We start from the raw sequence: 71,530 nt of genomic DNA, 5'->3' as shown, positions 1-71,530 counted from the left end.
TTTTTCATACAATAGAAAAACAAGCAATATTACAATAATTGCAACTGGACAGTTTTATTTATTCATTCCTATGCAGCCTGTGGTTGCTTGGCTGCATCATTTTCAGGGGGCATACATAGCTGTGCCACTGATGCAATGCCCCGTTACCAGTAAGCTGGTACTGATTTTGCCGACCTCGGAGGGATGACAGGCTGAGTCAACCACCTGGTGCTAATTCAACGACAGGACAGGGGCTTTAACTCAAGACCCTTAAGATCCTATGCCAGCCACTTTAACCATTAAGCCAACACTAGGCCTAACTAAAGAGTTCATATAACACGATACCCTGCGTTCAAGTATACAGTCCGAGTACTGTACTGTACTTCAATTTTACGAAAATAATGGTTTTAAAGATAGTTTAAAAATTTCGGAAGTTTGGCACGATTGAAGTCTTATATATCACCATATTTTACATGTATGGGCGTAGGTGGGTGGGGATGGGGGAAGTGGGGGGACGTGTCCCCACCCCAAAAGTTTTTTTTGACAAGAGGGGACAACAGATCGATTGTCCCAACTTTTTTTCTCAAATATAACAGAAAATACATTGCTCTGTACAATCCACAGGCCCAGTTGCGGGATGTTTTCGAAATGCATCATCGAATTATGTCTTGAAAATCAATATTAACTTCCCCCAACTAAGTTATCTCTTCAATTAATACTGTGCTGGTGGGCAGTATATAATAAAGGAGACCAGTATAGGTTGTGCGTGTGCTAGATTTCATTATTTGATGAAAGCACGAACTGCGTGGTGCGCACGTGCTGAAAATGTATTATTGTGGGCCGGGGGTCAGTGGCGATAAACGACCACGAGGTGGAGCAGTGGAGTCGTCTCCCACAGAACACTCGGAATTTAGGTCGTGACTCTTGGATAAGTCTGAGAGTTCACGGGTCCCTTAGCGGACTGTGGTCGCCAATATTTTGACTGCGTGGGGTAGGGTTAATTGCCCAATTTCAATATACCCAAATACCCACGTCGTCAAACTACCAGGGAAAACCACACCCTCGACGGACCTCGGGCGGAACGGACCGTTTACCGAGCCCGATCCGGGTGTAAACCGAGCGGGGGTTACCAAGATCCATCGGTCCAAATGGCAACTTACCGGCCGAACAGCCTTACTAATTCTCAAACCCGCATCATGCTAGGCCAATGAAGGAAAGCACGAACAATGAACTGGAACATTTAACAGGGGTTTATTTATAACAATAATCGGGGAGGGGAACACAGAGCAGAGTTATCACGAATAAAAGGCAGGCAATGCACAAGCAAAGGAAAGCACTTACACAATTCTACTTATAGGACGGCGCCACACACACACCACACACGAAATTGACTTTGTGGGTATATTTTCGGCAGAGCCAGGTACCTCCCCGCCTCGTGCGATTCTCGTGCAATCGCCACGATTCTGCAGAACGCAATCGCCACGATCCTTGTCTCCCCAACACTGGTCCAGAAAACCCCACTTCTTCTCTTGAGGTGGGAAGGGCTTCTTTTCCCCGCCACTCGCCTCCTGATTGGACGGTGAGTTGTCAGGCGACTCGTGGCGGCCTCCCGATTGGCAGGGGCGCGCGCGTGTGGTGCTCGCCCTCCGCTCATTGGCTGGAGGAAACACTCTCTGCTCCTCCACGGAGCGGAGCTTCGACCCGAGGCGACGAAGGCTCCGCCCACGTCCTCAGCCAAAAACACGTGCGTAATGGCGACCGGGTCGAGTGCAGGAGCCCGGCGCGCTGTTGTCATCGTTGTTGTAGTAGTAGTTGTTGTTAAAAGATCTAATTAACCTGACCATACAATAATTCGTAGCGCTCACATGTAATTCCCATTAGACAAAGGGGGGATTCTAACTGTAAACACATACTTATCGAAATAACTAAGCTTAGGGACTCTGGCTGTTTGTGTGCACAAGGGTTCCAAATCCGTAACAGTATCACTTGCATGTGAGTCCTGATGTGGATCGACATTTCTACTGCAGTGCTGTGTTGCTTCGAGTTTTCTTCTAAAGGAGTCTCTCTGCTCCCCAATTTACTCTTTTTCAGCTTTTTTTGTTTGTTTTCTTCCACTGCAAACTAAATGAATACACATGTGGATACCAAGAATTTTTTTTTTTATTTCAACAATTTTCGGTAAGAAATGGTGCGTTATTTGGAAAAAAATAAAAAAATAAAAAAAAAACTGCAATTGTGCCAATATTCTTGGTCACGACTGTGTTTCGTTAGTCATTCACACTTAGTCAGCAAAAACAAAGCGTGACGTATTGACGCTTTCAAAGGTGAGAATGCACACACTCAATGCTATGGATAAATACATAATGTTTTATTAGCGCCTCACATACCTGAGAGGGATGGAGACACCACGTGCGTCGCTCTCCCTTCCCGCGCTTTCCACCTTTCTCATCTATTTTACCTCATGCTTCCCCCCCGGCGGGCCTTCGTGCAGGATTTCCCGCTCACTTTCAATTCACCCTCACGATGAAAACCAAACATTTCCTGCTGCTCTAAAATGCTAGTGTTTCCACATCTCGAAAGAAGATTTTAAAAAGAACGAACAATAAATTACATTCATCGAAATGATTTTAACGTAACCAAATGTGAACGATTTAAAAAAAATAAAAAAATACACTGCTGTGAACTATGCCGACATGGCCGAGCAATAACGCACAAAGAGAAATAATTTTAAAAGGAAGTATAATCTATTTCCAGCGATTGGAAGTTAGCTCGGTAAGAGAGCATGAACTTGTGTAAATGTTTGGAAACGTTTTACATGTACTTATCGAAAATGTTTAAAAAATAACGAACAAATGTTGTCAATTAAGAGTGAAATCTTCACTCTGCACCGACTGACAGCATGCGTTCCAAAAGCACCACGTACCAACCAACCCTACCAATCGTTCATAACGGAAGTGTCGACCTGGAGTGTGTTGCACCACCAATAAGCTTGCTATCGCTTGCCAAGCCTGCCGTTCCTTATCCGTCGTTTCGATGAAGTGCTTGCTTGAGTACTTAAGCCACTTGGCAAGCACTCGACGAGCTTCTTGGTAATTGTACACACCACACGATATCATCCTTCTCTATCCCACACATTGATGATATAAACACTATTATGACCTCGGGTGCAGCATCACGCAGAAAATGAAGTTCAACATTTTAATAAATAACAAGGAAAGAGATGCAGGAGGAGGCCATTCGGCCCATCATGCCTGTCCCACATCAGCACCAAACCAAATACATTCGTTAAAATTACGTTACACCAAATAACAAATTACCAGTTGATCATCCGGGTTGTTCGAAATAAAAAATGAAAAAAGGAGGAGGCCCTTTTCATTTGTTGTTGTTTTTTTTTTTATTCCAAAATGGCTGCCGGCTTTTGGTACCCAACAAATCATGTTCCCTTCACACCAGCTTTTATCTCCACACCCCTCTAACCCCCCAAAAAAAAGAAATGACATGAGTCATACAAACAAATATGACGTGGGTCAGTACCTGATGGTAATGTGCACACTCACAACTACTTGGCCTATTAAAAATACAATGCACAGTTCTAAACAAATCTATGTGTGTGTATGTGTGTGTGTGTGTGTGTGTGTGTGGGGGGGGGGGTGGTGTGTGTCCTCCATCCATCCATCCATCATCCATTGGGACCATACTCTGTGCAGAGCATTGGTGCCGCCGAAGCAGTCTCCTTGGCTATTGGACACATTCCTGGGCAGGTCACCACTTCAACACAGTACACCAGCATGCTGGCACTCATTTTGTCGACCTCAGAAAGATGACAGAGTCAACCCCACCTTGTATTAATTCAACAGCCAACTGGGATTTGAACTCACGATCCTAGGATCCCAAGCCCACCACCCTAACCATTAAGCCAACACCAGGCAGTGTCCTCCATAACAACAAAACCATGAAACCTAGCAGTCTGAAACTTTGCATGCATCATGAGGGGGCTGGAACAAATTCAGTTCTTCTCTGTCAGGGTCTGAGATCATTTATTAACAGCAAACAACAACAAATAACAACAAACATGTGCATGGGAAAGAAGGAAATACAGGACAAGCAACTTCAAACACGATCCTCTTTCTACTCAAAATGCACATAGCAATGCTCTTTATACTATTTTGGACAGAAAAAGACAGGGGAGGGATAGACATCTGGCAAGGGTAAATGGAGGGGAGGGTTGACAAGCGTGAAGTCGTGTGAACACCAGTTCAGCCTTGAGAAGAGGGTGATAAGAGAGTTAGGACAAAACACAGAGACCCAGTGGATTACTTTCTGCTCAACAATGAGATGCCAGCAAAACATTCTTCTCTTCAGCAGCTGGGCAATTTCATTTAAAAATTGGAGATACCAGTTTTGGTTATATGTATTTCAGTGAGATAAAAGCACATAAGAATTAGTAAGATACAATTCTATTTTATTCTGTGTTCAACTAAAATAAGCAAGCGAATATAATTGAGAATATAATTTTTATATAATTATTTTTCTTCCACATCCCCCCCTTTTGTCCTATCAGGACAAATTTACATAATTGTACTACATGTGATCACCATAACCCATTCCGAAAGGAGAAAAGATATCCCTTACACAAGTTTACCCACAACAATGGCAGCGAGTGCTCATAGGAGAAGAATGTTGGACAACGGCCATCATGATCGCGTGAATGAGCGTGTTTCCGCCTAGTTTACGGCCTGTTCATCTGCAGCTGTCACGAGTTGCAAAGGCGTGCTACCCGAGGCCAGAAGATAAGCGGGTCATGGTGTAGATAGAGCAGCACCCAACAAGAAACACAGTATCGGAGCTCCTTGAGCTAAAGAGGTTGATCCTGGCAGGTACATGCTTGGGCCTGACATTGGGTTGCAGATGACACTGGGTTGAAGGAGGTGAAGAGGACTCGAGATCTGACCCAGAGATCCAGCCCCAGCAGAATTTGGGACCTCACAGCAGCAGTTCGTACAATCAGGTTGATTCGCCAAAGCGAGCTATGCACGTTGGAGGCAGCTGCGATGACTCCACAAGCCCTCCCACACTATTGGGTTCACGTTGCAGATGACTTGCCATATAGACCTTCAGGGCCTTCATTGTGCATTGTGCGACCATGGCAAGTTCACGGTGTATCTGCAGAGCAAGGGTTTTGCGAGTGTGGTTAGAGTCTTCCCCAGTCAGGCACCATGCAACGGCGACATTAAGAATTTGCCTTCTCGGGGTTTTTGTCCAACCTTATCTTCAGTGGGTTTTTTTATTATTATTTTTTGCATGCTCGTCTCATCTCCTCAGGAAGGGGGTTTTTTGGTGGGAGTTTTTTGTATACCTTGTCGAGGCTTGTATGAGAGCAAACACACAACACACAGCAAGGGGGGCATGAGACAAGAGGGGTGGGAGTGGGAAGGACAAAACAGTGGGGAACAGAGACATTAGGAGTTCTGTGGAAGGGAGAGGGATGGGGCAGGGAACATGGGGACATTACAAGATGGACATTACAGGGACTTTCAGGAAGGAAAGCAGGGGAATTGAAGGAAGTGGGCTTGGGTGGATTATCGGGGGTAGAAAAGATCGAGGATTTGGATGGGGGATGATAAGAGGTGGTGGTGAACAGCTCTTTTAAAGCCTGGAGGGAAGAATGGGATTGAATAGAGTGAGGGAGTTTATTCCAAAGGCGGGAAAAAAGAGGAATGAAAGAGTGAAGGTGAGCAGTGATTCATGATTTTGGTAGTTTTACCAGAAGGGGGTTTTTGGTGGACCTTGAGCGCCCTGCGAAAATGTGGTGGGGACAAATCGCAGAGAGAGCTGGGGGGCAAGGCTGGAGAGGAGACGGTAGAAGACAGAAAGACCACCGACCAGCCTGCGGTGAGAGAGTGAGAGGCCTAAAGACTCAGCCTCATCGCGGGAGATGCCAATGATCCGAAATGCCTTGGTTTCCACGGCGTGAAGCCGAGAAAGGTGAGAGGCAGGAGCACCAGCCCAGAGGGTAGAACAGTACTCCATAAGGTTGCGGATGAAAGCTTTGTAAGTGGTCAGGAACTCAGGTGGGCCAAGGAAGGGCTTTGCACGATGGAGGATTCCCAGTCGGTGACTGGCTTTGGAGACAAGGTTTGAAATGTGGTTTTCCCAGGAAAGGTCATGGCAGATAGTGAGACCCAAAAGCTTGAAAGAAAGGACTTCTTCCAGAGGATTGTTGAGAAAGTGGATGGGCGGGGGGGTTCTAAATGGTCCTTTCAGAGAGATATAGTGAGAGTGTGAGATTTGTCCGGATTGAAAGACATGTTCCACGTGTTGGACCAGTTTGTGATTTTACCCAGATCTGCAGTGAGCAAAGAAGCTGCTGCTTACCGGTCTGAGGGATGACAGATGGTACGGCAGAGGGTGGAGTCATCAGCAAAGAGATAGAGAGGATTTTCCAGACAGTCGGAGAGATCATTGATGAAAACCAGAAAAAGAACAGGGCCCAGAACGCTACCTGGAGGAACTCCAGCCTGGACAAGAAGAGGGGATGACAGAACTCCATTTAGGGCCACACATTGACTGCGACAGGAGAGGAAGTCTGTGAGCCATGAGTGGAGATGGCCTTGGATACCATAGGAAGAGAGTTTGGTGAGCAGAGCAGGGTGCCAGACCATGGCAAAAGCACGCAATATGTCTAGGGATATGGCTCTGATTTCATGTCCGGCATTGAGGACCTCCATACATTGTTGGGAGAGCAGAAGCAGCATATCCAGGGCAAAGAGACCTGGTCTGAAACCAAATTGAAGATCAGAAATCAAGTCATTGGAGAAGAGGAAGGACTTCATGCCTGAAGCGATGATGGATTCCATAACCTTGCTGATAATTGGCAGAAGGCTGATTGGTCTGTAGTTGCAGGGAGCTGTTTTTGTACTTTTTTATGCAGGGCAGTAATGTTTGCTAATTTCCAAGCAGATGGCAGATGACCTTAAGCAAATGAGAGGGTGAATAGAATAGAGAGAGGGTGAGCAAGAGCAGAAGAGCAGGTTTTTAGGACACGTGGGCTGATGTCTAGGGTGTTTCATATTGCAACTTTTTTGAGCTAGTCAAGTTAGCTACCCGTCGTAGCTTTCCAATATGGATACAAACCCCACTCGCCGATTTTTGGAATTTTCCTCCCAAAAATGGCCACCGGCGGCTATTTTTTCCAAAATGGCGGCCTTTTTCGCGTTTTGACACAGAAATCGACTCCTACACCTGCTAAAATACGTTAATGTTACTTGATATGTGTATGTTTGTTGATGATTATGATTGCTATGTCTGCTAGCAGTCGGCGACTAGACATTAGACATCGAATATGGCGGAAAAATCCAAAATGGCGTCCAAGATGGCCGATTTTTGGCCACTGGAAAGTTGTTCCCTCCAATGTGGGTTCTAATATGTCGAGTTGAAGGTTTTTGGGTGTGCTGAATTCGTTTTTATGCTCTAAAATGCAGTATATCTGTCACAGAGACGTCTGCGGGGGTCATGCTCTCACGTTAAGAAGTAGTTCTTGCAAGTCCGAAGAAGAATTTTGAATATTCTCACCCTCATTGATATCAGAAAATAACAATTAAATATTCGAAGGTCAAACATGTATTTATTTAACATGTACAGTATATACACGAATTACTAGTATACTAATGCCATAATGAATGTTCTAATATGACTTCATGTATGCGTACCTATCAGCCTCGATAATCAATAATATTGGCCATGGCATGGCATACATGGCTGTAGCGACATTTCAAATTAAAATTTCCATAGTTCAAAAACATCAATGTTCACACTTCGCTTCATATAGTTATCTACATTTTCTGAAGAGTGGATTTCGTGTATCCAGAATAATTCTGCCTGTGCCACTCAACCACTTGAAGCAAAGCTTGCCTTTGCTGTTCATCCCTCGTTTTGTCTATAAAATCTGAAATCAACTTAATTCTACGCTCTGCAAGGTCGTTAACTACGTGAACATTGTGCACATAGTTTGCGAATTTTTGGTAACCATCACTTTCTGGCCATGTGCTTGCAGGCTCACACATCCATTCTACATCCAGTACATCATATAGTTCAAGAAGATTGAATAACCGCCACGAGTCGTCATCTATGAAACTGCTGAGACACAGGTCACTACTCTCATTCTCATCCACGGCCGGAAATTTTGGCTTTCCTGAGCTGAGTTGATCATGAGGTAATCGAGGTGTCTGATGCAACAGTTTTGCCATCGTTTCTTGCTCATCTGTGGGCACGTTGGAATCAGCAAGAGCGAAAATTACCAATTGCGGTGTCAATTACCAATGGCATTAGTATACTAGTAATTCGTGTGTATACTGTACATGTTAAATAAATACATGTTTGACCTTCGAATATTTAATTGTGATTTTCTGATATCAATGAGGACGAGAATATTCAAAATTCTTCTTCAGACTTGCGAGAACTACTTCTTAACGCGAGAGCATGACCCCCGCAGACGTCTCTGTGATAGATATACTGCATTTTAGAGCATAAAAACGAATTCAGCACACCCAAAAACCTATAACTGGACATATTAGAACCCACATCGGAGGGAACAACTTTCCAGTGGCCAAAAATTGGCCATCTTGGATGCCATTTTGGAGTTTTCCGCCATATTGGATGCCTAATGTCTAGTCACCGACTGCTAGCAGACATAGCAATCATAATCATCTACAAACATACACATATCAAGTAACATTAACGTATTTTAGCAGGTGTAGGAGTCGATTTCTGTGTCAAAACGCGAAAAAAGGCCACCATTTTGGAAAAAATGGCCGCCGCCAGCCATTTTTGGGAGGAAAATTCTAAAAATCGGCGAGTGGGGTTTATCCATATTGGAAAGCTACGACGGGTAGCCAACTTGACTAGCGCAAACAAGTTGCAATATGAAACACCCGACTGATGCTGTCTGGACCGGTTGCAGAATCTGAGTTGAGGTTTGACAGCAAGCTCTCCACCTTGTCAGGAGAAAAAGACAGAGTCCAGGGACAGTTGGGTGCGACTCGTTAAGGTGGGTAGAGAAAGTGATGGGTTTTGGACACAAGATTTGGCTGCAAACACCGAGTTTAGGCATTCAACATTTTCACGTGCGGTATCAGCAGTCCTTGCAAACACTTTCAGAGATGGTCCTGGAGCACATGGTGAGGTGGTGACATGGAAATGCAAACAAAGGCATGGCAGGTATGGCAAACAGAGTCAAGGCAAAGGCAGAAAAAGGCATGGCAAATTCAGACCATGTAAGGTGCAGTACAACAGGTCGGCGCATGAAGCTGGCCAGCCTTGGTGTGGTCTCGTGAGGTTGTGGAGGGAGTGTGGTGGCGTTGGCCGGTCCGAAGACGGGCTCGGATCTACCCTACGGTCTCCCCTCAACTTATCGCCTTTGCCTGTCCTTGTCCATACCCAACCCCATTAGCTTGTAACAAAAAAAAAAAACGAAATTTAGACGTTTTTATTTTATTTTATTTTTTCATAATTCCAAGTGTCCCTAACCCTCCTACTGTCCATGTCCGGCTAACCTATCCTACCTGCCTACTCCCAACCCCTAAGATCCTTCTTGATGGGAATAAGGAACAGACAGGTGGATCTGTCTCGAGGCCCAATGGAGCCTCAGAATAACCTCCACAGATTTCAGCAATCTTTGCAGGGTGGATCCAGAGGCCTATGTAGAGCGAAGGGATGGATGGTGCTAAAGGGGTACAGATTTCCTATCTGTCCTATCCTTTATTAAACTTTAAACTATCCCCGGGGCTTTAGAACACGCCTGTCTCTTTAAACTAGCGGTTCGAGCAACCATGATCCCCGTCGCTTGTGTTGGTGTCTGTTATAAATTTGGGCCTGGCCCTCAAATTTTCTCTCGTGCCCTTGCAAGATTTTGTGGCTGGACAGCGTGGCTCAATTGGCAGGGGTTCCCTTCTGTTGAACTCGAACTACGACACCCCCGGGCAGCTGAGGCTGTCTCCGAGCCTACCTACTCCATATGAACATGGGGAGTGCCCTTCCTGGCTACTCCCCCGTATATGCCCACGTGGCATTTCTGTTGCTCTGGGTCCCATTCCGAGGGTCGCCCATACCCATTTCACTATCCCGGTCGCTTGGACCCATGGCCTACTCTGGACGACTTCTCGTGCCCGGGGTGTCCTCTACTCATTATTCACCTTTCCACAGCACGCTCCCAGCCAGTCAATAGACTCCTGCACCCTTCAAAGAGGTTTCGTGTCTTCTTCCAACACCAACAACAAAACGACCTCCTTTTGGTAAATTTAACTAACCCACTAACTAACATTACACTGACCCCGGGTTCCCTTGGGTGGGATTCACTCCTCCCCCCAATCATTCATTCACACCATGCATACCACATTCACTCCATTCAGACTTGGGCCCGCTGTCCCACTACACATTCACTCATTATGCTTCTTTCACTTTGTTGTACTTTTTCCACACCAACACTGACACTGGCACTCTACTAGGTACGTCCCCCTAACGAGCTTGTGCTCCCCGTCATCCCTAATTCAAACGCACGTTCCTTTTAACTCTACTGCTAAGCTACATCCCCACTACACGGTCCATGTCTGTCCGTATCTCCCAAAATCCATTTCTAAATCGAAACTAACATTCCCTCTAACTCGTTTTACCAGGCCCCATGGAGGACGGCTCATGCCCCCATGAGGCCAGTCTATCTACGCTAACCCTTCCCCTAAACTAGTGCTCCTTTGCCCGGGCACCAGGATGTTCGCTACATCCCGGCGGGGAATCTTGTACTCGGGGCAAGGCTCTACGAACCTTGCGTCTTCGCCAGGGCGGCGGTTTTCGACACGCACGTCCCCCCCGTTTGGGCGAAAAATAACAGCGTAACATCGCCCCGTTAATCGCAACCACTCGTTCTCGAGCTGTCCGCCATGTGAAGCACCGTGCGCCACTCACTCGGATTTTGTGCTGCAAGATCCCCGGTGACGTCACTCGCACACGAACCGCACTGAGGCTTGCAACGCAAGCGGGACCGGCTGTGTCATCCCGGGGACCCGCTCCGCATGTCCCGTGAACAGTACTCACGGCGAGCAGCAAGTGGGCTCACATGGGGCCACGTGCTTTCCAAATTCACACCATCGTCGCCATTTTAACCGTGCGCGTGCTGGTTTTGTACCAAGCACGACATGTTTCCGCGCCGGCTTCCCAATCCGAAATCGTGCGTGCTTGGGCCGCCCGAAAAACACGGAACGGACCTCGCACATAGCGTCCCGCGGAGCCGGCGCGGTCTCAAAAATAGCTCCGTCCATTACACAACCCAAATACCCCGTCTGGATCGGTCCGAGTACCATTTTCACACATGCACTCACACATGTCATGTCACTCGCATCACTCACACGCTCCAACACACACTCTAGGACATTCACATCGGGGGCTCGTGTTAGCCCAAAGGATCCTGGGGTTTCTATACCTCCCAAGCTCGGCATGTGCTCATTCGCACCATGCACCCGCTCGACCTCGTACGGCCTTACTGGACTCACCTCATCACGGCCTGCCTCGATGGAGCATACCGTCTCCCCTCGTTCCTGTGGGAGGTTGATCCGACCCTCGCATTGGGTCCCGAAACATTCCACCCGCTCAACCTCAATGTCCCTTACCAGTTCTACATGTGTGTATTACTCTTTTACTTTAGTTTCGTGCAATTTGTTCCCCTCTTGATTTCTGCATCTCCGTCATTATTTCTAAATCCTGCGTCTCCGCTTGTGACCCTGTTACTATTTCTGTCATCCCCTGCTCGAGTTTACCGGTCTCTCCCCCAATTATTACAGCGTCGCTCGTCCCCTCGACCTTACCCGTCTCCATTGCGGTCCGAACAGCCGTTTCACTCCCCCCTGACTCGGTCGTTCCTCCACGTGCAGGCGCCATTTTCCAGTCCATGGCCCGCATTTCACCTTTCACCTCCTCCAGACTTGCCTGCAGGTTTAACCCCATGCTCTGCATTTCACCCCTCAGTGTTTGCATAATCTCGTCCATTTTGTTGTTCTGTTCTTTCGCATTCCGGTCCATTTTGCTTTCCAAACCCCCTTCATTTCTTGCATTGTTTGCATATTCACATCCATTCTTTGCATCAACATCTCCATCAACTGGCCAAAGTCAAATGGCTTTGGCGGAGCCTCATGCATCGCCGCTGCCGCCCCCAATGTTACCTCTGGGTTTGATTGCAGGGGAGGGTCTTCCTGAATGGAGGTGTCGTCCTGGACCATGGATTCCCCTAAGCTTAGGTCTGAACCTACCAGCTCCAGCCCGTCTTGGCCCGCTATGATTCGTGTTGAGAATAATTTAAACGCTCTTAATTTGGAGGGAACGGTGGAGGGGGGGTTTGCTCCGCGTACCCTGATCCGAATCCTGTGAATTTCTCTATGGAGGCGGAGGGGTTCTAGTCCCGCGCCAGACACAAATTGTTGTACTTGATGTCCTGTAAATTTCGTTGTGGAGGCGGAGGGGTCCGTATTTGCACTCCTGACACCAATTGTTGTAGTTGCCGGGTTCGGGGGCGAGGAACGACCGCCAGATGGAGCAGTTGGGCCGTCTCCCCTCCTAACACCCAGAATTGAAGGTCGTCACTCCGGATAACTCCGAAGTCCGCAGGTCGCTTAATGGACTGTGGACGCCAATATTTTGACCGCGCGGCTAGGGTCTTTTTGTCTGATTACAATTTACATAATTATCCGCGCGGTCTAGCTACCGGGGACGCCACACCCTCGGCCGGCTTTGTCCGAACCGAGTCGCTGTTACCGACTCGGATCCGGCGTAACCGAGTGGGAATTACCAAATCCACGCCGGTCCAAATAACATTTACGGCACAATCGGCCTCCCTGTTTCTCAAGCCCGACCCATACTGGGTCAATGAAAGAAAACACAGACAACGAACTGGAACATTTAACAGTTATTTATTTACAATAGGCAATAGGGAGGGAGACACAGGGCAAACTGAATCACGAATATAAATGCAGGCAAATGTACAATGGCAATCACTTAACAGTTTTACTTACAAGACTGGCCACAGACGGACACACACACCCAAAAAGAAATGGCGCCAACTGGCCTTTATTCGGACCCTCCAGGCATGGAGGATAGGCAAGCTGGGGGGTTAGAGTTTGGTTGGGTGCCAGGCCACCTCGTGCGGTTTTACCGACTCGCACTTGTGGAGCTCGGACTACGTGGAAGGAAACGGGGATCCCCGCTCGAGCGCTCCAACACAACCCACCACGATGGGACTCGAACGGTGGGAACGAGCGCAGCCAGGATCCTACGAATGACCCGGCCAGCCACGAACAATGACCGACAACCAGGAGAGCCCAGCAGACCAGACGCAAGGAACGAGCTCCAAGGAACCAAGGAACCCCCGGATACAGCTCGCGATCCTTCTTATCCCTCCCCCGTGTGGGGTGGAGGTATCCGCTCTCGGATAACTCGCCTCCGGATTGGACGAGGTGTTTTGTTTTCGGGTGTCGTGGTGGCCAGCCGCGATTGGAGGAGGGGCGTGTCGGCGTCTCGGTGCTCCTCCCCCGAGAGAGGCCCTGTTGTCTTCTCTCGTGTCGACAGGGGAGACATTCTTCTTTGATGGGGCGGAGTCAGAGCTCCGAGGCGAGGGGGCTCCGCCCACGTCCGTAGTCAGAAATCCGTGCGTTATGGCGCAGTGGTGTGAAGTGAAAGTTGGGCGGGTGAAGCGCCTGTTCGCCCGCAGAGTGGGATGAGTGAAATGAAGGTTTTGTTAGTGTTGGTAGATTTAAATGTGTAAAACACCTGACTATAAAAGAAACCTGCAGCGCACACATGAAATTAACCCATTAGACATTGGGGAGGGATTCTAACTATCCACATATACTTAACGAGATAACTGAACTGTGGGACTGCTGACTGTCTGTGTGCAAAAGGCTTCCAAATTTGTAACAATATTACCACACACACACACACACACACACACACACACACACACACACACACACACACACACACACACACACACACACACACACACACACACACACACACACACACACACACACACACACACACACACACACACACACAGTGTCCTTTTGTTTCTTTCTATTCACGGAAGCACCAAACAGACTCAAAGAAGCTCAGGGAAGACATAGTGCGGGCTGATATGGAATTCCGTAGGATTTTTGTGCTAAAATTGATTTTTTTTTTTTGATTTGGTATCATTTTGGACCAAAGTAACAGGAAATTTTTGTGGTCCAAATTTTTCAGGTCCAGGAACCCGTTTTTTCGGGCCCTTTTCAAAATGGCCACCATCATACAGGTCGAGGCTCATATCTCAGTCACTAATTGATGGATTTTAATGATTTTTGTGAAAAATTGGGGTTTTTTCAGGGTGCCGAGTCCAATTATGAGGGTTCCAGATTGATTAGTGGTAGGAGGCAATAATATTTTGGCAAGGTCAAGGCTACAAATGCAAAAAAAAATCTCAACACAAACCACTTTTTGGTGAAGTTTCAGCTTACTCATAGCCACAAAACTATACAATGACGAGAACACTAAATATCAAATACTGGTACAAGCACTCAATGTCTATTGTGGGAATAGACACCAATAAACAAGATTCCTCTTGACTTGTAAGAATTTCTCATGGAAAACAAAACGAACTCAACACAAATTACTTTCCTGCAACGTGAAGAATGATCTCATAGCCTTAAAACTATACAAGCACAGTAATATTTAATATTAATACAAGTACTAAATGTTTATGGTATAAAAAGAAGTCGACACCAATATGGAAGATTACTCTACATGCTCTAAGATTATTAGATTATTGGACTATCTACACAGACTAGTCGAGGCTTGTTAGATTTTCTCAGACTATCTACATGTATACAGCCTTATAGCTCATTGTCATCCTGATCATCATTGTCTTGCATTTGGTAGTCAGAGAAATTGTTACAACCTGAAGTGAAATATTTGCAGAGAGGAGTGCAGGACAAATTGTTTTTGGTGCAGGAACAATTTCCTTTACATAATGTTCGACACCCGCATTTTACCAGCTCAAGAACGGCACAAGGAGCAGGGGCAGATAGACATTTCAATGGAATGTAAACTCCCTCCACAAGCAGCCATCCATTCTCTCCTAAGTGAGGAAGATATGGATTTGGAGAGACATAGGATTTGTCTGGCATACATATAAAATTTGTACGGACAATATGGGGCATCAGAGTGCTGCGAGTGGGAGGAAGCATCTCAGCCTCAAGGTTTTTGATCTAAAGAGCTCCCATCGGACAGCAAGCAATGTTGGTGGACCCTTTGGTGAATACACTTTGCAGACGAATGTTTCTAATGCTTTTACTTCTTGTGGAAGTTCCCCATTCACCAACTCTGAAGATGACAGGGATTCTTTGCCAAGGTTGCGGAAACAATCAATGATGGGGTTATCATCTTCTAGTGAGATATAGGCATCAGCCCATCTTTTTTTTCGAAATTCCCATGAACTTGCCACCCCAATCTGCTCCAGTGAAATTGTGTAGGCCTATGAGACCCTGGGCCTTATGTTGACCGATTATCTGCACACATCTTCGTACATCTATTTCTCTGTACTTTGCACCGATACTAGTGCAGAACTTCAGCTGAGTTAAAGTGCCAAGGCGACCATTAGAGTCCAGGTCCATCAAGAGAATAAAACACATCTGTATCAGGGGACAGTACATGGATTTCTCTGAATGTGTTGTCACGGATACTGTCAAGAGCATGGAGAGGAATTAAGGTGTCGGCCTCCTCATGCCCATGGACCTTGAAGTCTTCTTGAACTGCATAAGGGGAATTGACCTGCACAAGTGTGTTGTAGGCAACCATTACTTGCTTCAAGGAGCCTTCAAAATGCTGCAACAGAGTTTGAGCTAGAAGTTCACATAGTTTTTGAAATTGCTCAAATCACCACTGAATTTCCAATGTCGATGACTCATGAGCTCATCCCTGAGTCCATTAGCCAAGCTAACCAAAGCATTGACTGAAGTATTCTGTGCTGCTGCATGTTCAACTGCCTGGCTGACTAATTTTGATAAAATCACTTTTTCGCTTTCATTTTTACGAACAGATTTTACAAACTCGACATTGGGAAGATATTCTTGAATCAACTATTTTAGGTACTTTTGATGGTTGCCACAATAAAGCTGTTCTATGTGATGCTCTTCAAGAATTGATACATACTCATCGTTGATGTCATTCATACTCAGTACAACACCACCAACAGAGAGTGAGGCTTTGACTGATAAGAGCAACAGTTCATCACAAATCTCCCGAGTAATCTTATCCTTGCTGACACTGTCTGAGAATGTCCGTTGAGCATATCGTAAGCATTTTTTATGATAATACTTTTCCTGGGCAGCAGCATCCCCCTACTGTTCCAAGCCAGAGACACATACCCTGATGGTGTCATCCTTAGTGTTGCTCTTGATAGCAAGCAGAGTTTGACCCATAGGGTCACTCAGAACACGATGGAGCTCTTGTGAGTCAGATGGTGTACAAAACTCGCAGGGAGAAAATATACATTTCACCTCTTTTTGCACAGTTTGAAAGCGCCTTGGACGGGTCTCTTCTTGGGATTTCCCATGACGGCCAGGGCCTCTTTTTGATGAAAAATTAGGGAGAGAGAGATTCCTCATGATCCAGCTTCCTCTTTCTAGCTCTTTAAAAATGGTCTTTGTTCACAATTGGCTTGCGGCACTCACTACGATATCGATCATTCTCTAGCTGAAATTCATCTAAACTACACAAACGACCTACAAGTGGCTTGAGCTCATTCTCTCCCAATAATACACGTGCTCTGCAACATGCCAATAAGTCAGTAATTTTGTTGACACCAGGTTTCTTGACCAGTTTCTTCTGTGATGATTCGCCTGCAAGGCATACAATGCAGCTATTCAAGAGGTCTTGAGACATTGTATGTGATGCTGCACTGTTACATACTCAGTATTCTGATCCAACATCTGAAACATAAGAAAAATGTGTCACCATAAATTCAACTTGATGTGTATACAATTTAATTACCAAAATGTGCATCTAGTAACATTATAAACTAGATTTGACTGTGACATTCATGCATGATCCAAACATCATAGTTGACTATATATATAATGTGAGTCATCTTGCTAAATGATTATCTTGATGCTGATAATGTATAATATGCATCTACTAATTATGCCGAAAATTTGTTCTGTTACTGAAGCGCCACAACACCATTTTATGTCAGCTATATGCTTATGCCCCTCTCTTCCCAACATACCCAAGACCCTAACCAAATGAACTTTACCTTTAATAGGTCTGATACCCTCATAATTGGACTCAGCACCCTGAAAAACCCCCAATTAGACACAAAAATCATTAAGATCCATCAATTAGTTACTGAGATATGAGCCGAGACCTGTTTGATGGCGGCCATTATGAAAAGGGCCAGAAAAAAACGGGTTCCGGGACCCGAAAAATTTGGACCCTAAAATTTTCTGTGACTATGGTCCAAACTGGTATCAAACCCACAAAAAAAAAATCAATTTTAGCACAAAAATCCTACGGGACATGTTTTTCGTACATATCAGCTTGCACTAACAATGGTGGGAGAAACGGGCAAAGGAGAGCGGACGGAGCTTTCTCTCGCCGAGCAGATCAGGTGGAGCTCAGCTTTGAGCCAATGAAAGGGGGGGTGAAGTTTCATCCAATGGATAGAGGGTAAGGTCGGGGGAGGGGTGAAGTTTCATCCAATGGATAGAGGGTAAGGTGGGGGGGGGTGAAGTTTCATCCAATGGATAGAGGGTAAGGTGGGGGGGTGAAATTTCATCCAATGGATAGAGGGTAAGGTCGGGGGGGTGAAGTTTCATCCAATGGATAGAGGGTAATGTGGGGCTTAATTCTTCAGCGAATGGGAAAGCTTTTGAAGCAGAAAAGAATAAGCGTGAAAAACGTAGCAGCCAATAGGAAACAGCCGAAGCGTTTCTCGACGCAAACAAGATCAGCTCGCGCGTTTCTCCGATGATTTCATTTGCTTTCGTTTGTTGTGAGAATCGTTGTGAATGGTTCTCTGGTGATCACGATGGCCGCCCGTACGAAGCAGACCGCCCGTAAGTCGACTGGTGGAAAGGCGCCGCGAAAGCAATTGGCGACCAAGGCGGCGCGGAAAAGCGCGTCGGCCACAGGTGGTGTGAAAAAAACCACATCGGTACCGGTCTGGAACCGTGGCGCTGCGCGAGATCCGTCGCTACCAAAAGCCCACCGAGCTGCTCATTCTCAAGCTTCCGTTTCAACGGCTCGTCCGCGAAATAGCACAGGATTTCAAGACCGACTGGCGTTTCCAAAGCTCGGCGGTGATGGCGCTTCAGGAGGCGAGCGAGGCCTACCTGGTCGGTTTGTTTGAGGACACGAATTCGTGCGCCATTCACGCCAAGCGTGTCACCATCATGCCCAAGGACATCCAGCTGGCTCGACGAATTCGCGGCGAGCGAGCTTGAACCGCTCGTCCGAGTACACAACCACCACACGACCCAACGGCTCTTTTCAGAGCCACCACACAACCCAACGGCTCTTTTCAGAGCCAGCACACGACCCAACGGCTCTTTTCAGAGCCACCACACGACCCAACGGCTCTTTTCAGAGCCACCACACGACCCAACGGCTCTTTTCAGAGCCACCATACTACACAACGGCTCTTTTCAGAGCCACCACACAACCCAACGGCTCTTTTTAGAGCCACCACACTACCCAACGGCTCTTTTCAGAGCCAGCACAGGACCCAACGGCTCTTTTCAGAGCCACCACACAACCCAACGACTCTTTTCAGAGCCACCACAACACCCAACGGCTCTTTTCAGAGCCACCACACTACCCAACGGCTCTTTTCAGAGCCACCACACTACACAACGGCTCTTTTCAGAGCCACCACACTACCCAACGGCTCTTTTTAGAGTCACCACACAACCCAACGGTTCTTTTCAGAGCCACCACAGCTTCCTTGAAAGCGAAATCGACTTTTCATGTAATTCGTCACGTCGTCAACACCTTTGTGTGCATCTGTCAGAGGTAAATGGATTTTGTGAAACACTTTGGGTTGTTTTTAATAAACAATGGAGAAGATCAACACGTGGAGAGGGAGCTTCGATGAACAATGGGTGCTCGCTGGGTCTCCACGGGACGGGGTTCAACCATGGTTGATCGTGTCCGTGTTGACGAGGCGCACGTACATGTACGGTCCAGTGCACGGTTAATAAATATGAGGAGCGCCCCGTGTTTGGTTTCTGAGTGAGGAGGCCGAGTTACAAAGGAAGCACGAAGAGTCGTGTACGAGGCTTTCCTGACGCAGCACCGGGTTCACAGTGAGACGGGGATCGAGTGTCGCCGATGCTGTTTCGGGAAGGTTTTCGGTGCCTCTGAAAAGAGCCGTCCGACAAGAAGAGAGCGGGAGAGGAGAGTTCTTGGGCCCTTGAGTGAGGACGAACCGTTTACTTGTCCCAGTTCTTCTTTGGCAGTTTTACGACCATTTCCAACACCCACTAGCCGACATGATGTTTGTGCGCGACGAGGAACCGAAATATAATCACCAAACAGAATTCATTCCCCACGACACGTTTAAAATGACAGAACGTCTCAACATCGGCACAGATGTGGGATCAAGAGGCCGACACGCCTCCTCTCGTTCCAGCCAATGGCTGCCGGCCGTTCTCGAGCAGCACGAGCCTGTGCTCCGCCTCCATCACGTGGTGACCCACATATTTACATACACACTCCCGTTATAAAGGAAAATGCTCTGCTCGATGATACATTCCTTGTATTGGTCTCCGAGTGATCTCCAATTTGTTGTTTCTCTGTGTTGATCATGCCCGCCAAGCCTTCCCAAGACCCTCCCAAGGCCGTCGCGGCGAAGAAAGGCTCAAAGAAAACCGCTTCCAAGTCGACACGAAAGTCCGGCGGGAAACGGCGCATCAGCAGAAAGGAAAGCTACGGCATCTACATCTACAAGGTGCTCAAACAAGTTCACCCGGACACGGGGGTTTCCTCCAAAGCGATGAGCATCATGAATTCGTTCGTCAACGACATCTTCGAGCGCATCGCGTCCGAGGCGTCTCGTCTGGCGCATTACAACAAGCGCTCGACCATCACGTCGCGGGAGATCCAGACGGCGGTGCGTCTGCTCCTTCCAGGGGAGTTGGCCAAGCACGCCGTGTCCGAAGGCACGAAGGCCGTGACCAAGTACACGAGCTCCAAGTGAGCTGCTCGGACTCGCACCACGTGGTTCTCGTGTCAATCCCCAAACGGCTCTTTTCAGAGCCACTCAAACGTTTCTTTAATGGAGTGCGACCTTTGCTTGTCGTGTGTCCTTGTTGAAGGAGTCAAGTCACGACGTGTCACGTGTGAGGTGGTTTATATGAAGTACAGTTCAGGTAATGTGGGTAACAGTGAAAGGTCGAGCACCATGATCAATATTAACATGTCTTGTACTTCATGTGCTTTCAAACACCCTCGGTGATCTTAACAATCCTGATGATAATTCATGACCTGGTGTTTGTGTGTGTTGGTCGAGGCTTCTCCTCCAGTTCTGACCCAATCACATCCAGACTTACTACAGGGGATCAGGTTAACCCCAATTAATGTAAGGGCGTGTTTTTATTTTTGTCGGTGGTCTTGGGGGTTGAGGGAGTTCGGGGGTGAAGGAAATTCTCTATGTAAATGTGTATCGTGCAGTGCCCCTCCAGGTGGGGGAGGGTATCACAAGTCTCCACCATTTACAGTACAGTGAGATGTTTTGAATTATAAACAGTCGGTATGTTTTTGCTTCGTGCACGTTACCAGGGTCATTTAATATATATATATATATATATATATATATATATATATATATATATATATATATATATATATATATATATATATATATATATGTATACACACGTACAGAGACGTCTCTTGCCTATACACCGCCCAAATAAAGGTATGCGTCGTGAGAACGTGTTGCAGTCTTGAAACAAATCACCCATTGGGCGGGAACTCAACTCGTCCTGACAAAGCTGCTCCCCACTGCGACCTCTTACATTTGAACCCGAACATCTATAATTTGACCCTTCACCTCGTGAAAACCACAATAATAATAATAACAATAATCCCACTGATGTCCATTTTATTTCTGAACCACACAATACATGACACAACTTCTGAGACGTCTAAAGCTCTTTCATGAACGAGGTGGTGGCTCTGAAAAGAGCCGTTGTTTTGTTGTAGCTGCTGAGGAACACCACCACCACCCACATGTTTCACTACCGAAACCGTACAACGTACGACCCTGACGCTTCAGAGCGTACACCACGTCCATGGCAGTGACGGTCTTCCGCTTGGCATGCTCGGTGTAGGTAACGGCGTCACGGATAACATTTTCCAGGAACACCTTGAGAACTCCGCGGGTTTCCTCGTAGATGAATGAGACCCGAGATGCGCTTCACCCCACCACGACGACGGGCAAGGCGACGAATAGCCGGCTTTGTGATTCCCTGGATATTATCCCAAGCCCCCACCCTAACCGCTAAGCCAATCACCAAGGACCTTCCCTCCCCTCCCCTCACCTTCCTGTATCTCTCCACTCTCCCTCTTTGTCTCTCCCCCAACTCTCTCTCTCTCTCTCCCATCCCTCTTTCTCTCTCAACCCCCCCCCCTTCCCCCTCTGTCTCCAAACCTATCTGGTTGGTGGTTATGTCCAGATGGCAGTTATCTCCACATTCAAACGGACGGTGGTTATCTCCACACTTATCCAAACGGTGGTTATCTCCACACTTATCCAAACGGTGGTTATCTCCACACGTATCCAGACAGTGGTAATCTCCAAAAGGTGGTTATCTCCAAACAAATCTGAACGGTGGACATCTCCTTATGTGTCGAGATGGTGGTAATGCTTCGACGTGACGGTGGTTATGGCTGGATGGACCATCCCATCACACTGCCTTCCCTTGCCCTCCCTTCACGTGTTTTTCCTTTCCCATCACACTGCCTTCCCTTGCCCTCCCTTCACGTGTTTTTCCTTTCCCATCACACTGCCTTCCCTTGCCCTCCCTTCACGTGTTTTTCCTTTCCCATCACACTGCCTGCCCTTCCGCCACACCTCATTTTTCCACCACCCTTCTTCGCTTCCCTCTAATTCCTCAATGCCCCACCCCTCAACCCTCGCCCACTCCACCTCAGCATCCATCTCTCCTCTTCTTACTACCCATCCCTTAATACTCCTGTCAATGAAGCGACGGGTTGCATTTGCCAGAATTTATTATGTCTCCATGTAAGATCCACCAGAGTAGTTGCTTGCAGTGATTTAATGTCCCATCGAATCAGCTCCTTTCAATTGAACGTGGTGGGTGGCTCTGAAAAGAGCCGTTGTGGGTTTTGGACAAATTAAACGAGGAAGAACAAGAGACGCTTCACCTCCTCTTCTCTTCCCCTTCACTTCTTTATAAGTGCCACCTTCTTGTTCTTCAACCCCTTGGCTGCAGGTTTGGACTTTGCCATCATTTCCTTGGTCTTGCCCTTGGTCCTCGGAAGAACCTTGTTCACATTTTCTTCACCTTGGCAGATTTATTACTGGATCGCTTCAAAGAGGAACCTGTAGGTCTTCTGGCTTTCGTGGGGGATATCTTCCGCACCGTCCTAGTCACAGCTGCCATTTTGGTTTCTTTCTTGGAGGATATCTTCCGTACCGCCCTCTTCACAGCTGGCATTTTGGTTTCTTTCTTGGGGGATATCTTCCGCACCGCCCTCGTCACAACTGGCATTTTGGTTTCTTTCTTGGGGGATATCTTCCGCACCGCCCTCGTCACAACTGGCATTTTGGTTTCTTTCTTGGAGGATATCTTCCGTACCGCCCTCTTCACAGCTGGCATTTTGGTTTCTTTCTTGGGGGATATCTTCCGCACCGCCCTCGTCACAACTGGCATTTTGGTTGCTTTCTTGGCCGCTTTAGCCTTGATTGTGGTTTTCACAACTTTTCTGGTACTGTCACTCTTCTTCACTTTGGCACTCTTCTCCTTGCTCAGTTTGAACGAGCCGGCAGCGCCCGTGCCCTTGGTCTGCACAAGCTGTTCACTTGCGATGAGCTTCCTCACAGCCACGTTGATACGGAAGCCATTCCTCTGGAGATCGCAACCATCTGCCACCAGGGACTTTTTCAGAGCGACCAGGGACACACCGTTTCGCTCCTTGCTCGATCCCACCACCTTGAGGATCTTTTCCGATAGGGTTCCGTCAGCCTTGTTCGGGGTCCTGGAAGCGGCAGTTTTATTCTTGGCTCGCTTGAGAGACGAGGTCCAAGTCGTGAGGGGAACAGTCTCGGACATTTCGAACCAACAAGAGTATGAGAGGGAAGTGGAAGATCCAATAACAAGTGGAGTGTCGTCTCGTCACGTGGCCTGTTTATAGTGACGACGTGGAGGAGCGGACGTGGTAGAGATCAACGAGGATGTTCACAGAACCATGAGATCTGTTCCTCATCAGTTTGTGTTTCCTGCGTCACTTTGACCTCTGTAATGAACACGAATGATAATTACCTTCGCATTCTGCGAAAGGTTATGTTTTGGTCGGCGTGTATTTATTTATTTATTTATTTGTAATCTTGTGATTCGTATAACTCAAAAAGTATTAAACCGAATTGCATGAAATTTGGTGGGATGATTGGTTATTAGCCAGGAAGCATTCCATTAGATTTTTGGATCGTTTGGGTCAAAGGTCAAGGTCAAGGTCACGAAAAGGTCAAAATCGTCTTTTTACGATAACACGGTCAATTTTTATCCAATTTGCATGCAACTAATGCCAAAATGTTCAGAATTCAACGCTTCATCTTGTGATATGCAATATGACACAATGACGCCCATACTCTTGTTACCGGTTCGGGGTCAAAGGTCAGGGGGGGTCACGACCTTGAAAAATATGCGGTTTTTGTCATAACGTGGTCAATTCTTGTCTGCTTTACATGAACCCAGCACCAAAATGTTCAGAATTTAATGCCCAATCTTGTGACACTGACGTTAGAACACATGTCACCGGTTGGGGTAAAATGTCGGGGGGGGGTCACGCCCTTGAAAAATATGCAGTTTTCGGCATAACTCAGTCAATTCTTATTCGATTTGCATGAAACCAGCATCAAACCAGTTCCCCACACTCATACCAAGAACAAAAAAAGTAGTGGCGGTGAAGGTATGCGCTCTATGAGTGCCCGTTCTCGTTCCATGTGCAATGCACACAACGGTTTCAGGTACAAGTACATGCTGGCAAACGGTGAGAAACACATTTTCAATTGTCTGGACCTTTCACCGCATTCCACGGACAGACACGGGCACATGGAAGATCCACTTTGATGGAACATCGTTTACTGGGACCCGATGTCGGCTTCACCCAACGGGCTTTCTTCACTCAGCATCTGTTCTTCACGAGGAAAATCTCTTCTGTGATCTGAATTAAACGTGAAAAGGTTCATGGTGAAATGTAACCTGTTGTATACCTATCCGGGGCCACCTGAACAAGGCAGTCAAACAAACCAGGTATGAACGGCTTTTCCGAGACTCGTGTCGAGGTCACCTGAGCACGGATCAGCACGAATGTGAAAACACTTGGTTACGGACAACACACAGCGAGGAGGAATGTTTGGAACCTCAAGGAAATGATATTCACAAGAGATAACAATAGAGGGTTCAACGAGGTTCAAGTCGGTTGATCGGACAAAACGAGGAGTTTAACTTTTGTTGAAATCAAAACTATTATCAAAATATCTTTCCATTACTTAATACCTGTGAAGGGTATTTTAACTCAGGTGGTGAGTGCGTTTAGGTGATGAGTGTTCAGGTGATGAGTGCGTTCAGGTGATGAGTGCGTTCAGGTGATGAGTGTTCAGGTGGTGAGTGTGTTCAGGTGATGAGTGCGTTCAGGTGATGAGTGTGTTCAGGTGATGAGTGTGTTCAGGTGATGAGTGTGTTCAGGTGATGAGTGTGTTCAGGTGGTGAGTGTTCAGGTGATGAGTGTGCTCAGGTGATGAGTGTGTTCAGGTGATGAGTGTGTTCAGGTGATGAGTGTGTTCAGGTGATGAGTGCGTTCAGGTGATGAGTGTGGTCAGGTGATGAGTGCGCTCAGGTGATGAGTGTGTTCAGGTGATGAGTGTGTTCAGGTGATGAGTGTGTTCAGGTGATGAGTGCGTTCAGGTGATGAGTGCGTTCAGGTGATGAGTGTGTTCAGGTGATGAGTGCGTTTAGGTGATGAGTGTGGTCAGGTGATGAGTGTGCTCAGGTGATGAGTGTGTTCAGGTGATGAGTGCGTTCAGGTGATGAGTGTGGTCAGGTGATGAGTGTGCTCAGGTGATGAGTGTGTTCAGGTGATGAGTGCGTTCAGGTGATGAGTGCGCTCGTTGTTCATTGTTGCCAAAGTTCTGTACTTCAAGTTGTGTTGAGAATGAAATTGTCATCAATTACTGTCCAAGTTAAACCTCATTTATCAAGATTCCGTGTTCACTTGATCGATGGTGAAGGCGCCGTGAGAGTGAGGTTCATTTGCGCATGCGCGGCACGAGAGGTGAAAAGCGAAAGGGCACAGACGGGCACGCGCACACCCCTCCCCCCACCTGATCCCAGGGAAATAATTAAATATAGGGGGTAAAGTGTAAAGGTTAAAGAGTAAAGGTTGATGACGAGCTCTCCACCAATAGAAATCCTCGGTAGCACCACCATATAGACCGTGAATACCGGTCGGTTCGTTTATTGTGCTTTGAATTGAAACGTTCTCAGCATGTCTGGACGAGGTAAAGGAGGAAAGGGTCTTGGAAAAGGAGGAGCGAAACGTCATCGTAAAGTACTGCGTGATAATATCCAGGGAATCACAAAGCCGGCTATTCGTCGCCTTGCCCGTCGTGGTGGGGTGAAGCGCATCTCGGGTCTCATCTACGAGGAAACCCGCGGAGTTCTCAAGGTGTTCCTGGAAAATGTTATCCGTGACGCCGTTACCTACACCGAGCATGCCAAGCGGAAGACCGTCACTGCCATGGACGTGGTGTACGCTCTGAAACGTCAGGGTCGTACGTTGTACGGTTTCGGTGGTTAAACATGTGGGTGGTGGTGGTGTTCTTCACCAGCTCCAACAAAACAACGGCTCTTTTCAGAGCCACCACCTCGTTCATGGAAGAGCTAAAGACGTCTCGGAAGTTGTATCATGTATTGTGTGGTATTAGAAATAAAATGGACAACAGGGGGATTATTATTACTATTAAGTAGCCGAAACCCCGTCACAGACGGATTCCGTTCATTCAACCACCCTCACCAGCTCACCCACACTCGAGGGACAAGAACTGGACAGGGCGTGCTTGTCCCCGCCTACTCATCCCCCGCCTCCCACCCCCGCCTACAATTTGCTTACCCCCGCCAAAAAATTTAATTGCCCACCCTCGCCTCTTCACTCCTCGCCCCCCCGTCCCTTGATTCCCCGCCCCCTGTCCACCCCCTCACACTCAACCCCACCTAATTCATCCCAGCCCCCACCCCATCTCCCACTTTCAATTTGCTTACCCCCACCCAAAAATTTGCTTACCTTGCCCCCCCTGCCGTGTCTTGGTCCCCCGCCCCCGTCTCAACGAAAAGTGTTTATTCTGCTTCAGAGTTGAAAGTTGACTATTGCCATGATGTGCGATGCACTCTTACAGGTACGAAGTTTTTTTCAGTCCAGGTCACAGTACCGAGAAAAACGTGACTCGACCGCCAGGAGGAGCACAAAATTGGTCCTTCAGTATTAATATATAGATATTATCATTATTATTATTATTATTTTGGTTTTCACGAGGTGAAGGGTCAAATAATAGATGTTCGGGTTCAAATGTAAGAGCTAGCAGTGGGTCGCGGCTTTTTCAGGACGAGTAGAGTTCCCACCCGATGGGCGATCTTGTTCCAAATATGCAACACCTTCTAATAACGCATACCTTTATTTTGGCGGTGCCTGGGCAAGAGACGTCTCTGTACGTATATAGAATAAGCAACCCTGGTAACGTGCACGAAGCAAAAACATACCGACTGTTTATAATTCAAAACATCTCACTGTACTGGAAAACGTGCGGATAGGAACACTGTACTGTAAATGGTGGAGACTTGTGATACCCTCCCCCACCTGGAGGGGCACTGCACGATACATATTTACATAGAGAATTTCCTTCACCCCTTAACTCCCTCAACCCCCAAGACCACCGACAAAAATAAAAACACGCCCTCACATTAATTGGGGTTACCCTGATCCCCTGTAGTAAGTCTGGATGTGATTGGGTCAGAACTGGAGGAGAAGCCTCGACCAACACACACAAACACCAGGTCATGAATTATCATCAGGATTGTTAAGATCACCGAGGGTGTTTGAAAGCACATGAAGTACAAGACATGTTAATATTGATCATGGTGCTCGACCTTTCACTGTTACCCACATTACCTGAACTGTACTTCATATAAACCACCTCACACGTGACACGTCGTGACTTGACTCCTTCAACAAGGACACACGACAAGCAAAGGTCGCACTCCATTAAAGAAACGTTTGAGTGGCTCTGAAAAGAGCCGTTTGGGGATTGACACGAGAACCACGTGGTGCGAGTCCGAGCAGCTCACTTGGAGCTCGTGTACTTGGTCACGGCCTTCGTGCCTTCGGACACGGCGTGCTTGGCCAACTCCCCTGGAAGGAGCAGACGCACCGCCGTCTGGATCTCCCGCGACGTGATGGTCGAGCGCTTGTTGTAATGCGCCAGACGAGACGCCTCGGACGCGATGCGCTCGAAGATGTCGTTGACGAACGAATTCATGATGCTCATCGCTTTGGAGGAAACCCCCGTGTCCGGGTGAACTTGTTTGAGCACCTTGTAGATGTAGATGCCGTAGCTTTCCTTTCTGCTGATGCGCCGTTTCCCGCCGGACTTTCGTGTCGACTTGGAAGCGGTTTTCTTTGAGCCTTTCTTCGCCGCGACGGCCTTGGGAGGGTCTTGGGAAGGCTTGGCGGGCATGATCAACACAGAGAAACAACAAATTGGAGATCACTCGGAGACCAATACAAGGAATGTATCATCGAGCAGAGCATTTTCCTTTATAACGGGAGTGTGTATGTAAATATGTGGGTCACCACGTGATGGAGGCGCAGCACAGGCTCGTGATGCTCGAGAACGGCCGGCAGCCATTGGCTGGAACGAGAGGAGGCGTGTCGGCCTCTTGATCCCACATCTGTGCCGATGTTGAGACGTTCTGTCATTTTAAACGTGTCGTGGGGAATGAATTCTGTTTGGTGTTTATATTTCGGTTCCTCGTCGCGCACAAACATCATGTCGGCACGTGGGTGTTGGAAATGGTCGTAAAACTGCCAAAGAAGAACTGGGACAAGTAAACGGTTCGTCCTCACTCAAGGGCCCAAGAACTCTCCTCTCCCGCTCTCTTCTTGTCGGACGGCTCTTTTCAGAGGCACCGAAAACCTTCCCGAAACAGCATCGGCGACACTCGATCCCCGTCTCACTGTGAACCCGGTGCCGCGTCAGGAAAGCCTCGTACACGACTCTTCGTGCTTCCTTTGTAACTCGGCCTCCTCACTCAGAAACCAAACACGGGGCGCTCCTCATATTTATTAACCGTGCACTGGACCGTACATGTACGTGCGCCTCGTCAACACGGACACGATCAACCATGGTTGAACCCTGTCGGGTGGAGACCCAGCGAGCACCCATTGTTCATCGAAGCTCCCTCTCCACGTGTTGATCTTCTCCATTCTATATATCAATACTGAAGGACCAATTTTGTGCTCCTCTTGGCAGTCACATCAGGTTTTTCTCAGTACTGTGACCTGGACTGAAAGAAACTTCGTACCTGTAAGAGTGCATCGCATGGTGGCAATAGTCAACCTTCAACTCTGAAGCAGAATAAACACTTTTCGTTCATGGGACGGAATCCCTCTGTGACGGGGTTTCGGCTATCACACGAAACGGTGTAGTTCCTGAAATCGTCCACCAGAGAGCACACTTTTCAACTTTGAACAGTAAAATGTTATTAGAATAAATACAAATATATCAATATCATCACACGGAAACGGTGTAGTTCCTGAAATCATCCACCGGAGAGCACACTTTTCAACTTTGAACAGTAAATTGTAAGGAGAATTAAAAAAATATATCAATATCATCACACGGAAATGGTGTAGTTCCTGGAATCGTCCACCAGAGGGCACATAACATTTTTCAACTTTGAACAGTAAATTGTTATGAGAATTCTATATATTAATACTGAAGGACCAATTTTGTGCTCTCCGAACGGTCGTGTCACGTTTTTCTCGGTACTGTGACCTGGACTGAAAAGAAACTTCATACCTGTAAGAATGCATCTCACTTTGCGGCAATAGTCAACCTTCAACTCTGAAGCAGAATAAACACTTTTCGTTCATGGGACGGAATCCCTCTGTGACAGGGTTTCGGCTATCACACAAAACGGTGTAGTTCCTGAAATCATCCACCGGAGGGCACACTTTTCAACTTTGAACAGTAAATTGTAAGGAGAATTAAAAAAATATATCAATATCATCACACGGAAATGGTGTAGTTCCTGGAATCGTCCACCGGAGGGCACATAACATTTTTCAACTTTGAACAGTAAATTGTTATGAGAATTCTATATATTAATACTGAAGGACCAATTTTGTGCTCCTCCGAACGGTCGTGTCACGTTTTTCTCGGTACTGTGACCTGGACTGAAAAGAAACTTCATACCTGTAAGAATGCATCTCACTTTGCGGCAATAGTCAACCTTCAACTCTGAAGCAGAATAAACACTTTTCGTTCATGGAACGGAATCCGTCTGCGACAGTGTTTCGGCTAGTTGTTTATTAAAGAGCAGGTTGTGGGTCACCAAACATGTTCTGAAAATTTATCAGTGTGATTATATGTACATTAAATAGCTCCATGCAAACTATTGTGGTTGCCTAACTATTGGGAAAATTAATGAAATTTAACTCCAAAGTTGTTATTTCTCGAGGCTGTTGAAACCAGCGTTGTGTCAAAGCCACCCAATGCTCGCCTGTTTCTACATTTATCGGTTTTTGTTTTTAAAAGACTAGTCGAATAATATTTCTTATAAAGCATTGCAGTGAAGTCTGATCCAAATAATTTTAAAGCAATGTATGTATTTGTGTATAGTAATCAGTAAAAAATAGTGTGGTAGATAAAAACATTAGAAAGGAAATAACTTGCACCAAAAACTTTAACATTTTCACGCTCACGCTGACGCTGATGCTCACGCTGGGGGTATCGCCATAGCTCTGTGTTCTTCGAACAGGCGAGCTAAAAAAACCAGCCGCGTGCCATATATGGATGGTGACGTCACGTTCTCCAAAACAAAGCGGAAGCTCACTCTTTCATTGAAGAAGTGTCCAGTTAAGCGGGCCGTTCTTTCGCTTTTTTGAGCTTGCAAATGTCTATATTATCCTTTTGTATTTTGAATTATTGTAGAGCAAAGTTATTTGGATATTTGTACATCATGCCTCGTACGTATGTCGTCATGTTTTGTGAAAATGGCTGGAAAACGGGTAATCGCTCCCACCGATTCCTGAAGGAATCAAACATTTGCTGGCAGTGGATAAGATTTGTACAAACAAAACAGGCAAATTTTCCCTGCCTTTTAAACTTTTAAACAATATCTTTGTTGAAAAAGCGCTGCGGCCTCACATCTAGTCAAGGCACTCTAGGCCCTGCGTGCCATCGAACATAAACCTTATAAAATATCGGAATTTTACAAACTTCACAACTACCGAGTGTTAAGCATCCTAAGCGACTGCAAAAACCGAAAACAGAATTTGAATTGACTTTAAAACGAACCCGCAACGTCGATCGAAGCAAAAATCTCAATTCACCACAGGAATTCACGGCATTATTTAAAATTATTTTGTCAAAGTCATAAAACCGTAATATTCAGCCATCCACAAACAATCTTTACATAATCCGACAGCTTAACAAGTCAGGCATGTGATGATAACCTTTATTGGGATAAAAAATTGTTTTTAAACCTCATCTTTGTGGAAAAAGCGCCGCGGCCTAGATCTCGCCAAGGCGCCCGCGGCCATACGTGTGAGGCGCCCTCAACTTGAAACATTCATAACTCGACAAATAAAAGCTCAAATTGCACCAAACTTACCTTATTCTTGCGAGCTCACGATCCCTGTTAGTGGGTGAACAATCCAACGCTTGGCGAATTCGGCTTCGCAATCATAGCAAGAGCCGACATCGAAGGATCAAAAAGTGCCTTTGCTATTGACGCTTGGCCACCACAAGCCAGTTATCCCTGTGGTAACTTTTCTGACACCTCTTGCTTAAAACCCAAAAAGTCAAAAGGATCGCGAGGCCACGCTTTCACGGTCTGTATTCGTACTGAAAATCAAGATCAAGCGAGCTTTCGTCTTTCTGCTCCACGGGAGGTTTCCGTCCTCCCTGAGCTGGCAGTCAGTCCTGCCACTTGTACACGAAATAGGCCGTTTTCTTGCTCTTGCAAGTGGCTCAAATTTATATGGCTCAGGGCCAGAAACTCCATAGTATAAATTCCCATCATCCTCCGACTCATCCTCGGCAATATCGGAATGAAAACACTCAATTTCATCGCTGCTGAAATGACTCTCTGATTCGCATCTCGCCATTGTCCACACGCTGTTTCCGAATGTTGACAGTTTTCGGAGAACGTGACGTCATAGCATCTTCGGTAAATTCCGGTCTGTTTTTCCATCACTGGCAAAAGTTAAGACTGAAAAGTTAATTTTAACATATTTTGAGTTTCAAATGTAAGAAAATAATTGCCCAACGATTATTAATGTGCTTACAACCTTCGAATCATGCGGTCATCAGCGACCCAAAACCTGCTCTTTAAAAACAAACCAAAGTGTCTCAAAAAACCCATTTCCCTCCGACAGATACACACAAAGGTATTGACGAGGTGACGAGTTACATGAGAAGTCGATTACGCTTTCAAGGAAGGTGTGGTGGCTCTAAAAAGAGCCGTTGGGTAGTGTGGTAGCTTTGTAGTAGTCCCTCCACAACCTCACGAGCCAGACCAGAGGCCGGCCAGCTTCATATGCCGGCCGGTTTGTGCTGCATCAGCGGGTCCGCATTTGCCATGCCTTATTTGCCTGCCTTTGCCTTGACCCCATGCCTGCTTGCCCTTGTTTACATTTCCCCTATGTCAACCATTTCACCATGTGCACCAGGACCATCTCCTTCAGTGCATTTGCAAGGACTGCCCTGCAGGCCGCCACACCATCCATCATTTTGTATTCTTGCATCCAGTCCATCTCCATCCATTCTCCTGTGCCAGAGACTCCATTCAAGCCACAAACTGTTGACTTTGTTGTGCCTTCAACAGATAACAGGTCTTGGGCCATAGTTAGTGTAAATAGATAAGTTAGAATTTAAAATAAATTGTAACCCACCTGTGTGTCTGTCTTGCGCCGGCAATTTATTTAAGTTGTCCGTGTGAGTCTGATAGTTTAGTTAAGCAGCGCACGAGGTTATTTATTTTTGGGACACATATAAAAATGTCGCACTCAGGGATCCATAGGTAAATCATACTCGGGGAAAACTTACACATGCATGCCACACGAAAATTTGACAACTCGGGATGAGTGTATAGAAGGGGGGGGCGGGGGAAATGTGTTACAGATATGGAAGCCTTGTGCACACAAACAGACAGCAGTCCCCGCAGTTCAGTTATTTCGATAAGTATGTGTTTATAGTTAAAATCCATTCCCTGTGTCTAACGGGAATTTTGTGTGTGCGCTACGAGTTATTTTTAGTTAGGTTGTTTTTTTTACAACAACAACAACAGCGGCACCGTCCCTCACACAACCCGGTTGCCATTGCGCACGTGTTTCTGGCTGTGGACATGAGTGGGACCCCATGCTCCAGAGCTGACTCTGCCCATGAGGGCAAGGGCGCGCCCTTCGTCCAGTCAGGAGGCTCATCGCCTCAGAGCCGACTCCGCCCACGAGGGCAAGGGAGGCTCATCCCTTGCCCTTCGTCCAATCAGGAGGCTCATCGTCTCAGATCGAGACTCCGCCCAGAAGGCCAGGGGTGTGCCCCTTGTCCAATCACGCACAGAGGGCGACTTTCCCGCGACACCCCGGCAATGAGGGTTGAGATGCCTCAGATAGCGATTTTCTGACCCCGCACAAGAAATGAATAAAGAAATGCCAGGCTCTGGAGCGCGGGTCTTGGTGCTGACTGCTTCGTCTGGTCCTGGGTCATCGGCGTCTCTGGTCTTCTCCTTGGTCTTGGTTCGTTGGTGCATGGCTGGTTGGAGAGCACGGTCCCTGGTGCTTGGTGTGGCGATGAAGGTGTGGGTTTGAGTCCCCCCCCTGCCCCCCTCGAACCAGCTTGTCTCGACCATACGCATGAGGTGGAAAGGTGCCCAACTGGCCCCATTTTGTTTGGGTGTGTGTGTGTGTGTGTGTGTGTGTGTGTGTGTGTGTGTGTGTGTGTGTGTGTGTGTGTGTGTGTGTGTGTGTGTGTGTGTGTGTGTGTCGGTGTTGCCCGTTCTGTAAGTAGAAACGGTTTAAGTGCCTTGTACATTAAATTGAATTTCTGATCGTTGGTTTATCTCTGCTCTTTCTGTGCTCCCCTGCCCCATTATAAATAAACCCCAAATTGTTCAATGTACCAGCTCGTTGTTGTGCTTTCTATTATTGACCCAGCACGGTTCGTGCTTGAGAACCAGTAAGCCGATTAAGCTGTAAGTTGTCGTTTGACCCGACGGACTTTGGTAATTCCGCTCGGTTACACCGGACCGAGGTTACACGACCCAGTTCGACAGAGTCCGTTGAGGGTGTGACTTCCCTGGTAATTTGACGACGTGGGTACTTAGATATATTGAAATTTAGCTATTAACCCCACCCCACGCCGTCAGAGAATTGGCGAGCACGGTCCTTAAGTGACCCTTGACCTTCGGAGTTGTCCGAAGGTTACGACCTGCAATTCCGGGTGTTCGGTGAGAGACGGCTCTACTGCTCCACCTGGCGGCCGTTCCTCTCCACCGAGCCCCTGCCCACAACAATATAACAATGCATCAATCACATAATGTAATGATGCAAGAATAATGTGATGTAACAATGCTTGAATGACGTGATGTGACAAGGCTCGAATGTAATGATGAAAGGATGCATAAATAATGTGGCGTAATAATGCGTGAAGAAAGTGATGTAGTAATGCAGGAATAAAGCGGTGTGGCAATGCATGGATAATGTGATGTAGCAATGCAAGAATAACATGATGCAGCAATGCAAGAATAACGTGATGTGACAATACAAGGATAAAATGATGCAGCAATGCAAGAACAACGTGATGGAGCAATGCAAGAATAACATGATGCAGCAATGCAAGAATACCGCAATGTAACCATGCAAGAATAACGTGATGGAACAATGCATGAATAACATGATGTAACAATGCATGAGCAACATGATGTAACAATGCAAGAACAACGTGATGTAACCATGCAAGAACAACGTGATGTGACAATGCATAAGTTACATGAAGGGACGATGCACGAATATCATGAAGTGACAATGCATGCATAACGTGATGTAACAATGTACGAATAACATGATGTAATGATGCATGGATAACGTGAGTTGACAACGCATGAATATGATGTGACAAAGCAAGAATAATGTGATGAACAATGCAAGAATAACGTGATGTAGCAATGTAAGAATAACATGATGTAACAATGCAAGAATACCGCAATGTAACCATGCAAGAATAACGTGATGGAACAATGCATGAATAACATGATGTAACAATGCATGAGCAACATGATGTAACAATGCAAGAACAACGTGATGTAACAATGCATGAATAACATGATGTGACAATGCATGAGCAACATGATGTAACAATGCAAGAACAACGTGATGTAACAATGCAAGAACAACGTGATGTAACAATGCATGAATAACATGATGTGACAATGCATGAGCAACATGATGTAACAATGCAAGAACAACGTGATGTAACAATGCATGAGTAACATGATGTGACAATGCATGAGCAACATGATGTAACAATGCAAGAACAACGTGATGTAACAATGCATGAATAACATGATGTTACAATGCAAGAATACCGCAATGTAACAATGCATCAGCAACATGATGTAACAATGCAAGAACAACGTGATGTAACAATGCATGAATAACATGATGTGGCAATGCACGAATAAAAGGATGTGAAAATGCATGAAGAACATGACGAAACACTGCATATACAATGTGATGTAACAATGCAGGAATAACACGATGTGACACTGCACAAATAACGTGATATGACAATGCATGAATAACGTGATGTGACAATACACGGATATCATTACGTAACAATGCACAAATAACATGATGTAAATGCATGAATCTCATGATGAGACGATGCATGAATACTTTGATGCAACAATGCATGAATAACATGATGCAAGAATGCGAACATGTCATGATGTAACAATGCTGTAAAGAGCCTCCAATGCTTCTGTGGATCCTGTGCATGCAGGGCCGCCATTATTCAAACACAGTCAAAGGGAGTTCAAAGCTGTTCGGTGCATCCGTCTCGTGTCGGCGTGAATCGGTGTGGACATGACAGTATTATTGTGATTATGGAAAAAAATAGGGATTAATAAAATTTCTTATTTAATTACCCTTCTGTCTCCTCTCGTATTCTGGTTTCACTCTTAAAACACCACCAAAGGCACATGAGTATCTTTATTTTTTTTGCCCGTGACACCCTCCGGGTTACCGATGGACTTGCTGCGGTGCCCTGAGGTCGACATGTAACAATACGCAACGTGTATCATGCTGTACACACAGGACGTCATGCTTATCGAAACAAATGCTAAGAAATAACTCTCGTTCTACTAAAGTTTAATTAACCTCAAAAAAATCATTCGCACAACAATGTTTGAAATATTGCGAATGACGAAGTAATTCCAGTAATGAGCAATTTGTTAGTGACAAAGTTATCTCGGAGTGAAAGCACACTTTGAAGATTGCATATTGGGTCACATGACTGGTCATTGTTTGTTATGAATGAAGAGAAATTTTTCTTTGTTTTGTCTTGCAGGTCCTTGTAACCTTGTGCTCTTGAACAGAAGACTCTTTCACAACTCATTTCGTCAAATATTTAAAGCTCATATATCTATTATGAAGTCTCCATGTAAGATACACCCGTGTAGTTGTTTGCAGTGATTTAATGTCCCATCGAATCAGCTCCTTTCAAGTGAACGTGGTGGGTGGCTCTGAAAAGAGCTGTTGTGGGTTTTGGGCAAATTAAACGAGGAAGAACAAGAGACACTTCACCTCCTCTAATCTCTTCTCTTCCCCTTCACTTCTTTTTGAGCATCACCTTTTTGTTCTTCAACCCCTTGGCTGCAGGTTTGGACTTTGCATTCGTTTCATTGGTCTTGCCCTTGGTCCTCGGAAGAACCTTGTTCACGTAAGAAAATAATTGCCCAACGATTATTATTATTATTAATGTGCTTACAACCTTCGAATCATGCGAAGTCATCAGCGACCCAAAACCTGCTCTTTAAAAACAAACCAAAGTGTTTCACAAAACCCATTTCCCTCCGACAGATACACACAAAGGTATTGACGAGGTTACGAGTTACATGAAAAGTCGATTACGCTTTCAAGGAAGGTGTGATGGCTCTAAAAAGAGCCGTTGGGTAGTGTGGTAGCTGTGTACTCGGACGAGCGGTTCAAGCTCGCTCGCCGCGGATTCGTCATGCCAGCTGGATGTCCTTGGGCATGATGATGACACGCTTGGCGTGAATGGTGCACAAATTTGTGTCCTCAAACAGACCGACGAGGTAGGCCTAGCTCGCCTCCTGAAGCGCCATCACAGCGGAGCTCTGGAAACGCAAGTCGGTCTTGAAATCCTGTGCTATTTCACGGACGAGGCGTTCAAACGGAAGCTTGAGAATGAGCAGCTGTGGACTTTTGGTGGCGACGGATCTCGCACAGCACCACGGTCCATTTCTTTTGTGCGTTTGTGTGTGTGTGTGTGTGTTGGTGGTGCCCATCCGGTAAGTATAAACTGTTTAAGTGCCTTGTACATTAAGTTGCATTTCTGATAGTCGGTTTAACTCTGCTCTTTTTGTGCTCCCCTGCCCCATTATAAATAAAGCCCCAATTGTTCAAAGTACCAGCTCGTTGTTGTGCTTTCTATTATTGACCCAGCACGGTTCGTGCTTGAGAACCAGTAAGCCGATTGGGCTGTAAGTTGTCATTTAGACTGACAGATTTGGTAATTCCGCAAGGTTACACCCGACCGAGGTTGCTAGAGCAACCCGGTTCGACAGAGTCCGTTGAGGGTGTGACTTCCCCAGTAATTTGACGTCGTGGGTACTTATGTATATTGAAATTTGTCTATTAACCCCACCCCACGCCATCAGAGAATTGGCGAGCACGATCCTTAAGTAACCAATGACTTTCGGAGTTGTCCGAAGGTTACGACCTGCAATCCTGGGTGTTCAGTGAGAGACGGCTCTACTTCTCCACCTGGCGGCCATTCCTTGCCACCAACCCCCGACCCACAACGATATTACAATACATAAATCACATAATGTAACGATGCAAGAATAATGTGATGTAACAATGACTGAATGACGTGATGTGACAAGGCTCGAATGTCATGATGAAAGGATGCATAAATAATGTGTCGTAACAATGCGTGAACAAAGTGATGTCGTAATGCAGGAACCAGAGTTAGTCTCAAAGCCACCCAATGCTCGCCTGTTTATACATTTATCGTTTTTAAAAGACTCGTCTAATTATTAAGATTTTTTATTAAGCAATGCAGTGAAGTCTGATGCAAATAATTTTAAAGCAATATATGTATTTGTACATTGCAATCAGTTACAAGAGCGCAAGTGAGCACAATATACGCCTGAACAAGAAGGAATATTCAGAATTGTGCTACTACATGGAAAACAGCATCCTGGTTGCCATGGTAACCACTTTAGATGACGAACGTATGTCACGACACACCGTCTCCACAGTCTGTACCGATGTACCAAATATGAAACGTGAATGTTGAAAACTTTGGGAGTTGGAGTGCACACAGGAAGGGATGGAAAACAGCATCCTGGTTGCCATGGCAACCACATGAGTCTTGCAGGTCTAAATATTTAAAGTTTTAAATATACAAAAATGTAAATATACAAATATTTAAAGCTCATATATCTATTATGAAGTCTCTATGTAAGATACACCCGAGTAATAGTTTGCAGTGATTTAATGTCCCATCGAATCAGCTCCTTTCAAGTGAACGTGGTGGGTGGCTCTGAAAAGAGCCGTTGTGGGTTTTGGGCAAATTAAACGAGGAAGAACAAGAGACACTTCACCTCCTCTAATCTCTTCTCTTCCCCTTCACTTCTTTTTGAGCATCATCTTCTTGTTCTTCAACCCCTTGGCTGCAGCTTTGGACTTTGCCATCGTTTCCTTGGTCTTGCCCTTGGTCCTCGGCAGTACCTTGTTCACATTTTTCTTCACCTTGGCAGATTTATTACTGGATCGCTTCAAAGAGGAACCTGCAGGTCTTCTGGCTTTCTTGGGGGATATCTTCCGCACCGCCCTCTTCACAGCTGGCATTTTGGTTTCTTTCTTGGGGGATATCTTCCGTACCGCCCTCGTCACAACTGGCATTTTGGTTGCTTTCTTGGCCGCTTTAGCCTTGATTGTGGTTTTCACAACTTTTCTGGTACTGTCACTCTTCTTCACTTTGGCACTCTTCTCCTTGCTCAGTTTGAACGAGCCGGCAGCGCCCGTGCCCTTGGTCTGCACAAGCTGTTCACTTGCGATGAGCTTCCTCACAGCCACGTTGATACGAAAGCCATTCCTCTGGAGATCGCAACCATCTGCCACCAGGGACTTTTTCAGAGCGACCAGGGACACACCGTTTCGCTCCTTGCTCGATCCCACCACCTTGAGGATCTTTTCCGATAGGGTTCCGTCAGCCTTGTTCGGGGTCCTGGAAGCGGCAGTTTTATTCTTGGCTCGCTTGAGAGACGAGGTCCAAGTCGTGAGGGGAACAGTCTCGGACATTTCGAACCAACAAGAGTATGAGAGGGAAGTGGGAGATCCAATAACAAGCGGAGTGTCGTCTCGTCACGTGGCCTGTTTATAGTGACGACGTGGAGGAGCGGACGTGGTAGAGATCAACGAGGATGTTCACAGAACCATGAGATCTGTTCCTCATCAGTTTGTGTTTCCTGCGTCACTTTGACCTCTGTAATGAACACGAATGATAATTCCATGTGCAATGTACACAACCGTTTCAGGTACAAGTACATGCTGGCAAACGGTGAGAAACACATTTTCAATTGTCTGGACCTTTCACCGCATTCCACGGACGGACACGGCACATGGAAGATCCGCTTTGATGGAACTTCGTTTACTGGGACCCGATGTCGGCTTCACCCAACGGGCTTTCTTCACTCAGAATCTGTTCTTCACGAGGAAAATCTCTTCTGTGATCTGAATTAAACGTGAAAAGGTTCATGGTGAAATGTACACCTGTTGTATACCTGTCCGGGGCCACCTGAACAAGGCAGTCAAACAAACCAGGTATGAACGGCTTTTCTGAGGCTCGTGTCGAGGTCACCTGAGCACGGATCAGCACGAATGTGAAAACACTTGATTACCGACAACACACAGCGAGGAGGAATGTTTGGAACCTCAAGGAAATGATATTCACAAGAGATAACAATAGAGGGTTCAACGAGGTTCAAGTCGGTTGATCGGACAAAACGAGGAGTTTAACTTTTGTTGAAATCAAAACTATTATCAAAATATCCTTACATTACTTAATACCTGTGAAGGGTATTTTAACTCAGGTGGTGAGTGCGCTCAGGTGATGAGTGCGCTCAGGTGATGAGTGTGTTCAGGTGGTGAGTGGGCTCAGGTGGTGAGTGTGTTCAGGTGGTGAGTGGGCTCAGGTGGTGAGTGTGTTCAGGTGGTGAGTGGGCTCAGGTGATGAGTGCGCTCAGGTGATGAATGCGCTCAGGTGATGAATGCGCTCAGGTGATGAATGCGCTCAGGTGATGAATGCGCTCAGGTGGTGAGTGCGCTCGTTGTTCATTGTTCCCAAAGTTCTGTAGTTCAAGTTGTGTTGAGAATGAAATTGTCATCAATTACTGTCTCGGGGGTAAAGTGTAAAGGTTAAAGAGTAAAGACCGTTGTCGAGCTCTCCACCAATAGAAATCCTCGGTAGCACCACCATATAGACCGTGAATACCGGTCGGTTCGTTTATTGTGCTTTGAATTGAAACGTTCTCAGCATGTCTGGACGAGGTAAAGGAGGAAAGGGTCTTGGAAAAGGAGGAGCGAAACGTCATCGTAAAGTACTGCGTGATAATATCCAGGGAATCACAAAGCCGGCTATTCGTCGCCTTGCCCGTCGTGGTGGGGTGAAGCGCATCTCGGGTCTCATCTACGAGGAAACCCGCGGAGTTCTCAAGGTGTTCCTGGAAAATGTTATCCGTGACGCCGTTACCTACACCGAGCATGCCAAGCGGAAGACCGTCACTGCCATGGACGTGGTGTACGCTCTGAAACGTCAGGGTCGTACGTTGTACGGTTTCGGTGGTTAAACATTTGGGTGGTGGTGGTGTTCCTCAGCAGCTACAACAAAACAACGGCTCTTTTCAGAGCCACCACCTCATTCATCGAAGAGCTTCAGACGTCTCGGAAGTTTTATCATGTATTGTGAGGTCCCAGAAAGAAAATGGACATCAGGGGGGTTATTATTATCATTATTGTTATTATTATTATTATTATTATTACTTGCAAAACCAAAATTTTAAACATATTGATCAGTTGATTTTGTTATTCTGTCTGTTTGTTTGTTTGTCAATCGCCAACATGTCACAATTCCAAACCGATCGTTATGAAAGTTCACAGAGTTCGCGAGAGTAAGGGTATTCCCATGGGTGGGCATCCTTCCTTTGTTGTGGAACTTGGAATTGATGTGCTTCGATTCGCACGTGTGGACACGCGCAAAACGGCGCCAAGCAGCTTTCGCAGCGGGAATATTCGTCAAGCAATTAGTGAGCGGTATTCAACACCAAGGCTCAGACCCTGTAGAGCTGCTTCGTCTCTCGCACCGGCCCATACGTTCTTTGCAGAATGGTGCCGTCCCCTTCGGTGACATACACAAGGCTTTGAGGCCCGTCTCATACGACCAGCCAAGAGTCGATGGCGGCATCTCGCTTCACCACACGAGCCAAATTGCCTCAGCACGGATACGAGAATCGCGCCGACTTCTTCATGCGTCGAAGGAAAGCCATTTCGTCATGCCGAGAGGAGAGCAAAGCGAGAAGGCCCTTTGCCTTTTGAGCATGACAATGCGCCCATGCACAAAGCGAGGTCCATACAGAAATGGTTTGTCGAGATCGGTGTGGAAGAACTTGACTGGCCTGCACAGAGCCCTGACCTCAAACTCATCGAACTCCTTTGTGATGAATTGGAACGCCGACTGCGAGCCAGACCTAATCGCCCAACATCACTGCCCGACCTCACTAAAGCTCTTGTGGATGAATGGAAGCAAATCCCCACAGCAATGTTCCAACATCTCATTGAAAGCCTTCCCAGAAGAGTGGAGGCTGTTATAACAGCAAAGGGGGGGGGGACCAACTCCATATTAATACCCATTATTTTGAATTGAGATGTTGGACGAGCAGGTGTACACATACTTTTTTGACCATGTTGTGTAACAGATTCAACGTACCATTGGATGCCCAAAGCTCTTTCCAATGGCAATGAATTGTGTATCAGATCGAGATCTCAAATTCCCTTTGCCTGATCTTGGGTTGGAATGGCAGCCAAGGCATCCTTTGAATTTGAGATGAACTTGTGCAGTCTCAGCCCTCCCTATAAGCACATAGACTTGGTGTTATTGTTAAGGTCGATGACTTCACCGACAGAAGCAACCATCATCAGGCCATCATCAGAAGTGACGTCAGGCCATCATCGACATAAAAGTTATGTCTGATGAAATCTGCAGCATTTGATTCAAATTGAGCCTCTGTTGCTGGCTGTCTGCTTTAAGCCAAAGTTCGCACAAGCCGGAGAGGACTTGGCACCAAAAAGATGAATGTTCATCCGGTATTCAACCAGTTCATTTTCAAAGTCATCCCACCAAAGAAACTGGAGAAAGTCTCGTCATTCTTTCTTGATCTTGAATTGAAGGAACATTTGTTCTGTGTCACACATCAGTGCAATAGGCTCCTGGTGGAACCTGCAGAGGACTCCAACCAAGGCACTTGTTCGATCAGGACCCTGCAGCAAGTGGTCGTTGAGAGGTTGTCCCTGGAATCGTGCGCTGTAGTCGAACACTACATGGCTTTTACCTGGCTTCCTCCGGTGATACACTCCATGGTGAGCAATATTCCACATTGATCCATCAGTTTCATCAGTGACTGATGGTAGTACCTTTTCAGCATGTCCATTTTGGATAATACTTTGCATAAAGGCCATATAAGTCCTGTTTGTACCTTTCGTCTTTATTGAAGCGATTTTTCAATTCTCTCAAACGATGGGTTGCCATGGACTTGTTGGGTCATTTCGGATCAGATTCTCTAAACGGCAATGGCATTTCGTAGTGCTGATCCGAGAGCCGAACATCTTCCTGTACTATATAAATAAATATTTTGCCCTCTAAGGAAAGAGATGATTTCTCTCCTTGTCTTTCATTAAAATCCATTTCCATCATTCGAGTGACATCATGAGGATTGATAACTTCTCTCACCTTGGTTCTTGAACAGAGTATGACCTCTATATCCTCACTTTGCATACCTTACCAGATAATGGTAGCTCTGATAATGCTAATCTTGAGAGAATGTGATGACTCACTCCAATATCATCAGTGTCTAGAGCACTTGGGTCCACAATTCCTACTATTCCCCAACCCAGATCAGTCTTCTGACCATACGGCTCGTTGTTAGTGGGAGGAATTATATCTCGAGGTGTTAATGCCCTGGCACAGTTATAACCAATAAGGAGACCAACTTCAGCATCTTGGAGCGGTACCAGCTCATCAGCAATTTTATGCAGGTGTGGCAATTTCCTCGCAACTTCTGGTGTTGGTATATGAGACCTATTAGCTGGCATAATCTCATGAGAGTATGTCGTTGGAAGTGAGATCCGCAATGAGCTTTTTGTTACCTCTAACCCACAAGCCGTCAATCCTTTGACTTTGTACCAGATGGTCCCTGACAGACATTGTAGACAGCATTAAGTGTCCTCGAGTATGAAGGTGGTGTTGGATTGAGTGTCGAGTAACGCATGCACCACCCTTCCAACTTCTGGCTTGTTACAGTGCGATAACCATACAGGAACTATGATTGAGCAATTACTGCTCTGACCAGTGTCGGTGAGGTGAATCAATCCATTGTGAGTGTTGGCATGCTTGTCTCCAGACTTATCAGTCGTGAATCTTGATACTACTTTCAGAACAGTGTTCTGTCGTGACGCACTTATCTGTCTGCTATCTCCATGGAGAGCAGTTGGGAGACCATGCCATCCTTTGCACGTTGAATAGACCATTATATGGCGACACGCCTTGGATAAATGTCCTTTATCAAGGCAGCCAAAACAAAGACCTTTTTATTTGGCAAAGATCTTTCTGTCCAGTGAAGTTTTGGCTCGATACGATCTACAGTCATCAGTGATGCTCACCTTTAAAGAGAAAGCACAACTTGCCTTCACTTTCAACTTGTGCTTTTTCACAATTCAGTGTAACTTCAGTGGAGAGAGGTTGCAACGCTAACCTTTCTTTGGTTTCCGGTGTAGAAGTGAAATTGCATTAGACATTTGCAATTAAACATTCACACACTCATTTCATATAATTTGCTGAATGCGCCTGCTTTTGTTTTAAAAACTCGAATATACTGCTATTTCTGATGAACTTTTACATGTACTGTACTTACTTAACACCAAAAGTATTGTTACGTTTGAGGGGGGGGGTATGCATTCAAAGGGTAATTAGGATGTTTAATTAGGTATGCCATGCTGTTCGAGTTTACCAGGATATCGATGTAATAAGTAGCAATTCAGTGGTGATAAGTTGTCTAGTAAATGTTCATTTCTTCAAGGGGGGAGATGATAATTGTCACGTAATTAGATAGGGACACGGGATAGGGTAAGTGTGTCTGCGTAAACCCCTTTTTGGTATTCTCTGGAGACTGGCCGTGACGTCACAGGACAGTGCAGCAGATGGCTCCGCCCCGTGATCACGATTGGCGGAAGGCGATGGCGGTGGGCCAATAAACGGCTCGATTGAAGTGACGAGGACAGAAGGATAAAAAGGTTCTGTTCGGGGTCGAAAAGGAAGAAGAAGAAGAAGAAGAAGAAGATTACAACCAGAACGATCGTGTTTTTTTGGTGTGGAAGCTGTGGCGGCAGAGAGCGTCCTGGTTGTTGTGCTGAATCGATCGTGTTCTTGATCGTGTCTGGGAGCCTTGCCGAGCCTCGTGCCTCACCTTGGTTGGCTCTGGGGTTCTGCTGACTCGGAGTGCGGGGTCGGGCGGCGGGCGGACCTGCCTCCCTCTCCTGCTCGCGGCTTGGCACCGGAGCTGGTTCCCTGGCGGCTGTGGGCGGACTTGGGCCAGGACCAGGTCGACAGCACCGCGGTTTCTCCTGCCCCCCCCCCCCCCGGCGAGAGCAAGGCCGGCTCGTCCGACGCCAATCCAGGGACGGTTGCGTCCACACCACGGTCCAGCCTGACCACCAGAAATAGCTACTGTGTGTGTGTGTGCGTGTGCGTGTGCGTGTGTGTGTGTGTGTGTCTGTGTGTGTCTGTGTGTGTCTTTGTGTGTGCGTGTCTGTGTGTCTGTGTGTCTGTGTGTCTGTGTGTCTGTGTGTCTGTGTGTCTGTGTGTCTGTGTGTCTGTGTCTGTGTCTGTGTCTGTGTGTCTGTGTGTCTGTGTGTGTGTGTGCGCGCGCTTGGCGCCTTAGAGGGATTGAGATCTGTATATTCATTGGAATTGTCTGTGTTTTTCCCCACGCCCGATCCCACACCATCCCGTCGAATCGCCCCGGATCCCTCTTCTTGCCGAGTCTTGTTATTTCTGGTAATAATAAAAACAAATAAACATCATCAACTCGGTGAAAAGTTACTCGTGCCACCTTCCTCGTCCCGTTTGCGGTCGAGCGATTAGAACCGCCACGTTTGGGTTATAAACAAATAAATCGCCTCCATCGTTTCGGCTCATTCTACGTTGGCGGGACTGTTCAAGTCCCGTGGACGTCACAGTATTATGCTGCTTATTATTGAATCAAATTAACAGTATATGTATCTCTGTTTCTGATAAATTTACTCTTACGTAACTTGGAAACATAAAATGAGTTCTGGAAGACAATTATATAACTCCTTTATAGTATGCTTGTATTGAATGTATTTGTCACCCTTATAAGCATCTGTTTTCCCAAAGAAATAAGCTGGCCAGAGAGCTTGTGTGCTCTCTCAGCAAAAACCTTATCTTATGTTTGTATGTGACCCTCGCTTCCTTTCAGTTATCTTGTTATCTTCCTCTGCTTTTACAATACAATGTATCCATTCTTACCCTTTCCCTCCCACTTTTCCTCTACAAACTTGGTTAAGAAATATAATGTACCTTCTCCCTTCCCCCCCCCCCCTTCTTTTCTCTTCAAACCTGTATAAAAACCTTGCTTTGAGGACAAACAAATTAGAAGGGTTGTTCCCTTTTCCACATCCATGTGTTAAAGTTTTGAGCTCTGTTGCATCGATCCCGAGTTGGAGATTAGTTTATTCGATATCGGTATTCTTGAATGTTTGCCTTTCCAGACTTCTGGCTTTACTTATTGATTTCACAGCCTGAAGTTAAGTCACCGGATCACAAGCTATTTCTGCTTCTTTGGCGATAATCTTGATAAACATTGAGAAAGGTGGAAGCTTTCTTGTCTTCCTTCCAGTCTGAGATGATTGTTGTCTTCCTTCCAGTCTGAGATGATTGTTGTCTTCCTTCCAGTGTGAGATGATTGTTGTCTTCCTTCCAGTGTGAGATGATTCTTGCCCATCGCAAAGTTAGCCACTCAGGAACCTTTGTGAGAAATTTCCTATTTTTTTGGCTGATTCGTGAGAAGAGGAAGAAGAAGGAAGAGTGGTAAAAGTACTGTATTACAAGGTGATAAAGCTGTTGGCACAGTGAAATTTCAACATGGCGAATAGTTTCTTCACACGCATTCGAAGGGAATATGTAACCAGCCAATGCGTTTGTTTGTTTGTTTTTTTTCAACCAATTAAATCGATGAGTACTTTTCCAACAGTAGATAATCGGGTGAAGGATAGAGGGCACGACCCTGAACCCACACACCGACATGCATATTTATGGTAAAGTTTATAGGTTGTAGTGCACGGAGCTACAGGATTATCCTTTATCCCGAATGATGATGATTATGATGAGTTCAAACCGCAAACAGACGTTTTTTGGGAGTAAAACACGTCGCCGGTGAAATATGATGACGTAATGTGCGGACGCACATGGAAACACTCTGCTGGGACCCGTATTAACAACAGTCACCACATGGACGGCAATCTTCCGCACTTGTGGCACTATTTTATTGATAAACAATTAATATTAATAAAGAGATGCAAATAAAATAATACTGCATTTATTATTTTTTAAAGCATCATCAAGACTCGTGGAAGAGGAAAACACAGAGCAGACAATGACGTTCACGGCCGAAACAAAAGGTTATGGATTACGGTTCGTCCGAATAATTAATGGCAATGGAAAACGGGAACAGTTCAAAACGTTCGGCAGGATTTCTTTCGTGTGCTTCAGGCATAAATGCGATATTCACAAACACACAGTGTTTCCAGCAGTAAGTACAGCCTCCATTTACCTGAAATAAAATAAAACGAGGGCGGTGTATAGGCACAGAACGCTGGCTTGATTGCTCGATGCCTCGTTAAAAAACAACTCAGGTTATGTAACGAAGCCAAAACATGACTATTTATAACGTGTATACTATATATATATATATATATATATATATATATATATATATATATATATATATATATATATATATATATATATATATATATATATATATATATATACTATATATATATATATATATATATAGTCGCGATCCCGGCTGTTAATATCATCCGGCACGGAATACTGACGTTAATGTCCGAGCTTCAAGCAGTCCACGTGTGGACAAAGAGAACAACAAAACACACCACTGTGTTTCAAATCGGCCTCGAGGGGTAGGCACGATATTTTATTGGCTCAATCTCAAAAATGGCTGGTAACAGAATTGAATACACAGCACAAAAAACCTGCCAGAACTCTTGGCAACAATAGAGTTCCAAAAACAGGTTGAACAAATCACAGCTCCGCTCGACGATATCCGGGAATAACGATCACACTCTTCCGGATTTAACTCATTCCTTTAGACGGAGCTATCACCGATCAGCGCGACTGTGCTGTCGAGAGTTGAAAATCACTTGAAAATCGCATTTAAAACAGGCGATTTTGAGCGCTCGATAGATTTTTCTACTCACAATCTTAGAGCCACGTTTGTTGCCAACAATGGCGCCCCGGCTCTGACGCGGTCCACCCACCACGTGCCGACTCGCTCACCAATCCCTGGGAGCCTGAAAAAGGTCACGTGACGTTGTGGGCGGGACACTAAATTTGGTGAGAACATGGTTTTTCTCACAGTCCTCACCACCTAAAGTAAAACCCGTCGGATAGACGGTGTTTTGGAACCAGTTATTGGACTAGTTGCAAATCACAGGGCAATATGATGGCGGTGATCGTTAACATTCTTGTATAATAACAATGTTCATCCACAACACAATATTAAACACACTACACCACATTAATATCTACCCCACCATATTTACCCATCGCCCGCACCACAATAGAGAGACAAAGGGAACTAAACTTAACTTTGGTGCTCCTTGTCTACTAGATGGCGACTGAGGTCAGCTAGTCTGTTCTCCACTCCTTTCACGTGTTTGACTGTGAGGTCGTATTCTGAGAGGAGAAGCGCCCAGCGCAGAATACACTGGTTGGAGGTTTTGGCTTGGCTGAGCCAACCGAGCGGATGGTGGTCGCTGTAGATGGTGATGGGCCCATGGCCAATGTAGACAGCGAATACCTGGATTGCTGCCATGATAGCGAGGAGCTCCTTCTCCACGGTACTGTAGTTCCGCTCCCTGGGCCGCTCTGACATGACCCGAGGAAATATTGCCATGGGCCAATTGCAGGATTGAATGACGATGCCTCCCCGGTACGACAACTCGGTGTCGTACCTTCTACGTCTGGGTGGAGGACATGTTCTTGGGGGAATATTTATGCATCAGCACACCTGCACCATTCACATAGTAGCCTGTTCATCCAGGCCCGGAGTCTTCTCCCATTTCCCAGAGGGTAGCAAAGGTAGGATCGAAGTGCTGATCCTCCACTAGACTGGTTATTGCAGACAATGCAGGAGTGACCTCAGGCACAGAACTGGGGTCGCTAACCCCTTTGGAGGACTGATCCTCCTCACCGCATTCGCCGACCGGCGAACAAGTAGCTGGGGTCCCCGTGTGGCAGACGGGAACGGTCCCTGAGGAGCCCGGCTCCTGAGGTTGGCCTGACTGGAGGCTCGGGTGGACTTCAGTCAAAGCAACGTCGTCAAGTCAGGTTCGATCTGTGACCTGCTACAGGTACCATGTAAACCTGTACTAACCTGTTCCATGGTCGGGTTGTCGGCGACTAAACCGTCTCCCCCGCCAGGTTTTCTGGTGAGGAGGGTGTTTGGATATGGACACCCAGCAGGATTAAAAACAAAACCTGTCAAAGGGCGGAGGAGCTCCTTGTGAGCCAAAGGCCATCCATATCTAGTGCCCAACTGTGTCTGCGGACGTCCTCCTGCAGTTGGGTCACTTCTTATTAGGAGGTTGGTGGCAGGATTTGCACTCCGGCCACCGTAAAACCCTTCATTCCAAAAAACGCAAAAACGCAAAAAAATCTGAAAACCCACTCCGTGGGAGTACCTCCTGTGCAGCTTCCCTTCGCAGGGCAGCTCACCGGATGACGGGATTGGGGCAAAGCCTTCGGGACCCCCAATCTTTGATAGGAGGGAAACCACGGGGTAACATCCCTGGGTCAGATTGCGGGAGAGTGTGTCGGAGTGGTGCTGAGGTGTCGTCCACCAGACGGCGGTCTCCTTGGGTTAACCTGAGGCGGTCCCTTCGGGTGGGTGCCTGGAATGTCCTATCCCTAAGAGAAAATGATCACCTGTCTCTGTTATCATCTGAGCTCAAGCGTTTGGACATCGGGATTGCAGCTCTCTCTGAGGTTCGGAGACCGGATTGCGGCGAGATAATGGTGGGTGGTTACACCTACTATTGGTCTGGTCGCTCTGATGGTTACCATACCCAAGGAGTTGCTGTAGCTGTGTCCAATAAGCTGACCCCAATGATAATTGAGGTAACACCGGTCAATCTAGCGTATTATGAGATTAAGGATTCGTCACTCCTTAGGTGTCATTTCCCTGGTCTCTGTTTATGCTCCGACTGAGGCGAGTGATCTCACCGTGAAGGACGCATTCTACGCCACACTCGAGTCTGTGGTTGATCAGTGCCCCAGACGAGATACACTTCTAGTCTTGGGGGATTTCAATGCATCGACTGGAACTGATAGGGACGGTTATGAGGTGTGTGTTGGTCCCCATGGGTCAGGAACTATGAACCAGAATGGCACTAAGTTCCTTGACTTTGCAAGAAGTCATGGACTTAGGGTAGCTGGTTCATGGTTTCAGCGCTCACAAGCTCATCGCTGGACTTGGTATTCCAACGCTGGCGGTGTGGCAAAGGAGATTGACCATGTCCTCATTGACGGTCGTTGGAGGATGATCCAGAACTGCAGGGTCTACCGGAGTGCTCAGTTCCTCAATACTGACCACAGGCTTGTTGTAGCAACTCTAAAGCTGAACCTTAAATCCTGGAGAATGGTACCATCCCAGCCGAGACTGGATGTTGCCAAGCTCAGGGATGAGAGAGTAGCTGAGGAGTTTGCGAACAGGCTGAGTGGACACTTGGGGGGTCTGGGTGCTTTGGGGGGGTCCTGAAGAGTTGTGGAGCGCCTTCAAGACCACCATCCTTGATGTTGCCGGTGGATGCCTTGGAGCTCACTGCAGGGCAAAGAAGAATTTTGTCTCTCAAGGAACACTGGATACCATTGACCAGAGTCGCAGGGCCAGGCTGAATGGCAGAGCTGAGCTGTTCAGGGAGCTGAGGCGTAAAACTGTACGTGCACTGAGGGTGGACAAGGAGGCCTATGTGCGAGGAATCTGTGAGGGGGTAGAGCATCACCTGTGGACAGGTGATTCTCGTCCCACTTACAGGGGAATTCGTGCATTACGTTCATCCAAGCCCATCCCTCGGAGCACTACAGTTCGAGCAGAGAGTGGTAGGCTCTTGACAGAGGAGTCTGAAGTGAAGGCCCGCTGTGCCGGTTACTTTGAGCGGTTGTACCAGGATGATCCCCCAACTGTCGAGTTGGACGTCAAGGGTGTTACAATCCCTGTTGCTGACCCTCGAATCAACTGTGGTCCACCTACGCTTGTGGAAACACGGGCTGCGGTGAACCAGTTGAAACGGGGCAAAGCTCCAGGGATCTGTGGCATCCATGCCGAACTTCTCAAGGCTGGTGGAAATGCTGCACTCGTGTCGTTGCATGCAGTTTTGTGCTCTGCCTGTAACACAGGCATCATCCCAACTGACTGGAAGAGGGGCCTTGTTGTCCCTCTCTGGAAAGGGAAGGGTGATCGCCAAGACTGCAACAACTACTGAGGGGTGACGCTGCTCTCAGTGCCGGGCAAGGTCTTTGCTCGGATAATTCTCGATAGGGTTCGCCACCATCTGCTTGAGCACCAGCATCCAGAGCAGTCAGGCTTTACACCAAAGAGGTCAACGATTGACCGTATCCTTGCACTTTGTGTCCTCACCGAACGCAGACGAGAGTTTCGGCAGGGGCTGCTTGCAGCCTATGTTGATCTCTGTAAAGCGTTCGATTCAGTGAATCGGGATGTCCTCTGGAGGATTCTTGGTCTTCGTGGGGTGCCACCAAAACTGATCGATCTGATGTCTGAACTCTACTCTGGTACTGAGAGTGCTGTGAAGTGTGGTGGTACCATCTCTGACTTATTTCCAGTTGTTACTGGAGTTCGTCAGGGATGTATACTTGCCCCCACACTTTTCAGCACTTGTATGGACTGGATTCTAGGGAGGATGTCGGAGAGATCAAGTTGCGGTGCGTCATTTGGGAATGTCAAGATCTCGGACCTTGACTTTGCAGATGATGCAGTCATCTTTGCGGAGACTTTAGACATCCTCTTGGGGGCCCTCGAGGTGCTGAATGAGGAGTCGGAGCCGTTGGGATTACGGGTTTCTTGGGTCAAAACTAAGATCCAGGCTTTCGGTGACATCTTGGATGCTGCTGTCCTGTCTGTGTCTGTTTGTGGTGAGGATGTTGAGGTCGTGGAGAGATTCACTTACCTTGGCAGTGATATTCATGTCTCTGCTGGCTGCGAGTCAGAGGTCAATAGACGTCTGGGTCGGGCCTGGGGAGTCATGGATTCACTGGATCATGGGGTGTGGCGCTGCCGGTACCTGTGCGGGAGGACGAAAGTCCGAGTCTTCAGGTCCTTGGTACTTCCAGTCTTGCTCTATGGGTGCGAGACTTGGACTCTGACCAAGGATCTGAGACGGAGACTTAATTCCTTTGGTACCAGGTCTCTTCGGAGAATCCTTGGCTATCACTGGTCGGATTTTGTGTCCAATGAGCGGTTGCTGAGAGAGACTCGGATGAGATTTGTTACCTGCATAGTCCGTGAGCGTCAGTTGCGGCTGTATGGACATGTGGCTCGTTTTCCTGACTCTGATCCTGCTCACCAGATTCTCTCAGCGAGGGAGTCTCATGAGTGGAGGAGGCCAGTGGGTCGACCACGTGCCTCATGGTTGCAACAGGTTGACCATCATCTCAAGGAGATGGGGATGGGCCTGGCATCTGCCTGGGGGATGGCCAGACGGAGGCCCCTGGAGTACCGGCGGAAAGTGGACGCAGCGACGTGCTGTTCTGGCACATGCTCCCATACCTGACCCGACCTGAACGTCACCGTCGGAGGCTGGAGTCGAGGCGCGAGGCTCCTCGGGCCAGAGTGAAGATATGTCTGACTCCGCCACTCTCTCCACCTGTTTGCTCTGGGATCTAGTGACCACCCCACAGGTCAGAGTCAATAACTCCTCCCTGGCCATTGCATCATTGCCAATCAGCAAGGATACCCCCGGTACTGGGTAGTAGGGTACCACCACACAGGTCATCAGACCAGTAAAAATGTCACTCCGGACCTCGATGAGAGCAAGGGGATAACAGCGAGGAACCTGGTTAATGCCCCGAAGGACGACATACTCGCGGGTATAATGCATCTGAGAGGCCGGAACTACCCCCGCCCGGAGAACACACAGCATCGCCCCAGTATCCCGAATGTATTGGGCCTTAAACTTCACCACCGAATCAGGGCCACCCACTAAGGCTGTCCCTCAATAATCCTGATGCAGAGGATGAATGGTATTAGCCTCGGTGGCAGTGACTGCTGTCACAGATGCCACCGTCATGCACGAGGGCCCAGTTGATGACCTCCACTGACCTCCCTCCGATGTAACAACCAGGTTGCCTCGATAGGCCGGACTAGCTGGGTTAGAGAAACAGCGGTCTCCACCATGCCCCACGCATTTGCAGAAATCGCACCAGGGCCGTGCCCTGGCCTGCAGCTCATAACTGCCACCAGTGGAGGGTATCGGGGAACCCTTCCCCTCGCTCCAGCCGCCGGGGGGCGGTCTTAACCGCAGAATCCTCAGTCTTACGACTCGACTGCGTGGCTTGCAACATTTTGCACGCCAAAACATGTTTATCAATAAGCTTGACGCAGTCTGACAAGGAAACAGTGTCTTTATCGACAAGAAACAACGCTAAGTCTGGCGGAAGCTGTTTATCGATACGGTAACGCACCAGGAATTCCGCAACCGCTGGAGGTAACTCACAACTCCACGCTGCTCCCCTCGAACCATCTCTGCAGCTGTTCCAACAAGACCCGCTAATGTTCCTCATAGGTTTGACTGGACTGACGAGTCCAACTGAAAAAATTATGCCTATAAATACACGGAGACACCGCATAGGTGTTCAAAATCTCGGCCTTCAACTTCCGGTATTCGTTTACGTCCTCGGTTGCCATCCTCACATATACCTCCTTCGCCTTTTCAGATAGATGGCTAACAAGATGGCCGACCCACAAGCTCTCATCAATGCCACCGGAAGTCAACAACTTCTCTGCCATCTCCAGATACGTTTCTGGCCTCGTGTCTCCCGTCCAGTCCGGCAAACGAACATGAACAATTTCCGGGACTGGTGCAGCAGACACATCTGCCCGCTGTCGTTCAGTCAACATTCGCCACTCATGCTCTCTGACGCGTTCAGCCTCTACCCTGTCATCCTCCCTGAGTCGCTCAGCCTCTGCCCTGTCATGCTCCCTGTCATTCATGTCGAGTTGTTGAACTGGGGTCAGCCCGGACCAGAAGGTCAAACGCATGCATTTAGTCATGATGGGATCGCTCCCCAACATATCGGGTTCAGTGACCGGGTCAAGGCTGGTTGCGTCGCTCACATCGACACCCACGTGACTGTCAACCTGATCAGGTTGATCTCTCACTTCTCCAGCCGACATGGTTTGGCTTCGAGTTATCATACGACAAGGGCACAAAACACTAAGTCTAAAAAGGAGGCTGGGTCGAAATATTTCAGCAATATTTTTCACCACATGGGACGGGGAAATTCACACAGGGGAGGCAAACAATATTGGGGTGATACACGTAATTCGCACACAATGCTCTGTTGGGGAAATAAGACACAAAATACCCAATATCACCACCGCACATCAAATTGCCAATGAGAAAATGCAACGTACAAATAACTCACGTTTTTTTTTTGTTGTTGCTGTTGGCCGATGACTGGCGAAAACACAAGATAGCGTCCTCTGGTGAGAAAAATCCCTCCAAGATGGCGTCCGCTGGTGAGAAGGTTCCTCCAAGATGGCGTCTGCTGGTGAGAAGGCTCCTCCAAGATGGCGTCTGCCGGTGAGAAGGCTCCTCCAAGATGGCGTCTGCCGGTGAGAAGGCTCCTCCAAGATGGCGTCCGCCGGTGAGAAGGTTCCTCCAAGATGGCGTCTGCCGGTGAGAAGGTTCCTCCAAGATGGCGTCCGCTGATGAGAAGGTTCCTCCAAGATGGCGTCCGCCGGTGAGAAGGTTCCTCCAAGATGGCGTCCGCCAGTGAGAAGGTTCCTCCAAGATGGCGTCTGCCAGTGAGAAGTTTCCTCCAAGATGGCGTCTGCTGGTGAGAAGGTTCCTCCAAGATGGCGTCCGCTGGTGAGAAGGTTCCTCCAAGATGGCGTCCGCTGGTGAGAAGGTTCCTCCAAGATGGCGTCCGCTGGTGAGGGAACGATGATCAGATGAAGGAAGATGGCGGCCCACTGTGGAATTTCTGTCTCAGTTCGAATGTCTCTTACTTGAACGATCCCGGACGAGGCCCCATTTGTCGAGATCCCGGCTGTTAATATCTTCCAGCACGGAATCCTGACGTTAATGTCCAACTTCAAGCAGTCCACATTGTGGTATAGCCTGCGGGCCTGCAGGGCAGGGCATGATGATGGGGGGGAGTGGTCGTCGTGAGCATCGTGTCTGCCAGGGATATAAGGAGTGCGCGCCGCCTGAGGCGTTGTAGTGGGTGCCGTAGTGCCACGGCTCGTGAGTGTGTTGAGTATGTAATAAAGGAGAGCTGCGGGCAAAGTACGCCCGCGCTCGCGCTTGTACACCACAGCCGGGCTTGACTGTTCCTCTGCTCGTGTCTGCCTTATAAGCGCCCCTACCACGAAACTACAGTTGGCTGACGAGGATCTTCGGATCGGCGTGTGCAGGGTGGTGGCGTTCGGATCGGCAGCAAATAACCCGTGCGGTTCCAGGCTACGGAGCCAAGGGTCTCGCCAGCACGAGCATGGCAGAAGGTCAGGGCACGGCGCACGGGCGCGTGCCTGTTTTCGGGGGAGATGACTTCGAGTTGTTTTCTGAACAATTGGGTTGCTACTTCTGCGCGAATGATGTAGATGATGGAGAAAAACGCAAGTCGATCTTGCTCGCCTCGCTATCAACGGAGCACTACCGGCTGCTGAGTGATTTGGTGGCTCCAGATAAGCCCAGTGATGACGGGCTATCGTTTCAGGACATCGTGGCGAAAATGAAGACCCACTTGGCGCCAGAGAAGTCGTTGCAGCTCGCGCGGTACCAGTTCGATCACCTCGCGAAGTGTGCCGAGGAGCGCGTTGCAGATTTCGTAGCACGGGTGAAGCATTCGGCCGTGCCTTGCAAGTTCACGGCAGAGGAGCGTCCGGCACGACTCGGAGATCGTTTTATTTCTGGTCTGCGAGACGCGAAGATGGTAGCAGCCATCCTGCGGATGACCGACGTCACATTCGACTCGGCGGTCGGGACTGCTTCGTCTGTCGAGCAGACGCTCACGGATGTCCGCACCATCGCTGGCCAGGACGTAATGAGTAGCTCCAGCTGGGGCATGTCGGCTGATCCCGAGGTCCACGCGATGACCCAGGTGCCGCAGGTCGCACATCCCGGAGTTCACGCGATGACCCAGGCGCCACAGGTCGCGCATCCCGGGGTCCGCGCGATGACCCAGGTGCCGCAGGTCGCACGCGCGTCGGGCAGTGCGGGACGAGGGCGCGCACCACAGCACGGTCGCACCGGGAGCGAGGTGGATTTCCAGGGGTGCTGGGGGTGTGGTGGTCCGCACCTGCGACGAATGTGCCCGTATAAGAACACCGTGTGTTTGCATTGTCACAAGGTGGGACATTTGAAGCGTGTGTGTCGGATGGCGGGGGCCTCCGTTGGGGTCTTGGATGGCGAGGTGCGGGAGGACCCCAGTGACCTGGAGATCGGCCTGCAGCCGGGGCATGGCGATGCCGGCGGGCCGGAGCAGGAGATGCGACCACGGTTGAGTCTGTTTTCCGTTGGTCCGGAGGTGACGACACCGTTCACGGTGGAGGTCGAAGTGAATGGCGAGCCAACCGTGTTGTGCGTGGACACCGGGGCTGCAGTGTCGGTCATGGGCGAGCAGGCGGCTCGTGGTCTTCGTGGTGTTCGCCTAGTCGAGACGACCTTGTCGCTGTACACGTACACCGGTGAAGCGATTGCACCGCTTGCGATGGCCGACATCTCTGTGCGCTACCGAGGTCGACGCGCCCTACTCTCGGTGTTCGTGTTGCGAGGGGAGGGGCCCGCCCTTTTGGGTCGGGACTGGCTGGCGCACCTCGGGCTGGATCTCCAGTTCGTACCTCCAGGTGTGCCGGTGCTCTCTTCGATGCTTTCGTCGAGACCCGAGGGCGAGGTTCTGGCGGCGGGAGCCGCATCGATGCAACGGGAGCGGCCGTTCGTTGCTGCCTGCAACGGTGATGTGCGGTTCGGGAGCAGCGGGAGCCGTGCCAGCTCTCGCGATGAGTTCTCGCGCTTCGGCGGCGTTCATGAGGCAATGCGCGCCTGTGTTGTTCGGGCAGCTTCGACGGCGAGCTGCAGCGAGCCCGTCGCGTTCAAGGAAGTCACGGGTCGCAACATCGAGTCGACAACCAAGAGACGGACTCGTGATGTGGGTTATGGGTTGCTGTTCATTGCATATTTGTTTTTCATTGCTCGAGTGATGCGGCTTAACGTTGTTGAAATAAATGCCAACAGTTCCTGTGTGAGAGTGGGTTTGGCGGAGATCAATCGATGGGATTTGCATTATGATCAATGTGATGTGAAGGCTTTGGGAGCGGTGGTGGCAAATAAAGAGGTTTTATTGGCCTCCAGTTGCCCCAGGCCACGGGTAGTTGCTTTGTCATGTGCAGGGATTTTGCCGAAAGAACGCGCTGTACAGAAAAATGAGTTTGCAATGGTTCCAATGATGTTCCTATTGATTTATGACGAGCCTATGGTTGAAGTGTGGTTTGAATGGAGTTGCTACCGTCTAACTGCCGTGTGGGTCTCGGAGATCCACTCGGAGCCAGGGCTGGTGCGCTGGTCAGCGTTACCCCCACCTCTGGTTTCGGCGAGGTCAGACGTGCCTGGCGCCGGGGGCGCAGCTCTCTGTGTTCGCTCAAGGCCGTTTAGGCGGGCGTTGGCATCTCAACTGATTGTGGTGCGTGGGTTGTTTTGGGGCATTGGTTGCATCTAGCCAGCGGCGCTGTTCAGCGCCCCCATCCAAGTTCAATCGAGTCTGGCGCTGGCGCCACGGCTTCCAGACAGCGGGCTTCCGGCCTCGGAATGTTTATCCGCTTCGGGTCTGGCTGGGGGAGATGTGCCGCCTTGTCGGCCGGAGGCGGTTAGATGGTGCCGGGGGAGGTTTGCTCGGGAGGTCGCCACGACCTCGGCGAAGGCCATGTAAGCATGAGCCACCTGGGGGCGTTTTCGCTGCGTAGTACTGCTGCGCTTCTCGCCTTGCTGCTTCATGTCGGTAACGCGGTCGAGGTTTTGTGGGTTAATGGTGCGGCTCAGTCTTCGGAACCTGGCCGTTGCAGCTCCACTCGCTCGCATCGACACATTATATGATGTGGTGTGCTTTTGTACTATGCTGCTTCTTTTTTGTACCTTGTCTGCTTTATACCGTGGTATTTCGTGCTACTTATGCTTATTATGATGGTGATCATTTAATAATCATGGTTTTAGGAGGGAGGAGTGTGGTATAGCCTGCGGGCCTGCGGGGCAGGGCATGATGATGGGGGGGAGTGGTCGTCGTGAGCATCGTGTCTGCCAGGGATATAAGGAGTGCGCGCCGCCTGAGGCGTTGTAGTGGGTGCCGTAGTGCCACGGCTCGTGAGTGTGTTGAGTACGTAATAAAGGAGAGCTGCGGGCAAAGTACGCCCGCGCTCGCGCTTGTACACCACAGCCGGGCTCGACTGTTCCTCTGCTCGTGTCTGCCTTATAAGCGCCCCTACCACGACACTACAGGTGAGAAGGTTCCTCCAAGATGGCGTCCGCTGATGAGAAGGTTCCTCCAAGATGGCGTCCGCCGGTGAGAAGGTTCCTCCAAGATGGCGTCCGCCAGTGAGAAGTTTCCTCCAAGATGGCGTCTGCTGGTGAGAAGGTTCCTCCAAGATGGCGTCCGCCAGTGAGAAGTTTCCTCCAAGATGGCGTCCGCTGGTGAGAAGGTTCCTCCAAGATGGCGTCCGCTGGTGAGGGAACGATGATCAGATGAAGGAAGATGGCGGCCCACTGTGGAATTTCTGTCTCAGTTCGAATGTCTCTTACTTGAACGATCCCGGACGAGGCCCCATTTATCGAGATCCCGGCTGTTAATATCTTCCAGCACGGAATCCTGACGTTAATGTCCAACTTCAAGCAGTCCACGTGTGGACAAAGAGAACAACAAAACACAACACTGTTTCAGATCGGCCTCGAGGGGTAGGCACGATATTTTATTGGCTCGATCTCAAAAATGGCTGGTAACAGAATGGATGACACAGCACAAAAAACCTGCCAGAACTCTTGGCAACAATGGAGTCCCAAAAACAGGTTGAACAAATCACAGCTCCGCTCGACGATATCCGGGAATAACGATCACACTCGTCCCAATTTAACTCAATCGTTTAGACGGAGCTATCACCGATCAGCGCGACTGTGCTGTCGAGAGTCATTAAAATCACTTGAAAATCGCCTTTAAAACAGGCGATTTCGAGCGCTCCATATATTTTTCCACTCGCCATCTTCGAGCCACGTCTGTCGCCAACAATGGCGCCCCGGCTCTGACGCGGTCCCTCCACCACATGCCGACTCACCCACCAATCCCTGGGAGCCTGAAAAAGGTCACGTGACGTTGTGGGCGGGACACTAAATTTGGTGAGAACATGGTTTTTCTCACTATATATATATATATCTATATATATATATATATATATATATATATATTGTTGCGGTCTTCGCGCCCGCCGGCGTGCTGACGGCCACGTAACTCGAATCGCGGCACGTCGCCCACCGGACGGACAATCCAGTCGTGACCCTCTCGGACTAACGCCGGGAACCAGTCACGGGTGGACCTTTCGGTCTCACCGCGATCGAGCCAATCAGCCCCCGCGTGGGATAGGGTTGCTCGCCAAATTCGAACTACCTAAGTACCCACGCGGAGGGTAGACCGGGCGATCGCACCTCGCCGCAGGTCGACTTCGGACACGGGCCACTTAAGCGACCCGTTCCGTACTATCAGAATAACCGAGCGGTGTTATCGTCGACCTCGACGGTTCGATTAATTATCGGGCGTACTCAGCCCACTACCAACCCTTTACGTGAAGCAAGATGAGGGTTCAATGGGGGAAAAGACGAAGCGAAGCGGGAAACAGTTCAACAATAAAGCACATTTATTCGCGACGAACGGAAAGCACACAAATACAATTCCACCAAATGCACACAAAAAAAAGAGAACACAATTCCATTTACACAAAAAGCAAACATAAAAGTGAAAACACAGTGCAGAGCTAATACCGACTACCGAGCACACGGCAACACTTATACAATTCTACTTCACAGACGGCGCCGACAACACATACCCAAAACCAAGGAAAAGAAATACCCTCAAGAATGAGGTAGGCCTGGGGCCGAGACCTGGTCGGGCCTACCCGTCTGGTGATGAGACGCGGAGCGGCGATGGCCCCGCAACCCGCGGGCCTCGTGGACAGTGCCTGGCAGGGGGTGGGAACGGGGCCCCCTTGGTCGCACTATCTCAGCGCGGGGGGAAACAGGAGGGGGGTTGCTGATGCTCGGGGTATAGAGGATCTTTATTATGTGCGACGAGCGTGCCTCCACCTCGGCCAGGTCGCGCTGCCGGCCTCCCTCGGGCGCGCAGCTCCTTGCACGACGCGAGCACCCTTCGTCCGACTCGCCGCCTCTCCACAGCTCGTCCCTCCGTTCCGACTCAACGCACACGACGAGCAGCTCCACCGCCCGCGAAGTCTTGACTCTCTGTTCCGACTCCTTCGCCTCGGCTCCGACTCCTTCGCCTCCGTTCTGCTGACTCTTTTGCTCCGACTTTTACGACTGCTCCGACCTTTACTACTCCTTTTGACTGACGAACACCGTCCCTTTTATCCCCCCGTAACTTCGCCTTGACCCCTCCCTTGACCTTCAACTCGCTCCCCATTGGCCCGAGAAAAAGTGGGCGTGAAGGCTTTTTGATCCACAAATTTGCATATATCGATCGCCCTGGGGGGCGGGCCACCTCGCCTCGCTCACCGATTGGACGGCAAAAAGTGGGCGTGTGTCGTTTTGGATCCGTTTTTGAAGCAGAAAATCCGTGATTTTGTACACGCTGTTCAACGTGCGCCCCACACGAGTCCAGCATCGGTGCCCATGAGTGGCGCGAGATGACGGTGATGCGATGGTGGCGAGTTGCGACGGTAAAGGTCATGGCGGTTGTGGTGAAGCGGCGTTGTGGTTGGTGGTTGATGTTGTGGTTGTGATCATGGCGGTTGGTCCAAAATAAAGATAGTAAAAGAAAAACGGCTATCCTGAAGAGTCGCAGCACGTATAAATGACATGTATTCCCACTAGACAACGGGTTTGGGCCTAACTACACATGCACTTACCGAGATACCTCACCTAAGGGACCTGAATGGTGGTTTGCGAATCTGGTAACCACAACACTACCCCCTTCCCTTTTTACAGACTCGTCCCGAGTCGTCAAATTTTCGTGTGCCATCATGTGTAGTTTTCCCCTAGTACATTTTACCTACGGATCCCTGAGTGCGACATTCATGGTATTCGTGTCCCCAAAATAAATAACCTGAGGGCTGCGTAACTACCTAAACAAACACTCACACGGACGACTTAAATAAAATTGCCGGCGTTAGACAGACATGCCGGGGGGCGCACTCATATTTACAGTACATCTTACCTTAACTTACAAATTTTACACTAAACCATGGCCCAGGATCATTGAACTCTGCAAAAGAAAGCAGTTAGCAGGGAGCCAGGCTGCCCACATGCAGTCTCTGACTCAAACAATGCAGGTGACAGGGAACGTGGCTGGCTGCTCACACGCAGTCCAAGGCCTTCCTTTTTGAACTGAACTCAGTGAACCACAACGGTGCTTGGGCTGCACAACGCAGTCTCCGTGCCAGCTCAAGTGGCACACGCAATGAACACAACGAATGGATGCATGAACGGTTTGAACTGAATGCAGGAACCACAACGGTGCATGGGCTGCACAAACGCAGTCTCCGTGCCAGCTCAAGTGGCACACGCAATGAACACAACGAATGAATGGATGGACGCAAAACACGGTGCACGGGCCGCCACTGCAGGCCCGTGTTGTAGCTGCCAACAGGGCAGTTCTTGCAGCTTGCAAACTGTTGCCTTGATCCTGGCGCACATGGAAATGAACAGGGGGGGGGGGCAAAGCAAAAATTGAACGGGGCTGGTGAACATGGGCAGTGGGCATGGCATGGAAAAGGTGCAGGCAAACACAGCCCGCAGAAGAAGGCCGCTGCAGGCAAACACAGCCCGCAGATGAACTGGCCGGAACAGGCCTCGAAGAAAAACAGCCAGCAGATGAACTGGCCGGCACAGGCCTCGAAGAAAAACAGCCAGCAGATGAACTGGCCGGCACAGGCCTTGCAGCACACAGCTGCCGATGAACTTGGCCGGCCTCCGCCTTGAAGCAAAACACGGCCAGCCGATGAAGTTGGCCAGCCTTTGCCGTTCAATGGAGGTTGGTGGAGGGAGTGCGGTGGTGCTGGCCACTTGGAAGGCGGGCTCGGACCTACCTACCTGTCTCCCTCCCAACCTATCGCCTTTGCCTGTCACTGTACATACCCACTCCCTTAATTTGTCAAACCCCAATTTAGCCCCAACTTATTTTTTTATTGTTTTTATTTTTACTTCCCCACTATAAATCGTCCCCTAACCCCCTTTATCGTCCTTGTTCGGCTAACCTATCCTGTCACCTAGCCTACTCCCAACCCCTACGTTCCCTTCCCGGAGGGGAATAAGGGAGAGCTAACGTCCTGTGTCGAGGCCCAACGAAGCCTCAGAATGGCCTCCCCAGAGTTCGGCGATCTATAACCAAAGTGGGTCCAGCGGCCCACAACGACAGCGAGGTGATGGATGGTGCGGAGGGGTACATCTCCCAATCTACCCTAACCATTTAACTGTTAAACTACCCCGGGGCTTCAACAAGCGCCTCTCGCTTAAACTATTGGTTCTAACAACCCAGATTCCCGTCGCCTGTGTTGGTGTCCTCGTCACAATTTCGGGCCTCGCCCCCAATTTTCTCTCCGTGCCCTCACACGGTCTCCTGGCTGGGACACGTGGCTCTCTCTGGCAGGCACGACCCTCTGCCGAATCTCCCGCTATGGCACCCCGGGCACTACACTGCCTCCGAGCCTACCAGCTCCCTAACACCGGGGAGTGCCCCCATGGCACCTCCCCTGAAACGCACACGTGGCAGGCCGGCCTCCCGGGCCCCTTTCCGAGGGTCACCCGTGCCCACAACACTGCCCACGCGGCTAATGGCGCCCGGGCCCCCGCACCAAGCAGGCGCACCCGTGCCCACTACTCTATCCCGGCCCCCCATGGGCCCATGGCCTACCGCGGCCGACTAGCCTGGTGCCCGGGGTACCCACTCAGCGATACTCACCTTTCGCAGCCACGCTCCCAAGCCCGTCAACAGGGCTCCTGCACCCCTCCAAATGGGTCTCGAGCCTACTTTCCCACCAACAACAAAACGACCTCCATTTTTCAATTTGACTAACCCCTAACTCACTTTATACTGACCCCGGGTGCCCCTGGGCGGGAGTCACTCCTCCCCCCAATCACTCATCGCACCATGCATTCCCCATTCACTCCACACACACAGACCCGCTGGCCTCACTCACTCACCAAGTACTCACCTCACAACTCACCAACTCTTCAACACACACACCGCTGAACTCTGCCATCCTCCGAACTACATCCCCTAACTAACTCGTGCTCCCACGTCGTCCCTTAAGCTATAGCACGTTCCATTTAACCTACGTAGCTAAACTACGTCCCCGCTACACATCCACAAGTCTGTCACTGTCTCCAAATCATTCATTTTATTTCCCAACCTAAATCTGGCTACAATCCCTCTACCTAATCCATTCCACGGACTCCATGAGGACTTACCCCTGCCCCATGAAGTCGGTCTAACTAAGCTAACCCTTCCCCCTAACTAGTTTCCATCCTGTGCCCAGGCCAAGGGGGTCTTTCACCCCGTGCCCAGGAATCCTGTGTACCCGAAAGTGAGGCTTGGCTTTCCCTTTTTTTTTTTTTTTCATGCGCAGCACCTGCGCGGCAACTCGCGCTCTTTGCACCTTGCAACTGCCCGTGACGTCATGCAGCTGCACGTGTTCCTCGTCCCTCCTTGGACGGGACCATCCGGCAGAGATACCCCTCCTGCCGGATTCCAACCACACGTGCAGCCATGACGTCACCGTGCGCAAAAAAAACCACAAGCCCCACGTCTCGAGGGGTTTCCCACGCGAACACATGTGCTTTGCCCGTTGGAGCTTTACACACACGATCGCGTGGAGAACCCGTCCGGTCCAAATCCATTTACCTGCCTAACTTTGTCCGTCCGCGGGATCGGCAAATCCACCGCGTGCGTTTCCGGACCGGGACTTCACTCTCGCAAGCGAGCACGTGGTGGTCTCGTGCGTTGCACAGCACGAACCGCGTGCTCACTGCTGGGTGAACCCGGCACGGTCCTCGAAACAACTACAGCCGCTACCCGGCTTTCTCTCCTCTGTCGCCGTCGTCGCCATTCGACCCACGCACACCTGCGTGTTACGACGCACACAGTCCACTCCATTAAACTCACACCGGGAGACGCGGCTGCGTGCTCCCGCATGCCAACCGACATCTCCCTCTCATACCGCTCTCTCACACACACGGTCTCCCTTGCATAACCCATACCACTCACACGTGCTGCTCCATTCACTCGTGCCTCACTCACACGCGGGGGCACTAACCCGCGGTGCCTCACTCACACTCCGTGCCTCATCCACACACGGCGTGCTGGGAAGCACGTACTCCGGCACCATCGCCACCACACCACTTACACGTGGTGCCTCACTCATACTGGCCGTTTCACTCACACACACGGCCTCACTCACACACGGTGCCTCATCCACACACGGCGTGCTGGGAAGCACGCACTCTGGCACCATCGCCACCACACCACTCACACACGGGGTCGCTTCCACACACGGTGCCGCACTCACGCCTTGCACCACACACACAGGGACAACCACACTGGGGATTCGTGTCCCCACAAGGGTCTCCGGGGCCTCTATACCCCCCAAGCTCTCCGTGCACTCGTTCACAGCACCCGTCCCCTCAACCTCGCAGAACACGACCGAACTCACCTGGTCGTGACTCGCCTCGAGGGGGCATACTCCCTCCCCTCGTTCCTGGAGGAGGCCATCCAGGTGCTCGCACCGGGTCCCTGCACGGTCCGCCAGCTCACCCCCATTGTCCTCCACTACCTCCGTGTGTGCGTGCGCGTCACTTACCCCGTCTTCATCGTGTAGTCTTTCCTCTATTTTTTCTATCTCCCGTGTCTCTGCCAACTCTTCACCCTTTACCTCCCTTGTCTCCACTATTATTTCTGTTGTCGTCACCTCGTGTCTCGTCTCACACGTTTTGGTCTCCCCATTTAATTTTTCCCTTTCGGTCATCGTCACGACCCTCGCCCAACACGTTCCACGACCATTTTTTTCACCCGCCTCCACCGCGGGCCTGTCAGCCGTTGCACCCCCTTCCAGCTCGTTTGTTCCGACACGTGGAGTCGCCATTTTAAGTTCCCTGCTCACGGCCTTCATGCCCGCCTGCAGGCATCGGCCCATGTTCTGCGTCTCACCCCGTAGTTCTTTCATTTCTTCCTTCATGTTTGCTTCCATTCCGTTTATTTGCTTGTTCATTTCGTTTTTCATTTCATTTGTATTTGTATCCATCTTCTCGTTCATGCCTTTCATTTCGTTTTTCATTTCATTTGTGTTTGCATCCATTTTTTGTGTATTCGCATCCATCTTTTCGTTCATTGCCGCCAGCATGGCGCATAGCTGGGCCATGTTGGATGCACTCAGCTGAGCCGTTTCGGCAAGGGTTGGGGAAGGGTCTTGGTGGAGAGGGGGGGGGGAGGTGTCATACACCGCGGCCGCTGCCGCACCCACCTCGGGCCCTGGGTTCAGTTGGGCGAGTCCGTGTTCCTGCACAATCAACATTTCCTGCTCGGGGATTCCATCCTGGACCATGGACTCTACATTATTACACATATACATTTCTAATACCCCCGGCTCCCGCTCGCCTTGAGACGCCATCTTGCTTCTCGTGAAGGGTTAATTTGCTCGCTCGTAATTTGGAGGGAATCGGGGGTCGCTTCTCTCACCCCTGGACCGATTCCCGTAAATTTTTAGCCGGAGACAGGAGAGCCCGTTCTCCTGTTCTCCGATACCAGTGCCGCGAGGAGGGCGATGAATTTGTATCCCACTCCTGACACCAGTGTTGCGGTCTTCGCGCCCGCCGGCGTGCTGACGGCCACGTAACTCGAATCGCGGCACGTCGCCCACCGGACGGACAATCCAGTCGTGACCCTCTCGGACTAACGCCGGGAACCAGTCACGGGTGGACCTTTCGGTCTCACCGCGATCGAGCCAATCAGCCCCCGCGTGGGATAGGGTTGCTCGCCAAATTCGAACTACCTAAGTACCCACGCGGAGGGTAGACCGGGCGATCGCACCTCGCCGCAGGTCGACTTCGGACACGGGCCACTTAAGCGACCCGTCCCGTACTATCAGAATAACCGAGCGGTGTTATCGTCGACCTCGACGGTTCGATTAATTATCGGGCGTACTCAGCCCACTACCAACCCTTTACGTGAAGCAAGATGAGGGTTCAATGGGGGAAAAGACGAAGCGAAGCGGGAAACAGTTCAACAATAAAGCACATTTATTCGCGACGAACGGAAAGCACACAAATACAATTCCACCAAATGCAAACAAAAAAAAGAGAACACAATTCCATTTACACAAAAAGCAAACATAAAAGTGAAAACACAGTGCAGAGCTAATACCGACTACCGAGCACACGGCAACACTTATACAATTCTACTTCACAGACGGCGCCGACAACACATACCCAAAACCAAGGAAAAGAAATACCCTCAAGAATGAGGTAGGCCTGGGGCCGAGACCTGGTCGGGCCTACCCGTCTGGTGATGAGACGCGGAGCGGCGATGGCCCCGCAACCCGCGGGCCTCGTGGACAGTGCCTGGCAGGGGTGCGAACGGGGCCCCCTTGGTCGCACTATCTCAGCGCGGGGGGAAACAGGAGGGGGGTTGCTGATGCCTCGGGGTATAGAGGATCTTTATTATGTGCGACGAGCGTCTCCACCTCGGCCAGGTCGCGCTGCCGGCCTCCCTCGGGCGCGCAGCTCCTTGCACGACGCGAGCACCCTTCGTCCGACTCGCCGCCTCTCCACAGCTCGTCCCCTCCGTTCCGACTCCAACGCACACGACGAGCAGCTCCACCGCCCGCGAAGTCTTGACTCTCTGTTCCGACTCCTTCGCCTCGTTCCGACTCCTTCGCCTCCGTTCTGCTGACTCTTTTGCTCCGACTTTTACGACTCGTTCCGACCTTTACTACTCCTTTGACTGACGAACACCGTCCTTTTATCCCCCCCGTAACTTCGCCTTTGACCCCCTCCCTTTGACCTTTCAACTCGCTCCCCATTGGCCCGAGAAAAAGTGGGCGTGAAGGCTTTTTGATCCACAAATTTGCATATATCGATCGCCCTGGGGGCGGGGCCAATTCGCCCCTCGCTCACCGATTGGACGGCAAAAAGTGGGCGTGTGTCGTTTTGGATCCGTTTTTGAAGCAGAAAATCCGTGATTTTGTACACGCCAGCCAACGTGCGCCCCACACGAGTCCAGCATCGGTGCCCATGAGTGGCGCGAGATGACGGTGATGCGATGGTGGCGAGTTGCGACGGTAAAGGTCATGGCGGTTGTGGTGAAGCGGCGTTGTGGTTGGTGGTTGATGTTGTGGTTGTGATCATGGCGGTTGGTCCAAAATAAAGATAGTAAAAGAAAAACGGCTATCCTGAAGAGTCGCAGCACGTATAAATGACATGTATTCCCACTAGACAACGGGTTTGGGCCTAACTACACATGCACTTACCGAGATACCTCACCTAAGGGACCTGAATGGTGGTTTGCGAATCTGGTAACCACAACAATATATATATATATATATATATATATATATATATATATATATAATATTTAGTGTTTATATAGCTGGGGTAGATTCCAAGTGCACTGGGCCATTGTAAGATAACTGCCTTTTTTTCCAGGCGGAAGCAGCATCGCCGGGTCTCGCGAGATCAAGCGTGATCCAGATTAAGCCGCAGGAACTTCTTTCCATTCCAGCCATAAAGGAATCATCCTATCGGCGGAAGGCTTGTAGCTTGGGGCCTACACAAACTGTGTACCTCAGAACTCCTGTGATGTCGATGGGCTGCAACCATCTGATGATGCTTTTAATAGTCGCTATTGGTGTTTTTCACACTGAAGAGAGAAGTTAAAGGGGGCTCATGGCGATTGTGAAGATAACACTTCTGTTGGTAGTAATTTTACCTCGCTTCCTGCTGAGCGTATTATTTAATTATATGGGGTTTTTGGTTCGTGGGCGCCAGCAGTGACCACTATTTTCGTTTGTGTGTGTGTGTCTGTCTGTCTGTCTGTCTCCGTTTGTGACTCTCTCCGGAGCATAGCTCTGTGACGTTTGATGCGATCTTGATGAAACTTGGACCAAGCTAGATATCATGGTCAAGTTGTGTCTTTTTTTGTATGAGGGGCGTCCCACGCACCTTGTGAGGTACCACGCCCACTTTAACTTTTTATTTAATTTTTACCTCGATTTTTTTTCTCGCAATTTAATTTCCGAGAAGCTGTGCGTAATGTCCATAAGTGCAAGATATTAAAAATCCGATTTGATTTGGTCAATTTTGACGGAAGAGATTTTACGGTAGGGCTTCCTCAAAAGCTTCCACTAACTCAATTGTAGCTATCGTGGCATTGTTCAACTAGAGGGCGAGCACTTGGTAGAGTGCAAAACCTCTGCCGCCAATACTGCTGGGTCACTTGAGTGAACCTGATATCCTATTCATTGTAGGTCAAAACGGATCAGACTCTACTGAACCACGATTGAATAAACTAAACTAGATCGACGCGCATGTAGAAATGCAAAAAAAAAAAAAAAAATCAATTTTTTTTGAAAAAAAATTGCAAAATTTGTTTTTTTTTTCTCTAACTTTTTTTTTGGGGGGGGGGTGGAAATCACTTAAAACATGTAGAAATGTAAATAAAAAAATTCAAATATTTTTCAAATAAAATCGAAATTTTTTTTTGAAAAAAAGTAAAATTTTCCAAGTTTTTTTTTTCTCCAACATTTTTTTTTTTTTTGGTTGGAAATCACTTAAAACATGTAGAATTGCAAAAACAAAAATTCAAAGATTTTTTCAAAATCGCCACCATAACGGCCATATTGGACTTTGGACCAAGTCCAAAATCTAATGACATGATCCTTGGACCATACCTAATCCCCCCACCAAGTTTCGTCGAAATCCGTCCAGGAGTTTTTCCATAATACTGTTCACAAACAAACAGACAGGGGTGAAAACAATAATCTCCGTCCATCTTTGATGGCGGAGGTTAATAATGCCCGCGAACCATCATTGCCTCCCGACTAGTAATAAATCTTTTTTTTTCCAAAATTTTCTCCGATTTAACTATATATTTTGACAATTATTTGGCCCATGAGCTCCGATCATAAAAATATTAAATCGGATTTCGAATATCAGCTTTTTAATAAGCACATGAATATGAGAATCTCGCCAGGAGCCAATCACATTGCACCTTGCCTACTAACACAGCCAATCAGCGTAACAGCCAACAGATGAATGGACAGCCATCTTTGTCTTACATGTATAGATTTCATTTACGGACTTCTCCGCACGTCTCCATGAGATGTGCAAGAGATTTAATTCAAGTTGGAACTGCCGGACGTCTCCGGGCGGTGTTTGGTATGACCGAGGTAATGTCGATAATAGCGAAAGGTCGAACTTCATGTGCTTTGTACACAACGAAAATAGCGAGATAATGTTCAATAATAATATGAACAAGTATTATAATTAATGTGCTATTGTACTTTCGGTTATCCATGCATCCTTACAAAACCGTTACCCACCGCTACCTTTTTCATTCAAACCCCAACATGTATTATTTGACCCTTCACCTCGTCAAAACCAAAACAAAACGAAGACGTCGTGCAGAGCACAACACTTTCAAAATCCATAAAACAAATTTGACCTCAAAAATAATTGGTGGTTGAACTCAATGACCTGATATGCAATTCCTCTTCAAATTTAAAGTCAATCGGATGAAAATTGACAACTTTAGAAATCCGGCTTATGTTGACCTTTTGGCGATGTAGGCCTCCAAAACAATTGGTGGTTAAATTCAGCAACATGAAATATATATCCTCTTAAAATTTCAAGTCGGATGAAAAATTGAGGATTTTAGAAACACCACCTAAGTTGTTGACCTTGGGCCTACGTTGACCTTTTGGTCGACGTTGACCTCAATAATAATTGGCTGGTTGAATTCAGTGATCTGCAATATAAATCCTCTTCAACTTTCAAGTCAATTGGATTAAAAAAAAATTGAGGAATTGAGAAATCTCACCTAAGTTGATGACCTTTGGCCTATGTTGACCTTTGACCTCAAAAACAATCGGCTTCTTCCTTTTGACAAACTCCACCACGTGGTGAAGTTTCATGAAGATCGGTTTGAAATTGTGACCTGTCGGCGACAGACGGACAGAATAACAAAATCGACGAACTAAGATACTTGAAAAATCTTCGATTTTGCAAATAACAAACAGACACAAAAAAAGGTGCAGAGCACAATAATTGCAAAATCCACCTCCCCCCCTTTCCAAAGGTTGCCATGGATACATGAAATTGTCCATTTCATTAAGATTAAAATTCACAAGTTCAGGTCAATCGGATGAAAATCGATTATTTTTCAGATGAAATTTGATGATTTTAGAGGTTTGACCTGTGACCTCAAAAATAATTGGTTTCCCAATCCAGCGATGCAATATACAAATCTTGTTCAAATTTCAAGTCAATCGAATGAAAAATGACGATTTCAGAAATTTGACCTCAAGATGACCTTTGACCTCAAAATCAATCGGCTTCCCACTTGAGACGATCTCTCCAACTCGGTGAACTTTCATCACGATTGGTTTGGAATTGCGACGTGTTGGCGATTGACAAACAAACAAACAAACAAACAGAATAAAATCGACTGACCAATATATTTCAAAATTTTATTTTGCAAGTAATAATAATAATGATAATAATGATAATAATCCCCCTGATGTCCATTTTATTTCTAATACCACACAATACATGATACAACTCCCGAGACGTCTGAAGCTCTTCCATGAACGAGGTGGTGGCTCTGAAAAGAGCCGTTGTTTTGTTGGAGCTGGTGAAGAACACCACCACCACCCACATGTTTAACCACCGAAACCGTACAACGTACGACCCTGACGTTTCAGAGCGTACACCACGTCCATGGCAGTGACGGTCTTCCGCTTGGCATGCTCGGTGTAGGTAACGGCGTCACGGATAACATTTTCCAGGAACACCTTGAGAACTCCGCGGGTTTCTTCGTAGATGAGACCCGAGATGCGCTTCACCCCACCACGACGGGCAAGGCGACGAATAGCCGGCTTTGTGATTCCCTGGATATTATCACGCAGTACTTTACGATGACGTTTCGCTCCTCCTTTTCCAAGACCCTTTCCTCCTTTACCTCGTCCAGACCTGCTGAGAACGTTTCAATTCAAAGCACAATAAACGAACCGACCGGTATTCACGGTCTATATGGTGGTGCTACCGAGGATTTCTATTGGTGGAGAGCTCGTCATCAACCTTTACTCTTTAACCTTTACACTTTACCCCCTATATTTAATTATTTCCCTGGGATCAGGTGGGGGGAGGGGTGTGCGCGTGCCCGTCTGTGCCCTTTCGCTTTTCACCTCTCGTGCCGCGCATGCGCAAATGAACCTCACTCTCACGGCGCCTTCACCATCGATCAAGTGAACACGGAATCTTGATAAATGAGGTTTAACTTGGACAGTAATTGATGACAATTTCATTCTCAACACAACTTGAACTATAGAACTTTGGCAACAATGAACAATGAGCGCACTCATCACCTGAACACACTCATCACCTGAACACACTCATC

General features: G+C 48.3%; 7 protein-coding genes and 1 pseudogene across 7 annotated transcripts; 4 read left to right on the top strand and 4 right to left on the bottom strand.

Annotated features, from left to right (window-relative positions):
* The first annotated feature begins 17,443 nt into the window (after window positions 1-17,443).
* LOC147017892 (histone H3-like) lies at window positions 17,444-19,237 on the top strand (annotated as a pseudogene).
* Window positions 19,238-19,746: 509 nt separating this feature from the next.
* On the top strand, window positions 19,747-20,853 carry LOC147017891 (histone H2B type 1-P-like). Its single transcript, XM_085896957.1, has one exon. The coding sequence runs from the start codon at window positions 19,856-19,858 to the stop codon at window positions 20,246-20,248; it is 393 nt and encodes a 130-aa protein (XP_085753083.1). The 5' UTR covers window positions 19,747-19,855; the 3' UTR covers window positions 20,249-20,853.
* An 849-nt stretch (window positions 20,854-21,702) lies between these two features.
* LOC147017890 (histone H1.1-like) lies at window positions 21,703-23,348 on the bottom strand. The gene is given in 3 exon segments (XM_085896958.1): window positions 21,703-22,574; window positions 22,577-22,631; window positions 22,902-23,348. Coding segments are annotated over 3 exon segments (618 nt in total). The 3' UTR covers window positions 21,703-22,458.
* Window positions 23,349-25,321: 1,973 nt separating this feature from the next.
* On the top strand, window positions 25,322-26,318 carry LOC147017889 (histone H4). The gene has a single exon (XM_085900031.1). The coding sequence runs from the start codon at window positions 25,783-25,785 to the stop codon at window positions 26,092-26,094; it is 312 nt and encodes a 103-aa protein (XP_085756157.1). The 5' UTR covers window positions 25,322-25,782; the 3' UTR covers window positions 26,095-26,318.
* Window positions 26,319-26,613: 295 nt separating this feature from the next.
* On the bottom strand, window positions 26,614-28,116 carry LOC147017888 (histone H2B type 1-P-like). Its single transcript, XM_085896956.1, has one exon. The coding sequence runs from the start codon at window positions 28,022-28,024 to the stop codon at window positions 27,632-27,634; it is 393 nt and encodes a 130-aa protein (XP_085753082.1). The 5' UTR covers window positions 28,025-28,116; the 3' UTR covers window positions 26,614-27,631.
* A 9,894-nt stretch (window positions 28,117-38,010) lies between these two features.
* Window positions 38,011-39,394, bottom strand: LOC147017887 (histone H1.1-like). Its single transcript, XM_085900030.1, has one exon. It carries the CDS (start codon window positions 39,121-39,123, stop codon window positions 38,449-38,451), a length of 675 nt encoding a protein of 224 aa, XP_085756156.1. The 5' UTR covers window positions 39,124-39,394; the 3' UTR covers window positions 38,011-38,448.
* Window positions 39,395-40,069: 675 nt separating this feature from the next.
* On the top strand, window positions 40,070-40,809 carry LOC147017886 (histone H4). Its single transcript, XM_085900029.1, has one exon. It carries the CDS (start codon window positions 40,359-40,361, stop codon window positions 40,668-40,670), a length of 312 nt encoding a protein of 103 aa, XP_085756155.1. The 5' UTR covers window positions 40,070-40,358; the 3' UTR covers window positions 40,671-40,809.
* A 29,843-nt stretch (window positions 40,810-70,652) lies between these two features.
* Window positions 70,653-71,114, bottom strand: LOC147017885 (histone H4; the record flags this gene model as incomplete). Its single annotated transcript, XM_085899921.1, has 1 exon — window positions 70,653-71,114. A coding segment is annotated over one exon (321 nt), but the record flags the coding sequence as incomplete, so codon positions are not given.
* Between the last annotated feature and the right edge of the window lie 416 nt (window positions 71,115-71,530).

Source organism: Eptatretus burgeri, chromosome 10 (assembly GCF_056783735.1).
Source record: "Eptatretus burgeri isolate ZD-2024b chromosome 10, Ebu_testis_v1, whole genome shotgun sequence".
Lineage (NCBI taxonomy): Eukaryota > Metazoa > Chordata > Myxini > Myxiniformes > Myxinidae > Eptatretus > Eptatretus burgeri.
The sequence above is the reverse complement of the archived record's forward strand: the minus strand, read 5'-3'. Positions and strand labels throughout refer to the sequence as shown.

Bases quoted from the DNA above. Each gene is read 5' to 3' on its own strand.
- LOC147017887 (XM_085900030.1), bottom strand. From the start codon at position 39,123: ATGTCCGAGACTGTTCCCCTCACGACTTGGACCTCGTCTCTCAAGCGA.
- LOC147017888 (XM_085896956.1), bottom strand. From the start codon at position 28,024: ATGCCCGCCAAGCCTTCCCAAGACCCTCCCAAGGCCGTCGCGGCGAAG.
- LOC147017891 (XM_085896957.1), top strand. From the start codon at position 19,856: ATGCCCGCCAAGCCTTCCCAAGACCCTCCCAAGGCCGTCGCGGCGAAG.
- LOC147017886 (XM_085900029.1), top strand. From the start codon at position 40,359: ATGTCTGGACGAGGTAAAGGAGGAAAGGGTCTTGGAAAAGGAGGAGCG.
- LOC147017889 (XM_085900031.1), top strand. From the start codon at position 25,783: ATGTCTGGACGAGGTAAAGGAGGAAAGGGTCTTGGAAAAGGAGGAGCG.